A 72,089-nucleotide genomic window follows, 5' to 3' on the forward strand; every position below is an offset into this window, starting at 1 on the left:
CCAACCCCTATCACCACCCCAACCCCTATCACTACCCCAACCCCTATCACTACCCCAACCCCCATCACTACCCCAACCCCTATCACTACCCCAACCGCTATCACTACCCCAACTCCCATCACTACCCCAACCCCCATCACTACCCCAACCCCTATCACCACCCCAACCCCTATCACTACCCCAACCCCTATCACTACCCCAACCCCCATCACTACCCCAACCCCTATCACCACCCCAACCCCTATCACTACCCCAACCCCAATCACTACCCCAACCCCCATCACTACCCCAACCCCTATCACTACCCCAACCCCTATCACTACCCAACCCTATCACTACCCAACCCCTATCACTACCCCTATCACTATCACTACCCCAACCCCTATCACTACCCCAACCCCAATCACTACCCCAACCCCCATCACTACCCCAACCCCTATCACTACCCCAACCCCTATCACTACCCAACCCCTATCACTACCCCTATCACTATCACTACCCCAACCCCTATCACTACCCCAACCCCTATCACTACCCCAACCCCTATCACTACCCCAACCCCCATCACTACCCCAACCCCTATCACTACCCCAACCCCTATCACTACCCAACCCTATCACTACCCAACCCCTATCACTACCCCTATCACTATCACTACCCCAACCCCTATCACTACCCAACCCCTATCACTACCCCAACCCCTATCACTACCCCAACCCCTATCACTACCCCAACCCTTATCACTACCCCTATCACTACCCCAACCCCTATCACTACCCCAACCCCTATCACTACCCCCATCACTACCCCAACCCCTATCACTACCCCAACCCCCATCACTACCCCAACTACTCCATAACCACTCCCACCTGTTGTGTCACCACCGCAGCTGTAAACAATAAACCCACTCTTTATTTAAACCGCTATCATCTTACGCACAATTTTAGAGTTGCTGTAAAGCGCCGTGGATTAAGGAGCGACGTAAATCTGTCTAAGATAACATTTTAGCGGTGGGCCTTCTGCCAGCAGTGGCGCGAGCGAGCCATTGCAGGTCCTGTGCCTTTGCCTCTGCCCCTGCAAGCGAGGCCTGCATTCAGAGGCGTTTCCATTCGGAGCGTTTGTCCCAAACGATATTGCTGTGAATAATAAATCATTAATCATCAACAACAACAACAGCAGCAGCAACCCCGTGACATCGGCAATGGGCCACGGCAAAACCGCGAATTTACATTTCACGTTTTGTTTGTTTGGGTCCACGACTCTCCAACTCGGACTCTTGAACGTCAGCCAGACGTTCCCCCGCCTGTGTCTGGAACCCAACGTCACCCTATGCCCCCCCCCCCCGCAACGCAACCCGACAATGCAAATCCGCTCGGCGCCAAATAAGATGTTGCCGCGAACGAAAACGCAAGCGCGCCTCCGTGCATCGGCAGCGAGCACTTAGGGCGAATGACACCGCAGGTACGAAACGCGCCCAATGACGTCATCGCGTCCTACCGCGACACCGAGGAACGGTGGCGCAGCGGTTAGCGCGCCGCGCTGCGAAACCCGAAATTCGGTTCCCGCTCACGGGCACCGGTGACGATTATCCGGACCGGTTCTGGTCCTCCCCTAGGTCGACTCGGCCTCAAATGAGCGTGTGCCCGGCGCGGTGCGTGGTTAACAAGAGCGGTGGGGAGACAAAGGCGGTCGGGCGTGGCCACCCGCAACCCTCGTGTGCCGTGCTGGCTTGAACAGGTGCCGCTCGCAAACAGAACTCGCCCCGAGATCTCAAGACTTTTTGCCTCGTGTCGTTGGTACACCTAGCCTGGCACAAACGCCGTGGTGACGTCACCGCGAACATTTGCACCTAGCATAGGCCTCCACCCTCCTCTAGGTCGACTCAGCCGTAATGTGCGCCCTGGTGCAGCGTATAGACATCAACGCGCGGGGAAGACAAAGGCGGTTCTGGCTACACCACGGGTGCTCGTTAAGCGCACTTGCCCCAACAGCATGCACGAGCTATACGGGGGACCTTTGTCTTTGCGTGCGTGAAAAAAAGCTAATCTGGCCAGATAAGCAGGCACGCAGGCAAGGGTTTAATGGGGTAAAGTGTGCAGTAATTATTTTTAGAAAAGATAAGGCAATTATGTATAACGCGCACGCACATGCTGGCAGGGCTGCTGCAGTGGTCAGCGCACTGGACTTGCAACCCCAGGGGGTCGTTGGTTCGATCTCAATGGTGCAAGTTTCTTCAATCAGACTGTGAAGGCCGCAGCAGGCACACGAGAGGGTGGGTGCGGGCAGCACCAGTGGCGATGTTGACACACCGCACCAGGTACTCATTTGAGGCCGAGTAGACCTAGGGGAGGCCCAGGACCGATTAAGACAATCGCAACCGGGGAAACGCCGGGTTCGTAGCGCAGCGCGCTAACCGCTGCGCCACCGCTCCCCATGCACACACAAACCCTGTGTTGTTAGCGAGCGCCTATTAAGGGCAGTTGGAGCCGAGCAGCGAAGGGGTGGATGGCGGCAGCGGCATTTGATCCGGCGTACACATTGGGCCGAGTCGACCTAGGGGAGGCACAGCGCCCGCCTTCACGCGCCGCATTGTGTACAAATGAAGGGCTGGGGCAGCCGTGGGCGTCAGGATAACTTTATTGCTTTTCTCCACGGTGGCAGCTCACGCACGCACACACACAGGCACGCAAAGATCCCCCGTGTAGCCTGTAACAGACTGTTCACAGGCAAGTGCTGTTAGCGAGTAGCACCTACGAAGGCCGGCACGGCACACGAGGGGGTGGGTGGCCAGCACCATTGCCCGGCCGCCTTTGTCTCCCGAGTGGCGATGTTTACACACCGCACCGGGTACTCATTTGATGCCGAGTCGACCTAGGGGAGGAGGCCCAGGCTCGGTTGAGATAACCGTCACTGGCGTTGGTCGTGAGCGGGAATCAAACTCGGGTCCCCGGGTTCGTAGCGCAGCGCGCTAACCGCTACACTCCCGCTCCCAAGTGAAACACCGCACACACACCGCACACCCACACACACCCACCCCCCGCACACCCACACCGCAAACCCACCCACCCACACACACACCGCGCACACACACCCACACCCACCCACCCACACCCACCCACCTCACACACCCCCAAACCCACCCACACACACCCACACACACTGCACACCCACCCACCCACACCCACCCACCTCACACACCCCCAAACCCACCCACACACACCCACACACACTGCACACCCACCCACCCACCCACACCGCACACACACCCACCCACACACACCCACACACCCAGACACACACCCACCCACACTGCACACCCACACCCACACTGCACACCCACCGCACACCCACCCACACACACCCACACACACCCACCCACCCACACACACACACCCCCACACCCACCGCATGCGCTCGCGTCTGTCCATGAATGCAGATTTTAAATCTATCCCTGGTGGCTTGGCCGGATGGTGGCTTGTGCTGCTGCGGTTTGGTCCGCGGGGTTCAACAGCCCCGTTGCCTTTGAAGCTCACGAGGTTCAGGCTGCGCGTTTAGTCGGGAGGTTGATCGAAGCTGGCGATGGGCTGGTTTCAGGTCGCGAGCGATCCCGTTGCAGGTCGATGGGTTAGCAGCGGTCGACACGGGTGGCTCAGACGCTGGTTTAATGTGTGGTCAGTGCGATGTGGAAGTGTGCTAAGGTGGCCGAGCTCATGAATTCAACAAATATTTGGCGGTGATGCTACTGCTGCTGCGTTGGCAGTGCCGGATTAAGCTAGTGCGGGCCTGTAGCATGATGTTATAAAGGGGCCCTAAATAAAAAAAAAACACGTAAATATTCAAACACAATGTTTTTAACTTGCATAGTAAAGTTATTGTATTTTTTCATTTGCTATACAGTCAGATAATACGACAAATCGCAAACCTTAAACGCCCAGTCGTTCGTAAAAGTTGAAGGCGGTATAGTACTATAGTAATAGAGCAAGTGCAGAATCACTGAACCGGAATTGATAGCTTGAAAGCATTTAGCGCGGGGGCCTTGAAAGTGCGGGGCTCGTAGCATATGTAGCTATTTGTGCCACTCTGATAATCCAGCACTGTGCATTGGCAGTGGTGCTCAAGCACAAATAACAACAAAACTCAACACGATCGTCAATGACAGTGTGGCCTTAAAAGCAAAAAAATATATCTATATAATAGCTAACGGTTTTGGCAATGACTATTGCCCAAAACGTCACCCACTATGTTCTTGTAAGGGCCACTGTGTCAATGATGAATGTGTCGCGTTTCGGCCGTCAATCGACAGCCAGTTGGCTTAGACACCGACTAACCAGGCGGGTTTAGTCACAGGGTCAGACACCGATTGTTGACGTTCAGGAGTTGGTGTCAGGGGGTAAGGTTGGGAACTTAGCACGTGGTGTGGAAAGGGGTATCAGCAGATGGTTCAAGCAATGTCTCAGGCAGTCACTCCACCATGGTTCAGTGGCGGTAGTTTAATCAGGGACTTAGCCACTAACCTAGCAGGCAAGTGGGCCAGGCACTTTTCGAGTGGTCTCAACTGTGACGTAGATGATGGTTTGACCGGTTGGCTCAGCAGGTCATCCGGCAAGGATTTCTTCTCCAGAGGCTCAGGATTTCTTTTCTCCCTTGGCTGTGAAGAAGCTGGAAATGGATTTCATCCCGCTGCGGTCCACCTTGGCCAAGGCTCTCTGTGCTGTGGTCTGTTTGCCAGGCTGCACACGCAGATACAGCGCACAGCAGTACATCAGCGTCTCGCACAAAGATCCTCCCCGATAACCTACACCAGTGGTTCACTGGCGGTCACTGGTGGCCTTTAGTACGGCCGCTGACGATACACAAGAAGTAAAAACAGACACCGTCATCATCGCGCTGACACCCTCCCACCGATGATGTCTTATCGGCGGTGAAAATTAGTGACGAACACTGCACTGTTGGGGGGCAAGGCCGCCTTTGTCTCCCTCATTTGAGGCCGGGCCGACTTATGGGAGACCCCGCGCCGGTTCAGATAATTGTCAGTGGCGTTGGTGGCCGTGAGCGGGAATCGACGAGCCAACCGCCGCACTACCGCTCCCCACGTCACCGACGTCACACACGGTTACACCAACATCGGACAAACACACGCACAGCTCCATCGCGTATACATCGCCACACAACATCATCGCATAGCAACATCACGTACGAACGCACAGACATACAACATCACACACACAACACACACAAAAGATAAAGATCCCCCGTGTAACCTACACTGGCAAGTGCAACGAACAGCTATTATGGTCAGCAGGGTGCACAGATGGGTAGTGTGACGAGTACTACACATCATGCCCGGCTGCCTTTGTCTCCCTAGTGTTGGCGTTTACACGCACTGGGGTCATGATGATGGTTCTTTTGATGATGATGATGATGCTGATTATAATGCTCGGACTCCTACTGCAGCTGATGACGGTGCGCCTGCTTCTGAGAATATTTCTGCTGTTGACTGCTGATTAAAACGCTGATGATGAAGATGCCAAAAATTATTATTGGTGTCGGTGCCGATAGTATTGCGAGCAATGAGGATAATTGCCCTATGAAGGCCGGCACGGCAGACGTGGGTGGACAGCACCACGCTCGGCCGCCTTTGTCTCCCTAGTGGCGATGTTTACTATACACCACACCAGGTACTCATTTGAGGCCGAGTCGACCTAGGGGAGGCCCGGGACAGGTTCAGATAATTGTTACCGGTGTTGGTATTCACCGTGAGCGGGAATCGAACTCGTGCCGCCAGGGTTCCTAGCAGAGCGCGCTAACCACTGCGCTACCGCTCCCCACATCCCACGCAGACACACGCACACAGACACACACACACGCACACAGACACGCACACAGACACACGCACACAGACACACGCACACAGACACACGCACACAGGACACACGCACACAGACACACGCACACACAGGACACACGCAGATACACGCACACAGACACACGCACACAGACACACGCACAGACACACGCACAGACACACGCGCACAGACACACGCGCACAGACACACACGCACACAGACACACGCACACAGACACACAGACACACAGACACACGCACACAGGACACACACACACACAGACACGCACACAGACACACGCACACAGACACACGCACACAGGACCCACGCACACAGACACACACACGCGTACCCACACACGCGTACCCACACACGCGTACACACACGCGCGCATACACACAGACACACACACACGTACACACACACACGTACACACACACGCGTACCCACACACACGTACATACAGACACGCGTACACACACGCGTACACACACACGTGTACCAACACACACACGCGTACCCACACACACACGTATATACAGACACGCGTACACACAGGCACACGTACACACAGACACACACACGTGTACACACACACACATACCCACACACACACACACGCGTACACACAGACACACGTACACACAGACACACGTACACACACACACGCGTACACACACACACGCGTACACACACACACACGCGTACACACACAGACACACGTACACACACGCGTACACACAGACACACGTACACACAGACACACGCGTACACACACAGGCACACGCGTACACACACATACACATGTACACACACACGTACACACACAGACACACGCACACAGACACACGCACACAGGACACACACACACGCACACAGACACGCACACAGACACACACACACAGACACACGCACACAGACAGACACGCACACAGACACACGCACACAAACACACAGACACACGCACACAGGACACACAGACACGCACACAGACACACGCACACAGGACACACGCACACAGGACACACGCACACAGGACACACGCACACAGGACACACGCACACAGGACACACGCACACACAGGACACACGCAGACACACGCACACAGACAAACGCACACAGACACACAGACACACGCACACAGACACACGCACACACACAGACACACACACAGGACACACGCACCTATAACCTTCTAACCTGGACCAAGCCCAAGAGTGGTTGCGGGGATGCAAATTAAAACAATGACAATGCCGCCCGTTTTGACTTGCACACGAGCGGGCTCTTGACTCTTGATCGAGAAAAACAGCGCGTATCGCGTTTCATCGGCGGATCCGATGTTTCTCCGCCTCAACACATTCATATATTCATCATCATCATCATCGTCGTTGTTGTTGTTGTTGCTACTGCCGAGGACGAGCTCACGATTGTAAAAGGTGAGGCCCGCCTCGGAGCGGTGTGGCGAGCGGTCAACGCGTTAAACATGCATCAATGTCCTTGCGTCTCATCAATGCGTGATGGGAACGCGCGACTTCGTTGAATGGGTAAACGGACGCGCGCACGCGCCTCCGATTAGCACGGTTGGCTACGTCGGGTCCGAAAGAAGTTCCACACACATACAAAGATCCCCCGTATAGCCTTGACAGACTGTGGGGGCAAGTGCGGTTAGCGAGCACCTATGAAGGCCGGCACGGGGGCACGACGGGGTGGGTGGCCATGTTTTACACACCGCACCAGGTACTCATGCGATGCCGAGTCGACCTAGGGGAGGCCCAGGACCGGTTCAGATAATCGGGTTACCACCGCTACGCACACACGCGCGCACACACACACACGGCCCCCCCCACCACTTGTGCTCCTAATTGGAGCAGAGTTCGGCAAACACGACCGCAGGGACCCCTGATTACTTTGACGCGAGCGTCCGATTGCCATCATTCCGCCCAAGCTGTCGGCCGACGCCGACAACAGCACCCCCCCCCCCCGTCCCCCCCCGTCCCCCCCCACGGCTAAACGCGCCTCACGCGCCCACGCCGAAGGGGGGGGGGGGGGAGGCAACGTCCAGATGCCGCCCGCTTATAACACTGGTCAACACACTTTTTCTGGCATAAGGTATTCCAACGGTTTTAAGGTAATTTTGGGGTGCTGATTCCAAATCTGGCATCACATCAGGTTTTTGAGAAATCAAATATTGCATTTTCAATAAAAACTGCAGAAGAAAAATATTAAATGTGGATATCTACATAAAATGATATTATAAACACACTATCCTAAAAATACAGCGCCATATTTTAACACTAAAGCAGTCACTGACTCGCAACAACTTGCAATCATAAGTGACAAGAGTTAATTTCGGGTAAAATCAATGAAAATGGGGTATGCCGATAACATAAAAATGAGATGTGATAGAGCAAATCAGATTTGGAATCAGCACCCTAAAATTAGTCTAAAACAGCTACAAAAGTCCAGGCCAGCAAAAAATGTTTTTTTTTCTGTTGACCGGTGTTATAGAGAATTTTTCTGTTGACCAGTGTTATTGGATCAGCCGTCGAGGTCTCGTTCAACTCCCAGACAGCACTGGCGAGGTCGGTCTTCATCACCCACCCCCCCTCCCTCCTCCTACGATTTGTTATTTTACCCCGGGGTACGGGCCCCAACGGAACTGCCGTGTAGCTGTTTTTTCACAAGCGACCCTGGCACCGGGTGCCGATTTGCGGCCGGGTTGACGTAGGGGGTTGGCCCCTGGACCGGGTCAGATATTCGTCACCGATTTTGGCCGTGAACGGGAGTCGAACTCGGGTGCGCAAGCGGATGTGAGCTCTGCCTACTTGCCATTGTCTCCTGTGCCAGACTCAGACGGGAGGCGAACGACTTGGTTCACGGATCGACGGGCGGGGCAGGATGATTTGTGAGTGTTCAGCGTGGGACTTCACGCAGGCCTTGAGGATGACCCGGCCCGATGGAGCTTGGAGGGGGAAATTGACGTCAGCTCCACCTCGCCACTGCTGCTGCTGTTGCTGCTGCTACTGTTGCTGCTGCTGCTGCTGTTGCTGCTGCTGTTGCTGCTGCTGTTGCTGCTGCTGTTGCTGCTGTTGCTGCTGTTGCTGCTGCTGTTGCTGCTGCTGTTGCTGCTGTTGCTGCTGCTGCTGTTGCTGCTGTTGCTGCTGCTGCTACTGCTGCTGCTGTTGCTGCTGCTCCTGCCGTTGCTGCTACTGCTGCTGCTGTTGCTGCTGCTGCTGCGTTCCCACTCCTCGTCTGTGGTTCCTCCTCCTGGCACCTCCGAGTCGACCTCTCTCTCTCCCCCCCGAGTCTCCCTCCCTCTCCGAGTCGTCCTCTCTCTCTCCCGAGTCGTCCTCTCGCTCTCTCCCTCTCTGGAGGCCCTTGGCTTTCCCCCGCTATTGGCAGCGGCCTTCGTCTCGCCCGACGAGCAGCAACATCGTTTACATCGGCCACCGAGCTCACCGCCGTCCATACGCACGAGCGGAGCGAGCGGCGACGGAGTTCGCTGCGGGTCGTTTGCCCGTTAAACATTCAAACGTGCCCCTCGCCAACTCCGCAGCGGCGCAGAATCGCTCGCCGGGGAAAACGGCAAAGCCGATGAATTAATTCACCGGGTAGTCTACTCTCGTTCCTACTCGTGTGTCCCTATCGTCTCATCCCGCCAGGTGGCACGGCGGGCGGGCGAGCGAGCGTCCGACTAAGCGAGCGAGTTCCACTCTCCGCCCATTTGTTTAGCCGGGGCGACGACTCGTTTGAGACGACTCATTTAGATTATTTTGGCTGCCATGAAGTTTGCCACGCGATCAGACAACTTGTGTCGAGCGATCATTTGTGGCCAGGTTCACTTCGGAGAAATACGTTCATACCTCAGTGCGCCTTTACCTGGTAAAATAAAAAAAAATGCAGTTTTATTTGTATATATTTAAGTGATTTAACTTTGCTAGACTTTGTACTCCTATCGTGCTTTTACATTGTTTGCTGTAACGTTCTGACGGCCCCTATTGGACATCTGTTAAATAGAGCTTTATAGCTGATCGGATTCCTCCAGCGTGATTCAATATTCTGATTCCGGGTCGGGATAGGAGTCTCGTTTGGAAGAGTGACCCGGGGTGACTGACATTACAAAAGAATTACTAAATCTAAAATAAATAAGTCTTAGAAACAGTGACGGAGAAAAGCGATGGGGCAAATCATCGGTTGAACTGGCTCTAATGTCCCTTCATTGACTAAACATTTAGATTCACAATATTTTTTATTTATTTTACCAGCTTTAAGGCCCACACTGAGCAACGCAGTTCTTTTTCAGAAGCAACCCAGCCACAAATGATGGCTCAACTAAGTGGCTTATCATCGTGTGGACATTTACAGCAGCCCAAATACTCTAGACGCGTGACGTTGTTTCTAAATGTGGAGGGAAAAACCGGAGGACCCGGAGAAGAGAGACATGCAAACTCTAAATATACCGACGTCGGGCTCAGGATCGAAACCACAAGCCTCCTGCATACCAGGTGAGGGAGTTAACATCTCTGCACCCAGGGTTCATAAAGTCGGTACCGGCTTTAGAGAAGCCAACAGCGGCTGTCCGTAGAAGAGACCCAGAGAGTGGTGGTGGTGGTGGTTCGGTGAAAATTGCCATGGGTTGTTTATTGGTGGGAATGATTTGTCTTTTTGTCTGTTTTGCGTGTTTTGAGCGTTGTGTGTCTTTGTGTGTGTATATGGGGAGCGGTGGTGTAGCGGTTAGCGCGCTGCGCTACGAACCCGGCAACCCGGGTTCGATTCGCCGGTGACGATTATCTGAACCGGTCCTGGGCCTCCCCTAGGTCGACTCAGCCTCAAGTGAGTACTCGGTGCAGTGCGTACACATCGCCACTAGGGAGACAAAGACGACTGGGGGCGGTGTTAGCGATTCACCCCCTCGTGTGCCGTGCCGGCCTTCATAGGTGCTACTCGCTAACAGCACTTGCTCCTACAGTGTGTTCAGGCTATAAGGGGGGGGATATCTTTGTCTTTGTGTGTGACTGTGGGGAGCGGTAGTGCAGCGGTTAGCACCCAGGAACCCGATGACCCGAGTTGGATTCCCAGCCATGGCTAACAAACATCAGTGGCGAGCGATGAACAAATGCATACCGACCCACACTCACGAACTCACCGCTCACCGATACTCATGAGCACTAACCACTAAACAACAATCATCACTCGCCACTCACCATCGCTCACCAGAACTCACAAATGTCTCCTCCCCACCAATAACTCCCCAACACTCGCGACAGGGACAACGATCGCCGCTCACCAGCCTTCTCCACTCACCAACTCGGGACGCACTCAACCACTCGGCAATGCTCCGTAGCACCCTCAACAAAACTCACTGCGCCGCTCAACGGCCGTCAATGACAGGCAAAGCATTTCAGTCGCCGGCAAGCGGCGCTCACCACAAACCCGGTCTTCCGCCACTCACCAACGCAGCAGAGCTCACCCGCCAACCCACCCGCACGCCACCGCTCGCCGACGACGACGAGCGAGCTTGCAATCTGCAACCGAAGGGATCGCCGGCGGTGCGATCGGCAAAGCGGTCACACTCTGGGCGCCGTGGCCCCCTCGCTCCCCTCACCTTGGCTGCTTTCCCCGCGCCGTCCGAGCCCTTGGAGTAGTCTTCGGCCGCCTCGACCCGCAGGTCGGATCGCTTCCGCTTCTGCAAAGAGAGCGGGGGAACGCGCTCGCTCGGTGCTGTACTGTGCCGACGTCAGCTCGCGGACCGCCGCCGCCTCGCTGAGAGACCGCGGGGAAATGGCGACATAATTATGTACGGTGAACGTCCTTCGCACCGCCGTACGTAGCCAACCGTGCTAATCGGACGTGCGAAAGAAGCACAACTGAAGACAAAAAGGCAGTTCTAAAAGTGATCAGTTTTCAATCGAGAATGTCGCCTCAGGTGCAAGGCCCTTCTTTGCAGCACACAGTGAGGTAGAGCCGGGCCCATTTACTTTTTTTTAAATTGCCAATGTCACACCTCTGATCATTTGTGTTTTTTCTCCCAGCATGCACCCCTGCGAGCCTCACTGTGAACTGGGGCACAGCCCTGCATGGGGTCCAACGAAGCTCGACGAGAAAAAACCACGACCAACGCCGCCGATCAACGACCTCCCGGTCTCCGTAGCAACAGCTCATCATCGTGGACAGTGCACAGATTTGGGTGGCGCGTTTTGTGTTGGCCAGCGTCCGCGAGTCCGGCGCGGACATTAAAGAAATGTCCTTCCTGCCTCACCGAAAAGGCCTCGCCGAGTCTCAAGACCATTTTGTCCTTCTACACAGGAGGGTGAAATGAGGAATTATTAGTACCTCTGTACGTTATTGGTCCCATCGGAGGTGCAATGTCTTTGGGGCCGTACATTGGGTGCGTACGCATGGGGGGGGGGGTTAACCAAAACGCGCACGCTTGCGTATGGGGGGTCTACTGACAATGTGCGTACGCACAGAAAACGGGGGGGGGGGGGGTGAAGCCTCGATAATAATTTATCGCCATTGGCCTTCAAATGAGTTAGATAGTCCGGCGGTGGACTACCTGTTTGCTTAAACACGTGAATATTATTAATCCTTTATCGTTTCTGCGTGGATTAAATATCGGCCGTTCTATAGGATTTTTGCGTTACCTACTAAATGGATGGCCCCTTTCTTGACAGAAGCGCGGAATTCTCTCTGGCACCAATGCACACGCACGCACGCGTGCGCTGGTAATCCACTATTCTGAGAAACGCACACACCCCAAGTCTGGAAAACACCCGAGCGGTAGCCGGCTCGGCTGGGAACCCGCTTGCTGTACCGCCACCTCCTGGTCACCTCGCAGCCCACCCAGCGGAGCATTTTTGGGAAACGGCACATCTACGACGGCACATCGTCGATGCCTCCAAAGCGCCGGATCGCACGAGCGCGGTCGCGCACTCCGCACGCTGCGAAGCGCCGTGTCCCCGGACACGCACTCGTCGCAAGCATTCAAACTATTTTATCGCTTTCCAACGGGGCCCCATGTATTTATTTTTTGAGCTTCGCTATCTCAGGTGTCACGCCACGAATGTGTCGTCTGAGTTGGCGCGGCTCGGAAATACATCGGCCCGAGCGCGAGCTGTGAAACAAAAACAAAAAACCCACCACAATAAGGATGATAGTAATAGTGCCGTGGGTATGTTTTCACGGCTGCGGCTGTTTAGCTGTGCCGCTTCCGTGGCGTTCGTCAACGTTTCGTGCTCCGCACGCCGGAAGCTTCTTCAGGGACCGAAATGAACGTTGCGGCTCGTGACTCGGTGTTGATTCAACGCAGGGGAGGCCCGGCTCGAAGGTCAATCGCCCACGGACGAGAGCCGTGGCTGGTAACCAAGCTCGGCTCGACGTGTTCGGAGCGAGCGTTTCGCCGTTTGCGCCAACGCTCCCCACGAACACGCACAAAAGACAAAGATCCCCCATATAGCCTTCAACAGATCGTTGGGGCAAGTGCTGTTATCGAGTGCACATTAAGGGAAGGACGGTACACGAGGCGGTGGATGGCCAACGTCATGCCCGGCCGTCTTTGTCTCCCCAGTGTTGATGTTTACACACTGCACAAGGTACTCAAGGGGAGTCCGAGGACCGGTTCGGATACTCGCCACCGTTATAGGCGGTGAGCGGGAATGGAACCGGGATCGCCGTTGTTTGTAGAGCAGTGTGCGCTGCTGACCATTTGAGCCACCACGCACACGGACAGGTTGGTGCAACGAATCCCGCAGATGCGATAACGGTCTATTTCTGTTCATGCTGGCGCGTTTGTGAGCGCGTGCCCGTATGCTTGTGCGCGTGTGTTTGCGCGCACGCTTATACGTACGTTTGTGCGTACGTGCGTGTTTGCGAGTGTGCATAGGCGAGTGCTTGTGTGCGTGCGTGCCAGTGTATTTTTCCATATTCGCTGTCGTGCCGCGCAGTGCGTCCTTTACACGGAGCGATGCTATCTGTCCTTGCGGAAGCAATAATTGGAAAGTATTTTGAACAAAAATATAAAAATACACCACGCAGATGGTGAAGTAGACAAAGACCACAGTAAAATTTTGATTTAAAGCTTTCGTGACTGCAGGGATTCATATTCTTGGTTCTTTCGGTAAAGTAGAAGGGAAATAATAAAATAATATTAATATAAAACAATACAAATTCTGTGGATTTCACACCTGATGATGATTGCTTGTGTTGCAGTCGAAACGTCGTGAGGATGTTTTATTGTTTTATATTAATATTATTTTATTATTTCCCTTCTACGTGACTTTACCGAAAGAACCAAGAATATAAAGACCACAGTGTTCGTTTTATCGGCCCCGTTTGAATCACGACGACGGGCCGAGTTGACCGCCCGACGACCAGAACCTGAACTCGGCGACGACCTCTGGATTGGGAGTCCGTCGCCGTGACCACAGGGACACGCAAATGTTGCCGTGCGACCGTAGGAATCACCTTGGAGGCCTGGTGCTCTCCCTCCGCGACGAGCGACACGTCAGAGATTCTGCAACACACACGCACAGGCGCACGCACGCACGCCACGCACAACGACATTAATCCACCACATAGTCCCCGCAGGCTGTTGGGGGAAATGCAGTTATTGTCATTCTTGTTACAGGCAGTCCTCAAATTATGAGCCAGGTGACTGTCGCTTCATCAATCCACCTGAGACCACCAGAGGTCACCTGAGTCACCCTGAGTCACCCTGAGTCACCCTGAGTCACCCTGAGACCACCAGAGACCACCATTGAGTCAGCATAAGGGGGCTCGTGGAGTTTCCACGCGCCGGCCGAGAATGATTTTCCCGGCGCCCCACCCCCCGAATCCAGGCTGTTGTTTTAAAAGGCCAAAGATGATAGAGGAAGGGGAGAGCCCAGAGCTGGTACTGATCATCACCACCGATACAACACGTAGGAGGCTGTGGCAACAAATATTATCCAAGAAGTTCTTTTGTGGGGTTATTTCCCTGCCGTCGCCTGATGATGCCGGTTGCTGTGATTACCGGCGAAACGTCCCGGCACTCAAATTGTAAATGTTGTGGATTTACTCTCCAGTACAACGGTGGGCTGAAGTAGTATACTACACTATACACTACACTATACACAACACTACACACTACACCGTGATGAGGATGAGAGACATGCAAACTCTAAATAGACGGCAGCACGTTTCGAATTTTAAATGTCGTGGGTTTACTCTCCGTCACACCTGTGCGCTGAACTCGTAACGAATTGGCACGTTTTGATTTCGTGACGAACCTTAACAATTGGCTGTGTCGGGTGGCGGCGGGTTTAACGACACAATTATATTTACGTCATGCAAACCAAAAACAAAATCTCTATTACGGATCGCCACCGATGCTAGCCGTGCTTGAAAATTGAACCCGATTCGAAATCATCATATTTATTCATACTGGAGGAATCCGATGAGCTATGCAGCTCTTTTTCAGACGCAGAGCAACCACTCCGCTTCTCCCGACGCAATCATCTGGCTCAACCACCACCTCGATAGTTGTTGCTCTACATCAACATCAGCGGTACGAAGAAGATCGGGTATTTAGCCGCCAGTACAGGCCGGTGAGTGTTTATTTAGCGGATGTCTCACCCCAAGTGTTCTTGCAAACGCGAACTCAATTCAGAGTCCAGGTACTCGGAGATGAGGCCATGGGCGTAGCGCAGGTACTCTTCTGCGGACAAAGACAAAGATCCCCCTTATAGCCTCAACATACTTACAGGGTAAGTGCTGTTAGTAAGCCTGCACGACACACGAGCAAACACTTGTCATAGAGTTCGTCATCATCATGAAAAGCAGGAGTGGCAACGGTAACAACAGCATCATCATCTTTGTCACCATCAGCAGCAACAACATTAGTCGCAGTGTAAAGAAAATCGAAGTAATAATCATCACAGCCATCAGCAGCAGCATCACCACCATCGGCAGCAGCAACGTAAAAAAACATCGAAAGTGGGAGCAGCAAAATCATCATCAGCAGCAGAAAAATCGCCATCATGAAATTTCATTAGCAACAGGAATACCACCATTTTGCAAGAACATTATCTCCACCTCGACCACCACCATCCCCACCACCAAAACGATCACCATCACGAGGCCTCCATCGAATCCTCACCCTGCCCGGTGTCATCACGAGGACGGGAGGGAGGGGGGGGCGGGCGCGCGCGCAGCCATTCCCAGAACGCGCAAAATTAGCCGTGGCCCAATTCTACAATTTGCGTGTTCTTGACACCCAAGATGGCCGACTCCCACGCTAACCGCCGCAGGGCCTTGCGGGGGCTCCGGCGCGCTGCCGCGTGGTTTGCTGGCGGCGGCCGGGTCGGTGTTTGTCAGGCCGCGGAAACAGAGGGGGGGGCGGGGGGCGTAAAGAATAAAGTCTATGGGGTCTGCATGGCCAGTACTGCGCGTCGTGGCGTCGCTCCCGTGCCGTCTCCTCCTTCCCGATGCCGGATCCAGAAGCTGCTCCGATCGCAGTTTCCTCACCACCGCAGGGTGGCGGCTTTAGGTCTTCTCTTCACCCTCGATCACCAACCTCTGGGTTGCACTCCAGTGCTGGTCAACCTGCAAGGTGCTTACCCTATCCTCCTCCACCCTCAATGTGGAGGGCGACCGGGATTGTTGGATTTAAACTCCAAACCCCCCCTCCCTTTAGGCGGTGGCGATGCTCCGGACTGCGAGTGGATTATGATGCTGCTGCTACGTTGGCAGTGGTGCCAAGACAAAGATCCCCCGTATAGCCTTAACAGACTGTTGGGGCAAGTGCTGTTAGCGCGCAGCACCTATGAAGGGCGGCACGGCACACGAGGGGGTGGGTGGCCAGCACCACGCCCGGCTGCCTTTTTATCCCCAGTGGCGATGGTTGCACATCGCACCAGGTACTCATTTGAGGCCCAGTCGACCTAGGGGAGGAGGCCCAGGACCGGTTCAGATAATCGTCGCCGGTGTCGGCCGCAAGCGGGAATCGAACAAACAACGACAGCAGCTGCAAGCGCTTGACGCATTCGTCAATGGCACTGCAGCCTCAGAGAAGGAAATGATATAGCGGGGCCAGATGCTCAGTGGGACCCTCCCAAACCATTTGCCGTGGGGTTGTAAGGACGGCAAAGTGGATTCACGCTCGGCCTGGAGGCTCGTGGGCCGCACCGTGGCATCATCACCACCATCATCACCATCATCATCACCACCACCATCATCACCACCATTATCACCACCATCATCACCACCATCATCATCACCATCATCATCACCACCATCATCATCATCACCACCATCATCATCACCACCATCATCATCACCACCATCATCATCACCACCATCATCATCACCACCACCATCATCATCATCACCACCATCATCATCACCATCATCACCACCATCATCATCACCACCACCATCATCATCATCACCATCATCACCACCACCATCATCACCACCATCATCACCACCATCATCACCACCATCATCACCACCATCATCACCACCATCATCACCACCATCATCATCACCACCGTCATCACCACCGTCATCACCACCATCATCACCACCACCATCATCACCACCACCACCATCATCACCACCATCATCATCACCATCATCATCACCATCATCACCACCATCATCACCACCATCATCACCACCACCATCATCACCACCATCATCACCACCATCATCACCACCATCATCATCATCACCACCATCATCATCACCACCATCATCATCATCACAACCATCATCACCATCATCACCACCATCATCACCACCATCATCATCATCATCACCACCATCATCATCACCATCATCACCACCATCATCACCACCATCATCACACCGTGGTTGGCAGTGCCGTCTGCGTGCAGTCCACGCGGTAATCATGCCCCTTCAACACCCACAGTACACGCACACAGTACATAAACAACACACCCACAATACACACATTACACAAATACAGCACACACACAATACACACACAGCACACACATTACACATACAGTACACAATAGTGTCCCACGTGCGGCTGCATAGCCGCGTGTAAGAGCGAATTCAAACCACTTATAAATAGATTACCCGCATAGAGTGAGGGAAACCTGTAATTTGCTAGGAGCTGGCAGTACATAAAGTAGGCTAATCTGGACAAATATCCCAATGCAGGACTCAACTCAAAAGATGGCTTGATGGTCTAAGTTGATCTTTGAGAAAATAAAAAATGTTGTCTTCATGAATTTGTTTATTTTTTATTGAGGAAAAGGTTGTGATGGGTTGGACACACGCTCAGGGTGGAGGAGGATAGGGTAAGAAACTTGCAGGTCAGGAAGAGGAGGAGGTCATGGAAGAGGAGGCCAAATCACCGAGCCCGGCATTGGAGTGCAACCTAGCGGTTGGTGATCTAGGGGAAGAGAAGACCTAAGGCCACACTGTGTTGAGCAAACTGCGATCGGAGCAGCTGCTGCTGGATCCGGCACAGGAAAAGGAGGAGACGGTGGCACGGGAGTGAAGCCACCACGCGGGGTACTGGCCGTGCCGACCCCGTAGGCTTCGCTCGTTCTGCTCCCCCCCACCCCTCCACGTCGCTTCGCCCACAGCGCGTACGATTCCGTACGCCCACTCGCAGGGCACGTCGCGCTCCGCCCGCCCTTTAGCGGCGCCAGCACCGCCACCGCCGCAGGGGGATGAGTCACCCAAGCGATTGGCGGCGGCAACCCACCCACGCACTCACACACACACTCACTCACGCACACACTCACCCACGCACGCACTCACACACTGACCCACGCACTCACACACACACACACGCACTCACTCACCCACACTCACCCACGCACGCACCCACGCATTCACATACACACTCACTCACGCACACACTCACCCACGCACTCACACACAAACACACACTCACCCACACTCACCCACGCACGCACCCACGCATTCACATACACACTCACTCACGCACGCACTCACCCACGCACTCACCCACGCACTCACACACACTCACGCACTCACACACACTCACGCACTCACTCACTCACCCACGCACACACTCACCCACGCACGCACACACACTCACGCACGCACTCACCCACGCACACACACTCACCCACGCACGCACGCACACACACTCACTCACACACTCACCCACGCACCCACGCATTCACACACGCACCCACGCACGCAACCCACGCACCCACGCACGCAACCCACGCACACACTCACGCACCCACGCACACACTCACGCACCCATGCACACGCACTCACTCACTCACTCACGCACTCACCCACGCACTCACTCATCCACGCACTCACCCACGCACGAACGAGGCGGCAGCGGTGGCGGCAGCAGCGGCGGCACGGTGCAACGGGAGATGAATTTAAAGTGGGAATGTTCGGCGAGTGTCGGAGGAGGGGAAGTGCGCAGTGTGCGTGTGTACGGGGGAAGAGAGAGTGATGAGCGACCGGCACAGGAGGATGCAGTGGCAGACAGGCAGACGAAGGATGGAAAAAACGGGTAGACAGGATGAAAAATGTGCGGGCGGGCGGACAAGGCACAGATGAAATCGCGGATGGACAGACGGACATATAGACACTGATGGAGGGAATAATGAACATATGCATGGACAGCCAAAAATACAGATAAACAGATGAACAGTGATACGGACAGTTGGATGGTAAGACACAGAAACAGAGACAAACAAGACACAGTCAGAACGGAGAAAGATAATCAGCAGCAGACAGATGGACAGCCATTAAAGGAAACGGACAAAGACAAGACCGGGAGGGAATTTTTTTTTATCTCGGGCCAGAATTATTTCCAATGTGGAGTGAGCGGCGGGATACAAATTGAGTGCCAAGGTTGAAGAGGAAACGATAAGGGGCATCGGAGTGAGAGATCGGCGCGGAGAGAGAGAGGGAGAGGCAGAACGAGATGGGGCCTCTGCGCGTGTCCACTCTGCCATCTGACGTGGGCGGCATGCTCACGCGTCTCTTGTTCTGGCCCCTGACGTTCACAAAACCCGTTTCGCCCACCGAGAGTTTCCCGCGAAATGAGGGCAACAAACACATTCGAAAGCTGCGCCCAAAGATATGCACGAGACGAATGGCTTTAAAAAATAACAAAAATAATTAGAATAAAAACAACACACTGGAATATTCTTGCAACGGTTTTTGACGAGCGTGCGAATGCCGAAATCGTCGCTGTGCTGGGCCAGGCCCGGCACCGCGAGCATTTAATGAGAAATTCTCACCCTTGCGCCCTCCCCCAATCGCCACCCCCCCATCGAGTAGAGGTGGACAAATTGGTCAATTGGTTGCGAATACTCTGGGCCGGAGTCAAGGGAAACCCCCTCATCGATGTTTTACCGCAGATGGGATCACCAACACCCCGAAGAGTACGACCCATGTTGCAGAGCTCACCGACGTACGAGCCTCCGCGGCCGTCTGGACCGCTCTTTTCTTGCGATGTTAGACACCGCTGGAGCTGTGCACTCTTAAAATCATCTCGATAGAAAACGAATTTCTCGAGAAATGCTTTTATTGTGTTCGGTTTGTTGTCCTTCCCCCCCCCACCCCGGCAACCTCCGATTGCCACGGTTGGCCACGCACGGTGCGAAGTTAAAATAAATATTTGCCCGTTATTGGTCGTGGGTGGGAATGGTAACAAAGACAAAGATCACCCGTTTAGCCTCAACAGACTGTTCGGGCAAGTGATGTAGTAAGCGAGTTGCACCGATGAAGGCAGGCACAGAAAAGGAGGGGGTGGGTGGCCAGCACCACGCCCGGCCACCTTTGTCTCCCCAGTGGCGATGTTTACACACCGCACCAGGTACTCAATTGAGGCCGAGTCGAACCTAGGGCAGGCCCAGGACCGGTTCAGATAATCGTCACCGTTGTTGGCCACGAGGGGGAATGAAACTCGGGCGGCTGGGTTCGTAGCACAGCGCGCTCACCGCGACACCACCACTCCCCACTAACACACACAGACACACAACAACACGCACCTGCGGAGGAATCGGCGCTGGTGTCTGTACGGATGAACAGCGCGGATTTAACTCCGGCTCCCACCGCGATGCTTTTCTCCTTGAGCGCTTTAACCACCCTTGCCACCTGGGTTGATGTCACGCGCACAAAGGTCAAGTTTAGGTCAACTTTGTGTTGTTAAACCACGTGTGGGGGGGGGGGGGCTACTCAATAGACCGGGTATGAGCGTCCTGGGTCGTCCGATAATGACAAACGCAAAAGACACGAGGCACAGCAAAGAGGTGAATAGAATTTCGATTTAAAGCTTTCGTGACTGCAGGGATTCATCTTCTTGGTTCTTTCGGAAAAGTCACGTAGAAGGGAAATAATAAAATAAAAATTAAACATAATAAAATAATATCATAATTACTTTTTTATGTTTTATTTTCATTCTTTTATTATTTCCCTTCTACGTGACTTCACCGAAAGAACCAAGAAGGCGAATAGAAATCGGGGCAAAAACGACAGCGTCCCGCGAGACGTCGAGACAACGCTGGCACAAACAGTCCCCTGCAGTAAGTCGTGTGGGGCGCAAGATAACGATATAATTAAGGTACAGAAGCGTTAAACAGATACGGGGTGACTATTGTACCAATATGTAAACAGATGAGAGTATTTTATTTGTCCGAGGTGCAGAGGAGCTCCCCCCCCCACCGCCCCCCGATGGCCGTACCGGCTGTTGGGGCCAGTGCCTTTAGCGAGCACGCGTTAAGGCACGGCGCATGCAGGGGGTGGTGGTTAGAGCACCCATGCCCAGCCACCTTTGTCTCCCCAGTGCTGATGTTGTGCACACCACATTCAAGGCAACCGAGCGCAAGGCCAGGACACGTTCAGATCACCATCGCTGACGTGAGCCACGGATGGGAAGAAGTGCGCTCACCGCTGTTACTGCTCACCCCACCATAAAGATCCCCTGTATAGCCTGTTGGGGCAAGGGCTGTCAGCGAGCATCTATTAAACCCGGCACAAGACAGGTGGTGGTGGGTGGCCAGCACCACACCCGGCCACCTTTGTCTCCGTATAGCCTTAACAGACTGTTGGGGCAAGTGCTGTTAGCGAGCACCTATGAAGGCCGGCACGGTCTTCGCACCTCTGATTAGCATGGTTGGCTACGTACGGTGCGAAAGAAGTTCAACATACATACACGGTACATACATACACGGTACATGCAAACACATGCATGCACACGCACGCGCCTGCTCCTAGCCACAAAGGACCTACACACACGCACACCTACACACTGCACACACACACACACACGGCGCCCCTGCTCCTAGCCACAAAGGACCTACACACACGCACACCTACACACTGCACACACACACACGGCGCCCCTGCTCCTAGCCACAAAGGACCACATTAACCAGGAGAGGCTGCATGGCGTCTCCCGCAGTCATCCTCCTGTGGAGAGAGGGGAGGGAGGGAGGCGGGGGGGCGGTAAGGTAGTGGGCGAATCCCAGCAGCGGCGGTGATGCGGCCGTTTCCAAGCTACGGTTGCCGTGACGACACGGTTGCCAGGCAGCGCATTATCCAGCCGCGGACAGATGGCATCACCGCCTGCACACCCCCCCCCACCTCACTCCACGCCCGCCCCACCTCCCACCACCAGCTAACCCGCTCGCTCACAAAAAAAGAAAATGTTTAATTCATCGGTCGTTTTTTTTAATTCTCTCTGGACGTCGCAAAAAAAAAACCACCACGGCCTCGCGCTTGCGGTCGGGCGCACGCAACAGGTGGAGAGAATTAGCGGCGGCGGCGGCGGCGAGCCGTTATGTAAATATCGTGGTGGCGCCGGTCGTACAAAGGACCCCCCCCTTCCGTGCCGCGTTACGAAACCCGCAGGTGCAGGACCGGTTTAGATAATCTAAACTGACGTTAGCCGTGGGCAGGGATCGAACCCGGGCGGCCAGCGCCGCAGCGCAGTGGGCTCATCGCTTGCACCACCGCTTGCAGCCATGCAAAGGTTTCCCCCGTAGAGGCTTTGACGGGCAAGCGCTGTTAGCGAGTGCCTATTAAGGTTGGCATGGTGGGAGTGGGGGGGGGTTCTTTTTTAAACTAAAATCCAAACGACCACAGGGAGAACATGCAAACTCCAAATACAGGCGTCTGGGTGGCGATCGAACCCATGACCTCATGTATACCAGGCAAGGTAATTGGCATCTTACCACCCTGGGTTATGAATAGTTTCACGCTCGACAGCTTTTGTCTCCCCGGTGCTGGTGCTGACGCACCGCGCCAGAAACTATTTTAAGGCCGAGCTGGTATATATAGACGCACATATATACACACACACGTGTGTACATACATGTACTGTACAGGGTGATACAATTATAGAGACCCCACTAATTTCTAATAACCCTCTAAGCTCAATAACATTCTCATCTCTCCCCTTCACATCATTCTTTTTTAAACACAACCCATCACCTACACGGCCTTCTGGGAGTTGCGTTATTTTCAGCATTGATTAAACTGAATCAAGTCCTGGGCCGGTTTCGACAAACACAGTCTCATTAGCAGCGCCAGGCCTACCCGAACCAATGCTAAAAGTGCGTTTAGAGTTTAGAATTTTCGGTCGCTGTAAATTTTGACGCGACAAGCCACTTTGTCAAGGCTATCATTTGAGATAACGAGGTCGCTCAGTGAGCCTTACCTGGTAAAAGAAAAAAAAAGTTTTTCATTTACGTGTCCATGATTGAACCAATCGCCTTCACGACGGGTGAGTGGATGTTGTGAAAGCGATTTCTCCCTTATCTTCGAGTAGAGCATTAGGGGATTGAATAAATGTATTTATTGAGATGGTGGGAGACATTCAAATTGGCTCTGAATGAAAATGTTTTCTCCGTAATTTCTCCAAATTATTTTAGTGGGGCATCTATTAATCAACATTTGAACTATTTTTTATTTTACCAGGTGAGGCTCACTGAGCTATCTAGCTCTTTTTCAAAAGGAACCTTGCTATCACAAATGACAGCCTAACGCAATGGCTCATCAGGTGAACATGTATAGCAGCCAAATACTCTTCAAGCGTGATGTTGATCCGAAACGTGGAGGAAAAAACTGGAGGACCCGGAGAAGAATCCACGCGACCACGGGGAGAACACGCAAACTCCAAATACACAGACGTCAGGGTCAGGATCGAACCCACAACCTTCTGTATACCAGGCGAGGTAGTTAACATCTCGTCACAAGATACACAAAGAGGGAGCCCCTGGGGATGCCACACAGACCGTTGGGGAAAGTGCTGTTAGTGAGCGCCTATTAAGGCTGGCGCTGTGGGTCCACTCCCAACCAACGCCTTTGTCTCTCTACTACTGACGACGTTGCGAGCACACACCTTTGCCACAACAACTGGAAAGTAATCAGTGGCCATCCCATACGGAGATCGGCCCGTGCCATAGGAATGTAGAATTCCACTGCAAGCTTCAGGGCCAATGCCCCACGTGCACTTGAGCAGGGGACTTCATCCTGGACCGCTGAGTTTCTCAACCGGGGTACACATGCACAGGCAGAATGAAGGTCCATTTCATTTAGGAGGTTTCTCTCACCTTTTTCTCCAGCCAGGCCAATGTCTTCTCTTGGCTGTATTTGTAAAATTTCTGATCTGCATTTCCTGAAGTGAAAAAAATAACAAAACACAACATGGATGAGTGAGCATTTCGAACGGGAGGAGAGTATGCTTGTATTGAAGCAATGCTGCTGAAAATATGCACCCTCCCAGAAAGCCTTGCGGCTGATAGGTTGGGCGAGAACAAAAATCTGTAACGTGGAGAGAGACGGATAAGTGTAGAAGGCACATTGTCTGCTCATTCATTTTGTCATCTGTATTCTCCGCGACAACGCCCGTTTAGAACCCAGAAAACCTCCATTATGGAAGGCGAGGTTCAATCTTGGCTTTTGTGACTGCAGGAATTCATATTCTTTGGGTCTTTCGGTAAAGTCACTTTACCGGAAGACCCAAACAATAAGGCGAGGTCACTTGTAACGGTTACGGAACAGCGTTTGGCGGAACACACAAACTGACAAGACGAACGCGGAGGCCCACCCCAAGAGATATTTGTGGGGGAAAAGTCGAAGAGGGGGGGGGGGAGAGATGGGTGGGTGTGGTCAAGTCACCTTTCTCATCCTCTTAATTTTCGGTAAAGTCACGTAGGTAAAAAATTAAATTAAAATTAATTAAAAAAAAAATCACGACGTTTCGGAGGCAACACAAGTCTCCGTCATCAGGTGGGACCGTCACAGCCAGATTTGCTGTATCAAGTGAGGTCGTGATTTTTATTATTTTATTTTTATTAATTTTAATTTCATTTTTTACCTACGTGACTTTACCGAAAAAACTTAGAGTATGAATCCTTGCAGTCACGAAAGCTTCAAATCTAGAATTACCTTTCTCATCGGCAACCGCGTGAAGTTTGGAGCGAACGCCCACGCACTCGGCCAAAAAGGAGCAAGCCGGGTATTCTTGATCCATTACGATCTGACTCAAAGGCTCAAACTTGCCCTGTAGGGGAGGAGAGAGAGAGGGGGGGGGGGTCCAGTTAGTTTATTTTGGGTAAGGCCCATTAAACCACGTAGCTCATTATCCATGGCGACCAGGCAAAGCGGCAAATAACATGGCAAGGGGGGGGGGGGGAGGGCTTTAACCAGAGGTTGTATCGATCAAAAGCGGGGACATTGTGTTTATAAACATGGCGAATCAACACACAAAGGGATGAGCAATGGAAATCCAGTCGGCAATCCGCAATAAAATGGTGAACGACGGCCCGCGAGGGGAAAGCGCATATGGCATTTAAAGTGGAATTTTAAACATAGCATGGATTACAATTTTGCATTTCCGATTTCGAATTAAAAAACGCATCCTCAAGAGGCGATGAGTAAGACACTCAAATGAGCGACACGCTCGCACATCAACGTGCACTTACACATGCACACAAAGATCCCCCGAATAGCCTTAACAGGCTGTTGGGGCAAGTGCTATAAGCGAGCCCCTGATAAGCCTGGCACAGCACACGTTCATTCTCCCCAGGGTCAATGTTTACACACCCCTGCACCAAGTACTAATTTGAGGCTGAGTCGACGTAAGGGAGGTCCAGGAACGGTTCAGATAATCGTCACTGGGTGTTGGCTGTGAGCGGCAATCGAACTCGGGTCGCCAGGTCCGTAGAGCAGCTCATTACCGCTGCACTACCGCTCCCCACACACACACACGTATACTTACATGCGTAAACACACAGGGCAGGTGCCGTTCCTAAGCCCCTATTCAGGCTGTCACAGCACACGAAGGGGTGATGTGGCCAGCACCACGCCTCGTCATGTTTGTATCCCCAGATCTGGTGTGAACACACCGCACCAGGCACTGATTTAAGGTTGAGTCGACCTAGGGGAGGCCCTGAGCAGGTTCAGATATCAAACCTGCCACTTATGTTGTCCATTGTCTGGAGTTGAACCCAAGGAACCCACAAACACACACACAGAAACGACCGCAAACGAACGCACAAAAACACACACACTCTTGTACAAAACAAAGATAAAGATCCCCCATATAGCCTTAACAGACTGTAGGGGCAAGTGCTGTTAGCGTGCACCTATAAATGCCGGCACGGCACACGAGGGGGTGGGTGGCCAACACCACGCCCGGCCGCCTTTGTCTCCCTAGTGACGATGTTTACACGTGGCACCAGGTACTCATTCGAGGCTGAGTCGACCTAGGGGAGGCCCAGGACCGGTTCAGATAATCGTCACTGTTGGCCGTGAGCGGGAATCGAACCTGGGTCGCCGAGTTCGTAGCGCAGCGCGCTAACCGCTACACTACCGCGCTCACACAAACAATCGCCCGCATGCACACACACAGGCAAACACTCTCCCGCATGCTCAAAGAAAAAAAATACAAAGCTCCCCCACATAGCCTGAATAGACTGTTGGGGTAAGTGCTGTAAGCGAGCACCTATGAAGGCTTGCACGGTACATGAGGGGGGGGGGGGGTGGGTGGCCAGCACCATGCCCCACCACCTTTGTCTCCCCAGTGGCAATGTTAGACACCACACCAGGTACTCATTTCAGGCTGAGTCGACCTAGGGGAGGCCGGGGACCGGTTCAAATAATCGGGTCACTGGGTTCGTAACGCAGCGCGCTAACCGCTACACTACCGCTACACTACCGCTCCCCATTGCACACGCACAGTGACACAGGACACACAGACGCCAACATAAAAGATTTAGACGCAGCAACAGCAGCAGCCACCATCCTCCACGAATTGGCAATGCCATTACCGCAATGCCTACGCCAAGCTAGGTGCACTTTGAGGTATCTCAAGCGGAGAACGATTGGTGGCACGAGGTCATGTGACCGACCCTTGTGCCGTGCGTTAACAGACCGCAGTGACTGACCGATGCTCCTCATGCGTCATGAGCAGACGCACACAGAAAGCGTAACGCTGGCCTGCGCCGCACATAAGGCTTCGGGTCGAAGTAATTTACCCTCTGATGTTAACGATATTTGAGTAAAAATGTATTTTCATGATGTAAAATGCAACATTCCCTTAAAAATCGTCAAGGTGTTTTCGTGTGAATTTTATATTCTCGCTGAAGACAATGATTATTTTGAGTTGAAAGGCGACTGTGATAAATCCTGTGCAGTCTTCATTGCTCAAGGTTGTACGCATTATCTCGCGTCCTTGCATTTCAACCGCAAAGCCACTTCCAAACCACGGTACAGAAAAGGTATCCTCACAATTAAAATCAATCGAAAAACCTAAAAAAAAGTCTCTCGATGAGGATCTTTCGAAAATGTTTTTTATCCAAAATGACACGGACACTGCACTACATCCAGTAAACATGAACGTTGGCGTTTGGTTGGGACAATATCAGCCAAACGTTGGTGCAACGTTGAGCCAATGTATCATGTTTACTGGACACGTACATCCTGTTGTCGAGCGGTCCACATGATCGGACTCCGAAGATCATGTGACTGCTCCATCACCCCACGTATGCGTCAGTTTTTTTCCCTCGCCATGCCAACTCAAGTTGTGCAGCAAAATTTGCAAGCGAATTATTGGGCATAATTTTTTAAAATGTCAAACATAATTCAGGTTTATTTTTAATTAGTAAAATGGCCAATTCACAGATTACCTGGAGCGCTACCTCAGGCACAACAGTTTGTTAAGGCTATACCCTCTCACCATCCCCAACTCCCTACCGCCAGCGGCCGAGTGTTTGTACCAGGAAGGGTGTTGCACCTTCACTGGGTCAAGGTATTTTTATTTTATAATTTAATCTTCCATGACAGCAACTATTGAGCATTTCCCCCCAGTTTCATTCCGATTGTGCAATAGACATTGCGTCATGAGACAAATGATACATTGAGATCCCTAGCAGGAACAGTGCAAAACATTGTGTTAGACAACAGCCTGCGGAAGTGGATATTATGGAGCTACCTCTGAGGTCACGTCACGTGACCTCCTGACGCACATAATGAGGGGCAGAAGCACTTTCCCACCCACCCCTGTCGCAGGGCAATATTCGTCACATGACGAGTCAAATTGCTATTTTCAATTCTCAGGTCTGGAAATGTAGGCAAGGTACATGCAATCATTGGTGACCAGGCCGAGACCATCAACTTCGCTATATTTGAGAACTCAGTTTTAACCAAAGGTGTCCGAACCCCAGATTCGGACACAACATTTAAGCGGACAGGGTCCTTTTTAAAAGCTGACCTCATTATCGCACGGGCGGCCATGAGAAGGACAAACACTCATCGGAGGACACGGGGCAAAATCCTGGCTGTCAGGGCAATGGTGATTAAATGGAAAAGGAATAAAAGGGCAATTAGGGACATGATTCACCCAAGGTTCAAACACAGCTGGGATGACAAGCGCTTGCTGGTTGGCGTCACTGACGCACGTCAAACGGCGCGGAGAGAGAATACATTACTCAACGTTGACGGGCGGTTAGCACAAGAAGGTGGGTGAGGGACGGGGGGGGGGGGGTTGCGGTGATTGCGGCCTCTGACTGCAATGCAACTGTCTTTGTTGCTGTTGTTGCAGACACTGCAGAATTATACCCGGAGAAGTATGGCTTGTTCTGCAATTAAATACAAACACATCGACACGAGCAGCCAAATTGTAACTCCACCACTGCCATCGGTTGAGTTCCATCCACTGCTAAATAAAGGCCTCCCAAACCTGCATTGGTCCAGCAATACCAACAAATCCATTTAGCATCCTGAACACCGATTTCATTGCTCCATCTCCACGATGCGATTCTTCTCCTTCAGTGTGTTCTCTCGATCAGTCTCAATGAACCGCCACCATTCCCTCGGGGGAAGCGTCCTGCCCAAGGCCGTTTACCGTTTCTTAATGAAATGTTGCCTCCGATCGTCGTCCCCGATATTCACGGTTCACGAGATGTTAACTCCCTCGCCTGGTATGCACAGCGTCGTAGGTTCGATCCCGACCCTGAAGCACGTATATTATTGGGAGTTTGCACGTTCATCCTCGTGGTCGCATGGATTTTTCTCCGGGTCCCTCGGTTTTCACCCTCCCACATTTAGAAACATGCCTTTTAAGCAACTACATCATTAGACCTCCTTTGGCGGTATCAAAATATCCTAATAGGGTTTTTCCCCTTTTTTCTGGCAACAACACTGAAACCTTTTAACAAGGAATCATGTGTGCATTAACCACAACACGATACAAAAAAGGGGGAAAACCCTATTATTATATTTTGGTACTGGCAAAGGAGGTCTAATGATGTAGATGCTCAACCCAAGCTCTCAGTACTCTGATAGTGCATTGTCTTTGAGCTGTACGCTTTTTGGCGTCCTCTGGTCCAACACCAATGGAGACTAGGCTCTAAGAAAAGCTGTCTCGGGTGTGGACCAATCAACTTCAAGGACAGTGCATATCATTATCAGAGTTGTTTCTTTTTGTTTGCATTTTGACTGCTTGTGTTGTGGTTATTGCAAACATGATCCCTTGTATAAAGGTGTCAGCTTTTGTACCAGTTGAAAGGGTAAAAACCTACTACTATAAAAAGTTTAGTTTATAGTTTCAGTTTATTCCCCGTTCCACGTGGCCCTCTCGCGGAGTCCCGGTGTAATCCCAAGCGTCTCTCCAAGCTTTTGGCACTTTTTCAGCTCCTGTTCCATTTCCAGCGTCAGCGTCCGTGTGTCTCATCCACACGCCACGACAAGCGATATGCACCGATTGAACACTTTCCTCGTAAGGGTAGCTGATGTTCAATGATCCCAATCTGCCTGTTAGCCATGGTCAGGAATCAAACTCCAGTTGCCATGTCCGTAGCAGTGCACAAACCGCCTGCATTACCACTCTACCCACAAATATAATACACACAGACACACCTACACACACAAAGACCCCCCGTATAGCCTTAACAGACTGTTGAGGCAAGGGCTGTTAGCGAGTAGCACCTATGAAGGCCGGCACGGCACACGAGGGGGTGAGTGGACATCACCATGCCCGGCCGACTTTGTCTCCCCAGTGCCGATATTTACTACACACCGTACCAAGTACTCAGTTGAGGATGAGTCGACCTAGGGGAGGCCCAGGACCAGTTAAGATAATCGTCACCGGTGTTGGGCATGAGCAGGAATCGAGCATGGGTCACAGGGCAGCGCGCTAACCGCTACACTACTGCTCCAAACACACACAAAGATAACAAAGATCCCCCGTATAGCCTGAACAGACTGTAGGGGCAAGTGCTGTTAGCGAGCACCTATGAAGGCCGAAACGGTACACGAGGGGGTGGGTGGCCAGCACCACGCCCGACCGCCTTTGTCTCCCCAGTGGCGATGTTTACACACCGCACCAGGTACTCATTTGAGGCTGAGTCGACCTAGGGGAGGCCCAGGACCGGCTCAGATAATCGTCACTGGTGTTGTTAGCCGTGAGCGGGAATCGAACCCGGGTCGCCAGGTCCATAGCGCAGCGCGCAAAACGCTAAACCACCGCTCCCCACACACACACACACTGACACACAACCACGATACACCACGGGATACATCCAGGATACGGCACACATCCTGACCCACGTACAAGCGAGAAGACGAAAAATCTCTGCCGCAACTCCTGTTCACAACGATCAATTAAATATACGACGGCAGTGGCAGCAGTCGTGCGACACAGCGCCGGAAATTACACGGCAATCCATAGCGGAATGCGTCAGCGGCTTGCGGCTGGCTTGCGGCGCAATGAATCTCCGCCAGCGACCGCCGCTTTGTTTAAACTTGGGCTCGTAAAATAAAATAAATAAGAGGAGCGGCCAGGCGCGCTGCCTTTTGTGCCGGTGGCGGCGGCGCTAATGAAATTGGGCGCTCGTATTTGCGCGAGCGGCACCTTCGTAGGGCCTCGGGGGGCAAAGGAGGAGAGAGCGGCTGGCTCGGGAGGCTGGGGGGGGGGAGAGAAAGCGGCGAATGCAACCGCAGGCCCGGGGAGGCATCGAGTCAGCGCTGCCGTTGAAAATGTGGCTTCAGCATTGTGGGTCCCTCTGTAGGGAGCGGTAGCGTCGAGGGTTAGTGCGCTGACCTACGAACCCGGCGAGCCGAGTTCGATTCCCGTTCACGGCCAACGCCGGTGACTGAACAGGTCCTGTGCCTCCCCTAGGGCGACTCAGCCTCAAATTGGTACCTGGTGCGGTGTGCAAAAACATCGCCACTGGGAAGATAAAGGCGGTCGGGCGTGGTGCTGGCTGGCCACCCACTGGTGTACTGTTCCGGCCTTCATAGGTGCTACTCGCTAACAGCACTTGCCCCAACAGTGTATGTTAAAGCTATACGGGGGATCTATGTCTTTGTCTAAGGTGCTTTTGTACGTCTTGTCTGTGACTGTTTACCGGACGTGGTGCTGCCCACCCCATTCGTGCATCGTGATGCCCTTCATAGGTGCTACTCGCTACCAGCACTTGCCCCCAGCAGCCTGTAGCTCTATATGGTGGATCTTTGTCTTTACACCGCACGTCGTACCTTGGCGTGTGCCCGTTGGAGGTACGGGAGCGTGAGAAAGAGCGGATCGACGCGGGTACACAGCACCAGCTTTCCATCTGCACCATCAGGAGGGTGGGGTGGTGGTGGTGGGTGGGGTAAAATGTGGGAAACGGTGAGGGTCAGCGACTACAATCGTCATCACTGTCGGAGCCAGCACACGGTGCCATCGCTCCCTTCCCCTTGCTAGGTCTTGCCTGCAGCTGTTGGTCCTGTCAACAGCCAAGGCTCGACATCATGGGACCTCCTTTGCCAGTACCAAAATATGAGACGAGGCTCAAAAGAAAGCTGTCTCTGGTGTGGACCAATCAGTTTCAAAGACAATGCATATATTTTAAGAGCACGTTTTTGGTTTGCATTCTGACCACAAGCATTGTGGTTAATGCAGACATGATTCCTTGTAAAAGGTTTCAGTTTGGTGTTTTGACATCTCAACACAGCTGTTTTGTTGCCAGAAAAAAGGGGAAAACTTATTCTCAACCAACGCTCTGTGAACCACTCATGCAGTCCCACCAATCACACCAGTGCCACCATCATCACCAACAGTCCCACCATCACCACTATTCCCATCAAATCCCACCAATCTCATCAATCAAACCAGTGCCACCATTATCACCAACAGTCCCACCATCACCACTATTCCCATCAAATCCCACCAATCTCACCAGTCCCACCAATTCCACCATCACCACCAGTCCCACCAATCTCATCAATCCCACGAGTCCCACCATCATCACCACCACCACCACACTTTGGCTCTAGTTCTTCAATTTGTAACGTAGTCGACATGTCCTGTATGGCCGACAGTTAGTTACATCATCATCATGGCTACCACCATCTGGCTTTAGGTCTTCTTATCGTTCCACTCATTGTGTGACTTTAGAAGTTTCCCCAAATGAGTTAGAGACTCTGTGATGCTCTCCTGAATAAATAAATAAATAAGTGACATCATAACAATAATTTTGACGACCCCTTCTCGGTCCATCATCAGTGCTCACTGCTGGCTCTGCGAAGAGGAGTCCCCAGAAGCAGACATCGCAGAACTAGAAATGGGCGCGATGCTGGCCACCCACCCCATCAAGTTCCGTCTCAGCCTTCATAGGTGCTCCTCGCTAAACAGCACTTGCTCCAAAGGCTATACGGGGGGCCTTAGTCTTTGTAAGTGGGCGAGGTGGTGGTGTTGGTGGCGCAGTGATTCAATGTCCCGCTCACGGCCAACATCAGTGGCCAAATGATCTCAATCCAGGAGAGAGAGACAGACAGACTGAGTGTTGAGTGGCGCGCTGTTGTGGGTCGACCGAGCATCACGTTCTGGTCTGTTGAAGACTATACGGGGGATCTTTGTCTCTGTACCTTCTTGCACACTCTCTCCAATCAGCCAAGACCTGGGTTCTTTTTCAACCAATGCCCTCATCTCCAGCAAAGCCCTGCCCTTGTCCTTGCCCCCGTGCATACCATCGGCACCCACGAGGAAGGTCGTTCCTTCACCTAGGGGTCGGGGGGGGAGGAGAGTGGGCGTTGTGTGTGCACGTCAGTTTGTGTTCGCAACAACAAGCAACATAGCTTCGGGAGCAGCGTTCCTGATAAGGGTTTTGCGGGTGTTCGAGTATGTACGTTGAACTTCTTTCACACCGCACGTAGCCAACCGTGTGAATCGGAGGTGCGGGGGAAGGACAAAAACATTTAAATAAAAAGCAGTTCTAAAGAAATGAGTTTTAAATATAGGTTATTTAAAAGTGCATTGCTCCAGCGGCTTCCTAATAACGGAAGGAAGAGCGTTCCAGACAGCCGCAGAAGCACACCTAAAAGCGCAAGTAATTCCCCCTACACTTGTGATGCGAGCGGGTAAGACCGAAACGCGCCCCGTCTCGTCAGATCTCGCAAAACGAGCAGGGTTTGGCGCCTGGGATGAGTGCTGGGATGTGTGACCACCATCTACAGAAGGCAATGGAGGGAGGCTTTGTGGGCAGCAGAGGGCAGTGAAACAAAACCCACTGTTGTTTCAACCCACGCCGACCAGTATACGTGCCGATTCTATCTAAACCATGTTTTCATTTTATCAGGTAAGGCCCGCTGAGCTATACAGCTCTTTTTCAGAAGTGACCTGGCGAAATATGATGGCTCAATGAAGTGGCTTATCATGTGGAAATGTATAGCAGCCAAATACTCTAAAGGCATGTTTCTAAATGTGGAGGGAAAAACTGGAGGACCCAAAGGAAAATCCACGCGACCACGGGGGAAACACGCGAACACCAAATATACAGCAGGCGCTAGGGTCTGGATCGAACCCACGACCTCCTGTATACCAGGCGAGGTAGTTAACATCTCCTAGCCACCATGGCACCCCATTATTGCGTATGATGGCAGCAATGTGTTCACGAGCTAAATACCAATGTCGAGGTCTGCTGCTAGCCACAAGAGGGCTTCAGGAGAGAGAGTTTGTGCAGTTGTTGCTGTTCCTCCTCCGTTGGATGAGCGCAGACGACAGTGGTTTGCTGTAGGGTCCATAGTTTGAGTTGCCTGGCCGTAGTCGTACTACTGTGACTTGTCTTTACTGTGTCTTTGTCTCTATGGGTCTCTTTGTGTCTGTGTGGGTTTGCTATTCTGTCCCATGGTATGGTCGCACTCCTGTAGTATCGACACACTGGCCAACCTTGCAAGCGAGACAAACTATTTTAAGGAGTAAAAAAAAAATCATCATATTCGGCAATGTGCGTTGGTATCCGTAGAATGTATAAAATTTGGTCAAAATATCCCTTACGGCCTGCTAGGCGGGTAGTCGACTTTGATTGATTAAACACGTTCTATTTCAGGAACTTTTCATAGGCAATATCAACTTTACAAAAGCGCTCCCCAGCCTGCTCTCGTTCATCTTTAAATGTAATCTTTTTCTTTTTTGTTGTATTCCAGCCTGCCTTCAATAATCGCTCTCGGCGCACATTCCTCTGCCAAGTTGTTTCAGTTGTGTCAAGAATACGCGACGGAATATCCCCGTTAAGGATGCATGAATTATTCACCTAGCCACTTGCTCAAGTGCTGTAGTTCGCATGAATTAATGAGTAAACAAAAAATCCGAGGTCAGAGGCACCGTTGCAAGAGTGTTGCAGAAAACGTGCACGTGCATTTTTCTTCCTTGTTAAACACCGCAGTGAATGTAGCGGCCACTAGTGGCTGCAAGCGATCAGACGATGCCATTAGATTGAACACACACCGACCGAGAAACGTCGACTGTTCACGCGCAGGATTTGACGCGTGTGTCGAGAGATTACGAATCGCGATTCATCGTGCTGACCCGGTGTGCTCAGAGGTCAGAGGTCACCGAGCCCGGCACTGCTGAGAAGCTGGGTTCGAATCCGGGTTCAGCCACCAGTGATTAAACCGGTCCCCAAGTGCGGTGAGTTGAAGGTATCAAGACTCGGTCAGCAACGACTGCACGCGTGATTGCATGTATGTTTTTATGGTCAACTTCTTTCGCAGCGTACGTAGCCAACAGTGCTAATCGGAGGTGCCATTGTAACCGATCGTATTAAATTTAGTTTTGCACTGCACGGTAGGTCGCTCAATCTCGGCTTTTGAACCCCAGGTGCCACGAGTTCTCTTCCACTTGAACTCCACGCAGTTCAGCACCTGCACCGGTTCAAGTCAGGACTTCATGCGCATGCAGATTAATGCTTTAATTTTTGTTGAATACTTTCATGCTTTCTATGAAGCGCCCGGTCACCTTTACACGCGATAAAAATCTAAATTGTATTGTATTTGGCGACATCGAAGCTCTCAAATGGTCAGTTTGACTTCCATGCAACAATCTCTCAGCGTAGTGTGTGTGGGGAAAGTGCACCCCCTACTGTCTACAAACTTTGCTTGCAAGGATCCTGTAAAAAAACAAATAATCTACGGTCGGCTGTTCTCTTACACACAGGGCACACTTCTCTGCGAGACTTCCGATTGTGGATTCTTGGACTATTGACACGGCGCCGTGTATTACTGAAATTAATCGGCGGGGAACTACGTAAAACATATATATCATGTAATTAATAACTGCATTGTTAGACCACTAGAAGCCAGTGTTATACAAATCCTACGTTATTAATTCTCAAAGCTGGAATAATCTGAATTATGTAACACGCTAAATTTAACACGGCATGGATTTTGTGTGTGTGCAGTCATTCGTAACCAAGGCTTAGACCACTAGCTCACTAGACTTGAGAATTCGGTTTATTCCTGCAACGGCTAATTCCTCGATTAAAACCCCGAATGGGGGCGGGGGGGTTATGAGCGATGCGAGCTTGGTACCTCTGACACTATGAACTGCCTGCAAAGACACTAGCTGGCTCATAATCTGTGACTGTCACTGTTTCATTGCTTTTATGGCTTTATTTTGGTGATTTTTGAAAAGTTTTTCGGTTTGGCCATGTTTGTTTGTTGTAGTACAGAGTTAGACTGATGGCCTAAATCTAAGTTGTCTTGTGGTTGTTGTTGTTTGACTTGCATCCCACTAGGATTTTTGCACACGGTGTTGGTTTTTTGCTATCTATTCTTGGATTTTCTGTTTGCACATAGTCACTTTAAGATGTTTTCTTGTTAATGTTTTTGTTTTTTTGTTTGTTGCGGTTTCACCCGATTCAAGAGCCGAATGGCTCACAGGGCTATACCTAATAAATGAAACTTAAAACTTGAAGTGTATTTTTGTTTATCCAGGTGAGAGCTCAAGACCACAGGATAAGTCTCATTTGCAACGGCAATCTGGGTCACAAAACTGACAAAAACCAAAACAAATAAAATGGAAGTGTAGAAATGAAGCAAGTAGGAATTTGGAAGGAAAAAAAACTGCTGTGTCACATGGGAAATAGAAATGAATGTTGATCGATAATACATTTACAGTCGTTCAAGGTCGGCACAGGTAAATTATATTCACTCACCAAAGTACAATTACAACTAAGCTATACAATCAAACAGATGCATGTTGACTATCGTGTCAATGTGTAAACGGACAAGGCTAAATATGAAGAGCAATTGCAATGCACTTGTTGACGCCATTGCAGAATTCAAACCTGTTTTCGGGTGCCGGAGTTTGATGAAATGTGGGTCGCAGTCGGAATTTTCAGCTTCCTTTAGGAACCATTCTAGAGTAAAACACAGCCATATATAAGACAAAGATTCCCGTACAGCCTGAACAGACTGTTAGGGCAAGTGTTGTTAGCGGGCACCTATAAAGGCCGGCACGGCACACGAGGGGGTGGTCTGACTAGTACCATACATTTCGTCTCTCCAGTGCTGGTAATAATACAGGGAGAGTGCTCCAAAAAAATGTTCACACTTCTAAGAATTTGCAAAAATACCACGAGAAATGTGCCTCCGGTCTCTGGAGACCACCTGGAGAAGATTTCAGGCTTTCAGTGGAGACTTTTTGAAGCTATTAACATACATTTGTTATCATGTTACAGTGTATTATCCGTTCTTTTTCCATTAAAAACGATAGTCCCATGTAAGTGTTAACATTTTTTTGAAGTACCTCGAATGCTTGGTGAGAATAATTATTTATTTGCATTGCTTACATCATGCTGTGCCGTGGTGCAATGGTTAGCACACTGGACTTTAGAGCGCGTGCTCGATTCCAGAATCAGAATCGTTATTTAGATTGGCGGAGGAATCCCATGGGGCAATCGAAGCTCTTGTTAGCAGATGACGAAGCAGTAGCAGGCCATCAAGTTACATTCCATTTCAAAGGAAAATAATTCTGGGCAATCTTTCAAGCAGATCGGATGCGGTGGGGGTAAAGTGTGGGATCTCCCACCTCTTCCAAGACGGCCGGTCAGCCGTGGAAAAGGTGGGAAATGTAACTTTGGGAGCTCCCTCTAGTGGGAGGAGGCTTTCGCCAACAGTGGCGCGAGCGGGAAATTGCAGGGCCTGCGCCTTGAACATCGTTTCCATGCGATTCTTGAAATGCGACCTTCCAAGGTACGGGACCTATCGATAATTAACTAGATAAAAAGTATATAATACAGGTTTTTGGATTACAGGTTTGTTTTGGATTAACCCAAATTGGTCGCGAAAGCCTACGTGTTAAATCTCTTTGCCTTTTAAAATCGCGCAGGTTCAAAGGGGGCCTATGAATTAAGGACAGCAGAGCGAGAGAACGCGTGGCTTGCATTGAGCGGGATTGAGGGGACGTGGGAATGGGGTGCAATAGGCAGGGAATCATATTCTTAGGTTTTTTTCGGTAAAGTCACGTAGGTAAAACATCAACATTAATGAAAATAAAAACATTAAAATAAAATCAAAACATTAATTTTGAAGTTTTACCTACGTGACTTTACCGAAAAAAACCTAAGAATATGATTCCTTGCAGTCACGAAAGCTTCAAATCTAGAATAGGCAGGGAGATAAAACAAGGCGTAGGTAAGATAATTGTCGCCTACAAAGTCACAAAAGGAAGTCTCCTTTTGAATGCACGAATCGGTCACCGGTGCACTTTAACGCGTAGGCTTTCTGGACCAACTTTTTATTCCTTATGAAAGATGTGTTTCGTCGGGTTAGATCGCGTAAATATAAATGTCGTTAACCAACCACCACCCGACACAGGCAATAAGTAAGGTTTGTCACGTAAACAAAACGTGCCAATTAAGTTACTATTTTAGCACACCGGCGAGCTGAAAATGACTCTAACCCCACAACAGTATGCAGACGGATACGCAGTTCAATTCTTCATGAGCCGAATCAATGTGTGAATTAAAGCGGCCGTGGACGTAATTCAATGCACTCGCCATGGCTTTCCCACTGACAATTGGACTTTTAAGGGCCATCTGCGCACAAAGATATCAATGAGATTATAAAGCACCTCAATTAAAGGGAAAATGTGTAATATGCGACTTGTATTCAATAGGCAACTTGTTTCGCCTATTGAACACGTGTGTGTGGCATTAACGTGAAAACATAATAGGGCGACGTTTCGGGCAATGGCCATTCATCACAGCACAACGAGACGGCGAATGAAGTGAAACAAATCCACTTTCCGTAACACCAAAACAAAACTAAACGGGTACCGGGTAGAACCATGACCCACTGCCTCTCCGGCGCGATGCCCATTCTCGACATAGCGCGGCGAACGCCGAACGCAGGGAACTTGCTCGCCCCGAAGGCCCGGGGAAGCAACGTCCGTGCGCAACGTTTTCACAACGTTCGTACAACGTTCAAAACGCCTCGAGTGAGTTGTCGCGGGGGTGCCTTGAAGTGGAGTCGATTCGGAGCCTTGGGGCAGCCATCCACGGCGCGCTGAGTCGAATGAACACGTGGGCGGATCCGGGATTGCGCGGGAAAGTTGGACTCGTCCAAGTGGACTTCCACCATTCCAGGGGGGGGATTTATTGGAGATATATAATGTACACTCGATTTTGAATTAATCATAAGCAAATACGATCTGTTTCATCGTGTATTTATTAATTGTAAAGGTGAATTAACACATGCGTCGATGTTTAGTTCATAGTCACGTATGTATTGTAAACAAATGTGAGTAAGACTTTAACTTACCCCCCCCTACTGCCACCAATTGTTGGACAAAATAAAAAAAATTCAACCGCGCGAATTACGGGTTGGCGTTTGGACAAACGTCGCGGAACCAACCCCGCGTTTTTTAATTCACACATCGGCCCAACGGCGCCGTGGTGGCGCCCATTCAAATGGCATCCTCCGGTTATCGTGCTCACCACAGCGATTGACTGCGCACAGCCGCGGCGAGAATTTAATATTATTTGCACAATTCGCAGATTATTAAAATAATAATAAATAAAACAATTTAAAAGGATTTTTTTTCGCACTTAATTTGCAAATGTGGCTTGAGGCCCGTGTTGGGGCCTAGTGTGGGGGAGTGCGGCCGGGCTCGGCTTGAATGTCCCGGCCGGGGGAGATGGAGGTGGAGGCGGTGGAGTCTCCAGGCGACGCCGGGGATCCCGACCTCGGGGACGGGGCTGCATTGAGGCGATACAACAGTGCGCCAATGATCAACAACATCGGGTAAAAAAAAAAAACCTGCGAGATTTGAGATGTACTTTCTCCCGACATGCTAACGTGGAGTTTACCAACAGCGCGGTGATGAGACCATAACGGTATCGATACCTAATCGCTGTGTCGTGACACGTTTTGTAGACGTACTTGGTCCCGGTACGCTAACGTGGAGTTTACAAGAACGTGCCCAGGACGATGTTAAAGTTTGACGACGTGGGTGGACGTGACCCCCGTCGCACGAATGTGGAATTGACGAGGCCGGTTAAAATCACGAAAGTGAAGATGGAATTGCTTTTTTTTTTGTTGCCTCGCTCGAGTAAGCGAGGCACTTGGACTTATTGTTTTCACGTGCGGGTACACGTAACGCATACAACAACAACAGCAGCAGCAGCAGCAGGAGCAACAAAAACACGTGTCCAATTCGCGGGAGCGGTGATGCAGTGTTTGGGGGCAGCCGCATCGCCATGCATTTGATCACGTTAGTTCCCCCCACCCCCCAATCCATTGCCACGGCAAACGTCAGGGGCGAGTGACCTCCGGTCTTGGTCCACCGTGACATTGGGAGGCCCTCGTCCAGCAGAAGATGAACTTGATGGCTGTTCAATTATAGTTTTGATGATGAAAAAAATCCAAGCGATGGTGATGATTTTGCTGCTTCAGTGTGTGAGCACGGGCGTGCTTGTGTGTGTGCTCATCTGCCAGTTATCTCGGTCAACCCAAGGCACCAGGGTCTGTTCTGTGACCTCCTTGCCAGCGGGCCTTCGACACTTCACGTGGCCTCCGTGTGCACCGTGGCCTCAAAGTGCACCAAGCGTGGCCCGCGCGCCGTGGTGACGTCCCCGCCACTTAGTGATGAACGGCAGTTTTTGTTATTTGCTCATGCCCGCGTCTCCTCTCCGCAGCAGAGAAGGGAGCCCACTGTCTCTCGCGAGCGACGGAAAGAGCCGGAGAAACAGCGGCGGCTTCCTGAGCCGACAGGGAACGGTGAGACCCCGAGTGAAGACTTGTGTTTAGACTGTTTCCATCGTCACAGGCAGAGCCCCCCCTCCTCCTTCACACCGGTGCATAAAAAATGAACGTAAACATTTCTGACATTTAAATCTAAAAATATGAAATAAAATCCAATGTTGGGCCTAAAGAAAAAATTACCTTGTCGTTCATGAGGGTTGTTTGATCGTACAGATATCACTTGCCACGTACACTCGTTATGCCAAGAAATCAAACTACAATTGCTGGGTTCATAGTCTACGACATGGATGGGGAATGTTAGGCCGGCGGGCCGTATAAGGCCCGCGAAATCACTTGGTCTGGCCCTGCCAAGGCAACCGCAGGCGGGACTCGAAATTCAATAAATCTAGGAGCGAACCTGGAAAAGCAGTTGCGAGTAGCAACATCATCAATACCAGCCAACATCACACGCCTCGCCAAAGAGAAGCAGTTCCAGCCATCACATTAGGGGCGAGTTAATTAAATGTTTGACCAAATATAACAGGCTGATTTTAAAGTTGATCATTTTGTATGGCCCGCGAATGATGTTATAAATATCCAAATGGCCCTTGGCAGAAAAAAGGTTCCCCACCCCTGGTCTACAAGAAAACTAAATCTGAAACCAACACCTCCGTCTGTTCTGTTTTTCCTCCGTTTGTTGTGACTTACACTTTGTTTTGTGTCGTTTGCATTGCAGGCAACACCACCGTCACCTGGCAGAGTAATGAGCAGTCGTGTCAACCAGATTAAACAGGTGAGGATATTTCTACCGCCAGGTGAACAGGAGGAGGGAGCAGACTTGATAAATCGTGAAACAGCACATGAGAGGGAGACCAGGGCCGCCCTGCACATCAGCCAGTCGTGCGAAGATCTCTCCCTGGTGTGGAACAAAAGCAAACGGAAACACAAAATACGAATTTCCCGTGACCAATTCTCACCCTGATTGCTACAAACTCGCACGAGATCTCGGGAAAGCTAAGCAGGTTGGTGACCGCGAGGTCACCAGTAGATGCCAGTGCAAGCCCTCGCCAAGTCTCAAGACTTATTTTGAGGAAGGTCTTTCGTTGGGAAGTTTGGCTAATTTAATTAACGGTTGTTTGGCATGTGGGAGGAAACGGGATTGTCCGGAGGAAACCCGGCACGCGTATGAGGGGATATTCCTTGCGGCCGGCTGCGAAGTGAACGGTGGTTGTCCTATTCATGCCTCCGTGATGTAACTACTACGCAGAGGTTATATTCTTTCTTTTAGAAGGCAAAGTTTTTTCCCCCCACATTCAAAGTAAAACTTGGGGTGGGGGAGCATTGTGTGTCTGTGTGTCACCAGACTTGTGTTACTTTATTGACACGGTGCATATGTTTTGGATGTGCGTCTTAACTTTCTGGAGCGTCTCAATAGTGGGGAGATCACAGCGTCACTTGGTAAATCGCTCGGGAGTGGCTGAGCGTATTGCCCCGTGTGTTCTGCCGCTCAGAGTGAAGCGTTGCCCGAGCTGGAAAAAACCATCACCCAGCGCAGGTCGGACTTTTTCCCGCTATCGCCATCTCCGTCGCCCACCCGTGGCATTGGCAAGGTGAGGCCGTGGGTGCTGAATTCAAATCTACACCCATTGGGAGAAAATCTTGCTTTGGCAAACGAAGCGTAGGTCTTGCATCAAGTGGTCACGGTTTATTGTGCGGTCATTGGCGACTGGGCTGAGACTGTCGACTCAAAACTCCTGACAGCCTGGTGTGATCACGAGCCACCAAAACCCGGATTCAAACCCATGATCTTTCGTGGTGCCAGATTATCGTATCTCGCACAGCCAGTATGGCTCCTCTGAGCCGTCCGACCACGTTCACATTCATTGCTAACCGAACGCCTCCTGGGTAAACCGAGTGTTCGCGGCTAGAGTCGTACCTAAACACTGTGGGCGCACAAATCACAATCTTTATTTAGACTGGAGGACTCTGATGAGCTTTACAATGCTCGTTTTTACCGACGTATATATGTGTGTATGTTGAACTTCTTTCGCACCGTACGTTGTCAACCGTGCTAATCACAGATGTCCAGTAGGGATGGGTCAGCAAGTTACGTCAACAACAAAAAACGGTATCAGAGCAAGATAGAGAAGAGTTAAGCAAGTTATAAATTAATATAAATAAAGTACATAAATGAATTGCAGAAAACTGTAACGAAGCATTCCAAATCACGTTAGTGCTGAGCGACGAAGTTTGTAAAAAAACGTGCATACACGCAAGGGTGATGTAACACTTTTCAACCTGCGTTTGGTCGTGGAGGTATTTCATTCGCAGTATTCGCAGCCAATAGGGTTATCTCTCCGGCCAAAATGTTTGGCAGATATTTAAAAATGTTCCTTTTTGCTCTGGATTTTGTCTCTACGATTTCGGCAACTCTTTGACCAATTCGGCCAATTTTTAAACAGGGTAAGTCCCCTAATAGCAACGCAGGTTCACGTTACACGTTGATTCACATTGAATTTCGATTTAAAGCTTTCGTGACTGCAGGGATTCATCTTCTTGGTTCTTTCGGTAAAGTCACGTAGAAGGGAAGTAATAAAATAATACAAATAAAACATAAAATTATTCTCACGACGTTTCGGCCACAACGCAAGCAGCCGTCCTCAGGTGAAGAATGAATTGAATCTTCTTTACAGACGTACAGCTATAGACAAGCCCCGTTAGAGGCGAACGGCATAGACAACTCGTTGTGGCCGAGTGTGAAAGCGTTAAACGTCAACGTTGAGCGTGGGTGTCGGAGAACTTTGACTGGGGTGTTTGAAACATTTGCCGCTGTTTTGTGTTCCCAGCAACTGTACTCGCCGTCACTGCAAGCGCCCGTCAGCCCCAGCAGGGCCCCGAGTCCTCGTCGCTTCACCACGTAAGCAGCCAACGCCACTCCTCCTCCTCCTCGCCTCACCCTCCTTCATGGCCACGATTCACTTCATCGCGCCTCCGATTAGCACGGTTGGCTACATACGGTGCGAAAGAAGTTCAACGTACATACATATGTACGTCGTTCATTAGCCAGCCCTTTTTTTTTTTGCCCCCATCAATCTGCTGCTGGATGACGACCTTGTCGGTCGAGGGCCAGTTGTTTGAAGACCTGGGATACCTGAATGTTTAGATAATCGATGACTGCCAAATTAGTGGTTTTATTGCTCAACTAATCGCGTCACGTGAAAAGAGAGTGGGGGATTAAAGGTTTCGCCTCTGCTCCCACGTGCGACGCTGTACGGGAGGTGATGGACGGGGCTTGGTGAGGTCATCTGATCATCGGCCTCGTCACTTTGTGCTTGGTTCTTAGGGAGTTTTTCGCTTTTGGGATGCAGGAAGTCAGGGTGGCCGTCATATTTAAATGGACCAGAGTAATAGTGCCATAACAAAAAGTGTCCAGTTCAAATTTTTCTCAGTTAATCAATCGTCTTGCTCTATTTCACCATACTGCACCACGCTGGTCAGTACGAATTAGTCAAAATGGACGGAGGCGCCATGGACGGGTTCGGATATGACTCGCCACTGGTGTTAGCCATTGCCGGGAATCGAACTGATGTGTGCCGGGTTCATAGCTCAGCGCACTGGCCGCTGCACCACTGCTCCACCCCGAGCCCACGATACAAAAGGACGAGCTTATTCCTCTGCTACCTACGCCTTTGTTTACCATGACTCAGGAGCTTGTGTTGCGAGTTTTCATCTTGGTTTTGGGGGTTCAACTCATTCTATCGCTGCAATCGATAAAACACCTTACTAGTGCGTGCGTGCGTGCGTGCGGTCTTGCACTCGCGCGTGTGTGTGCGCCTTATTCGTTTCTTAACAGAAAACGAAGTGCAAGTCCCATCAGCCACATTCGCCCCAGCACCCTCGGATCGCTCAAGAGGAAAGGTGAGCCCCATTGAGTACTTCCACACATGGCATGCTGTTGTCATCTATGTATGTATGTCTGCATGTTGAACTTCTTTCGCACCGTACGAGGCCAACCGTGCTAATCGGAGGACAACAAACCAAACACAAAAAGCAGTTCTGAAGAAATTAGTTTTCAATCTAGATTTAAAAGTGCATAGCTCAAGCGGTTTCCTTAATTTCGGAAGGAAGAGCGTTCCAGACGGCCGCAGAAGTGCATCTGAAAAGCGCGTGACGCAGTGCCTCCTGTCAACAGAAAGACGCGGAGAGAAAGACAAGGATGACACAGAGTTAAGGAGGCAGCGCACGTAGAGAGACGTGGAGCGATTCGACACGAGAGACGCCGCGAGAGACGTTTAGACAGTGAGGTGGAGACAGAGGGACACGGGAGGGCGTTGAGCATTCAAATACAAAGAATAGAGGCCCAGAGACACAGAGAGAGAGAGAGAGGAAAGATGTCGACAAAAGCATTCGGGCACAGAAAACAAGAAACGAGGAGTCGGAGAGGTGCCAGGGGGTGTACACAAACGTAGAAATTCAGAGGTGCGGTGAGATACGGAGAGACGGTGACAGTATGCAGCATGCTTGTTACTTAACTGCTTGGCTTCCATTTATTTACTTTTTCAAATTACTTGCTTAGATATCCGGGAAAGCCACACTTGAGTCGTATGACTCGTGTTCACGCGGATCCTGCGTTGGGGTTTTTTTTTATTTTAAGATGTTTTCAGCCAATTAACGACGAGTCGTGTTTATTGTACACGTGTGTGAGAAAATCGGATAGAGCAAGCCGCTGTATCCCCTTACAAATGGGAGCGGATGGCGATTAGCTCACATGCTGTACTGCCTTCTGGCGACACGCCCCCTCGATGCCCCCAGGGAGTTTCACAACAACATCTGCGCGGCGATCCAGCGACCCTCGCTGCTGCCTCCACACAGCGCTGGATCGCAGGCGGCCACGTGCACCACAACCACCACCGCCGCCCGGCTGTCTGTTGGGGAAAAATGTTCGGCTTTGAGCGACAACTGGAAAGTCTTAATCGGCTCTCCGTAGCCTAAGGGCTCTTCTCTCATAGTGTGGATGGTAGAGGATGCCGCGTCGGTTCGTGCACCCTGTGAGCTGTTCCTCGCACCTGTGAGCTGTTCCACGCACATTGTTCCTCGCACCTGTGAGCTGTTCCGCGCACCTGTGCATTGTTCCGCAGCCGACTTTGAAGTGGACCACACCTCCAAGCGCCTTTTTCTTGGTACCGGCGACTTGGAGTTCAACTTCACATCGAGCATGCTCAACCAGAGGTCAGAGTTCACTTGCACGCTCACACACACACACACGGGTCCTTCTTGTAGCCTTTGTTAACTGCAGGGGCAGGTTCTCTTAGTAGCACCTATGACGTGTATCGGTTATCGCCTCTTGTTTTGTGCGCCATGAATCACGTACGGTCGTGAATTCGTGTGCATCGCGCCATTTTCGTAACGTGCGTCTTGCATAAAAAGCTGTGCCGTCAAATCACCGTGCATTATGAACCGCCGTGTGTCCTGAACCGTGTCGCGAGGTGAGGGAGGGTGATCGCGCTTCGCTCGCGCTCATCGCTTTGCCTCTGTTCTTCCTCCAGCCTGTCACCCTGCAGCAGCAGCGATTGCCGCCCGTCCCCGGCCACGTCCCCACACGTGGACACCCCCAGCCCCACCCCCAGTCCCGCTCACGCCCCCCTCTCATTGGCCGCCCTCTCCCCGGACACCGACCCCGGCCGCTCTCCCAGCCCCGCCCACACTACTCTCTCAATGGCCGGCTCCGCCTTCACGCCGGTGTCGCGATGAAACGTTGCCGAACCCTGCGGAGTTCGGATGGCTCCCCGCACGCGCGCCCTGTCGCGGTCGAGCGCGACCGCGGGGAGGTGAGGTGAGCGTCGGGTTGTAGGAGGCGACCCAAACGAAAATAACGACAAGGGTTGGCGACTAATTACTTTTTGATAATTGTTTTTTTACCCTTCTATCTGGCAACAAAACTGACACCCTTTTTTACAAGGAGTCATGTTTGCATAGACCGCAATACCTGCAGTCATAATGCAAACAAAAAACATAACTCTGATAATGTGCACTCTCCTTGAAGTTGATTGGTCCACACCCAAGACAGCTTTCCTTAGAGCCTAGTCTCACATGGGTTGGACCAGATGACGCCAAAAGGCGCATTATGACTGCAGGTATTATGGTCTATGGTAAACATGACTCCTTGTAAAAAAGGTGTCAGTTTTGTTGCCAGATAGAAGGGTCAAAAACCAATTATATTTTTTACTGGCAAATGAGGTTCCAATGGTGTAATTACTTTTTGTTAGCGAAAGGGATTTCGATCCAGGGCAGTGCGACGGTTTGTAAGCCTGTAAATAAAAATAGAAAGAATCCGTCCACTGACTTTCTAAATCCCGGGCCAACCATCTCCCTGATCACGTGTCGTCACCACAGGTTATTTTCCCGACCGTGCACCAACCACCATCGGCATGATGTGGCTGGTTCCCACAAATGCACAATGCACCATGATACAGCTGCAGTGCCATCTCCCACAATGCATCTTGATGTCGCTGTAGCGGCAGCTGCCACTGCTCCATGATGTCGCTGTAGTGCCATCTCCCACAATGCACCATGATGTAGCTGTAGTGGCGGCTGTCACAATGCACCGCGCATCATTAAATTGCCTTAAAAAGTACGGCAAGCATCACCCAGCCATGTCAATGGAAGACGCTACAGTGGCACTCACTCAAGGCACGTGACCATGGGCTTAAAATTATTTCCGTAGCAAAGCCTCAGACCAACAACGTTGGTATACAAGCTGTAGTGCGTGGACCCCTGGTCTGCAAGGCCGTGGGATGCACTCTGCTGAACTGTTGCAGACATGAACAATATGTCATTGGTGCACGTTGGTCCGCGCAAATTATTTGCAGAAATATTGGGAACGACTTGTTGGCCTAGACGATAAAATAGGCCTGGCTGTCTATCGACAAAGTTGGAACCATTTGATAATTTTTTTGTAGGGTTGCCATCGATTTTTATTTAATCTTGCGCATGCTTGGCTTGCAGTCCTCCCCATGCGCAGCATGAGGAAGGCATTGCCCAGCTAGCGAGCAAACGCTTACCGAGAATACTCGCCACCCCCAGCATCCTCGGGCAAAACCGTCCGAGGGAAACACGCGCGGGGGTAATTTTGACGGTTAATTGTCGACCGATTTTAGAAAGTACGGCTTATTTATTGAATGTCACTGATTTGACGCGCAGACACGAAACGGAGTGCACCAGCGTCGCGGCGTAGATGAGAGAGTCCGTTGATCCGGGCCCAGCCTGCACCACGCCATTTTTACGACCCCCATCAGGAAAAGGGAGGACAGGCAATTAGTCTCAGGCCTAATTGGTTGACGCACACTTTGGCCGTGTAAAAAAGCCACTACGTGATTGCACTAATGATTGCCCCGAATCTTTAAAGTGTACGTACGTCCGAAATCAAGGAACTGCTCTTAATTACCACCGCCTTCTCGGGGAATAACCCGTTGAGCAAGGTGAGATGTTTCTGGTGACGATTCTTCATCGGAACGGTGGCGACCTGAGGCCAAGGACCACCCAAAGAGGTTGAGCGGCAGCCATCGTAAGGCACCTGCGGCAGGCCTAAGTAGTCGCCGCGGGGCAAAATTTGCCCTCGTTTCTCGGTTAAGAGAAGGTAAAGGTGAAGCCCTGCAAATGCGTGCTCACGACACTGCTGGCAGAAGAAAACATCTCCAGAGAGATCTCTAGAGAGCCTCCCCTCGAGACGTTATTACGGCGGTCGGTGACGAACTACTTTCTTGAGCTGAGCGGTGCAATGACACAGCACGCGGGATGATGCAGCAGTAACGCAGCGGCGTACCCTCCGTTACTTGTCCCGCCATCTCACCGTGTTGTGCGTTGCAGTACCTCGCACGTCGCCAAAACTTTATCGATCAATGAACTATTTGTGGGGGTTTTTGCGTCACGTTTTTTTCCACTTAAAGTGGCACTTTTTACAGGGGGGCTCGTCTGCTGCGTTAAAGGAGGACTTAGCGCGGTGTCGACTTGAGCTCTGTATCCCTCCACCAACCTGGCGGGGCCAGGTAACCCAACTGTCAAATGTTGCCCACTCGGCAACTTGTCTGGCTGGAGGGCGACGGCTGCAATTGACGTTTTACGCCCGCACGGCTTGACCCAACGGGACCCAGTGATGAATCGGCGATGTCGGTCGACGAGTTAAATCGAGTACGACGCAATCGGTCGCACGGGTAATTTGCTACGGGGGGGAAAGGAACAAAACACATTGGGGAGCCCTTGGCTCTGCCCCCTTTTGCCGCACCCGAAGTCCGATTGGCTGCGGGTTTCACGTAACATTTACTCACGCAAATTCTCAAGTCCCACCTCGCCCAACACAAGTAATTTTTTTTCAAATTACTTGCAGCCCATTTGTCAATCCGTTGACAGGTGAAGGGGCTTCCCACGCCGCATCAGGCGGGGCGGGGGGGGGGTGGGGTTGCTTGACCATACTTCACCATACTGGTCACTGCCGGTTGGCGAAGGGGGCACCCGAGGACCGGTTTGTATATACCGCTCGCCACCTATGTCGGCCCTGGCTGGGAATTTAACTCAGCCCGCGGCGGCGGGTTCGTAGCGCCGTGCGGTAATGACCACGGCATCAAATTCAACCCCTCCCGCGGGCTCGTCACTCAAGCGAGGCTTCAGTGGACCGTTAGGTCACGTTGGGTTCTGTAGGTGCGAAAACACCCCCCCCCCCCCATCATCATCGTGCTGTCAAGCCCCCAATGGTTTCAAACGTGTGGCGGCCCTCACACCGATGATGTCTTATCGGCGAAAGTGACCCGCCTCCCTCCCCCCCCCTCTGATAATGAGTGAAGAACGCTGAGCTACGTCGCGCCTCGAGCGAAGGTGGGTCGCGGGCCACCGTAATGGTTTTACAATCGTCCGCTTTGTACCGAGCGCTCCTGCAGACGACGCTGTGCTCGCGCGTCTGCTGCAAAACTCGCCGCGCGTCCGTCGGCCGTTTTGTTCGAGTGCAGCGAGTTGGTTTTTTTTTATTCGTTTTGTTTTTGTTGCGTCTTTTTCCCCCGCGGTGTTATCCCGACGGTGTGCTATCCGGTGTCGCGTCGAGAGACGTAGAATACGTTGAGGTCTCTCGCGGAGCCAGTGGTCACCCTCGTGTGGGAGAACAGCCCGTGGAAACGGATAACACGGAGCTACCACTGAGGTCCCTTTCAAGCGGCCTCTGAGAGTATTGTCCATCGGGCGACAGTCGAACCAATACTTTGTTTAATTCTCACAGCTGGAAGTTAGCCAAACTAAGTGCAAAACCAAATTCATTGTTACGGTTTTTTTTAATCATGTGCAGCCATTGGTGACTGGGGCTCAGTCCGTCAACTCGCCACGCCTGAGAACTTGGGATGAACCCAGAATATCGGCGATGCCAGCTGAACGCTCCGAACTTGCCACCGGGGGCCGCCTCTTTTAGCACGATCTTTGAACCGTTCAGGAAGGCCACGTTTGGCTACCGTGGGCCCCCGCTCCTGAGTCCTTGCCTCTCGGCCCGTGGCCCAACCGCGCCCTTGAGCTGAGGTCGACGCGAGACGTCGCAGGCTGCCGTATGCATCGAATACTCCGTCTTTCGATAAAGGTAGAACGCGATTATGTTGCAGAAAAACGTAAGAGTAATACCCGTATTTAAACGCTTGTACGATACCCCAACATTAATTTAACACTTGTCTTGAAGAGCAGTCGTATGGGTTTCGTTTGATTTCTCCACGTAGTTTTCCATGCCAAAAGCACAGGTCACGGAATAGCTCATTCCCTAAAACATCGCTCAACATTTCTACAACATGTCCACAAAATTGAGTATTCTCGAACAAACGAGTGTTGCACCAGCGCCCATGTCCAATTGTAGCCCTGAACCAATGTTGGAAATTCCACAGTGGTATGCCGGATGCTAGTCTATCCTAGCACAACCACAAAGTGGTACCACTCGTTTTACCAACCACGGAGGGATGGTGGGTCGAGCCGGACCTCAACCAGGATTCGAACGTCCAACTTCCCGACCGTGAGCTCTCTGAGCCCTGTGCCACTCGGCCAATGTCAACATGAACGTAATAATTGTTGCAAACAACTGTTAACAGTTGCCCCCACCTAACGTCGCCCATAAACCTTGACGGGTGAAAACATCTTGTCAAAGGTAACGATGCATTTTATTTGTGTGTGTGTGTGTGTCTGCGTGCATGTGCGCGCGAGTATGTACAAATGCTCACTGTGTTTTTCCTTGCTTGTGAAATGGTACCCTTGTTATAATGTTACTCTTTTGCAGTGCATTTCCAATGTTTTGAATTCCGACGAAACGTAAATTGCAATGTCACATTCGGCCACGCGCGAAATTCCGGGTTTGGACGATTGGCGCGGAAAACGCTGCGGCGCAAGAGAAATGTGGGAGAGCCACGAGGCCTAACCCCGGATGGGAGCTCGGCAATGGATCATTCGAGAGTTGAGTTGGGCCCTGAGTTGGGTCGTGAGTTGGGCCGTGAGTTGGGCCGTGAGCTAGGCCAAGAGCTCGAACTTTCCGTGCCGGTCTCGCCGTGCAGCCGCGCCCCAATTCCCTCCGTCAGAATATCCGTGCGCAGGGGAAATTCGTCGCCAAACTTGTGACAATCAAACATTGTTGTGGGTGGTGGGAACGTTTGATTTTTAAACATTTAACATCGTGAGCAATGCGGTCCCTACCCGTAAGCATTTCTGGGAACCACCTCTGCCCAACTCGCAAGATAATTCAAGTCACCGGAAAAATCATGGAGGCGACACCTTTTTTTGCGTGCGTTTTAAATCACCCCGGGTTGCCTTTCAACTTGACTTTTAGAAATCCGGCAAATCCAGTGGGGTCGAGTTGGCTTGAGTTGACTCCCGTGGGCAACTAGGTGTTTGGTGAATGCATGTACAAATTCAATCATTTTGTAGAGATGGCTGGGTCGCTGTGGCATTAACCACACCGGCTCGAATGACCGGCAAATCCAGTGGGCTCAAGTTGGCTTGAGTTGACTCCCGTGGGCAACTAGGTGTTTGGTGAATGCATGTACAAATTCAATAATTTTGTAGAGATGGCTGGGTCGCTGTGGCATTAACCACACACCGGCTCGAATGACCCCTCTCTCTCCACGTCGACGTTTGCCGCGGCTGGGAAGGTGATTAACATCACGTCGCACCGTTCCGCCGTTGGCACCGACACTGGTCGGGCCAAAGTTGCCTCCCCAGAACGTAACCCCGGGCAGAATTTGGCGGGGTTTGATGATAAAAAAAAACAACGTCGTTGGACTCGTTTACTTCAATGGTTAATAATTCGTGGCGGCATTCTTGTCACTATATATTATTATTGTTGTCGTGATTACTATTGCTGCTGCTGCTGTCTTTATCGCATCTGCCGTTGTTCTTAGTTGGCGTCTTAAGCATTTGCTAACGAGTTCTTCGCCGATTGTAAATAGAATTGCGACGGCAATTAACGAGGGGGGCGGGAGGGGGGCGGTGGGGGGGGAAGCTGATCGGGAGGTTAAGGGGGGAGATCGGCAAAGCCGCCAAAACCGAATAATGTCTTCGGGTTTTTTTTAAATAAATAAAAATGTTTAAATAAAACTGGAATGAACAAGAGTACCGCTACGGAGATGTGTGAACTATGTGCGGGCTGTGTGGATCAGCGGCAGCCGCGTGTGCTTTGTGCGTAGGTATATTGAACTTCATTCACACCGTACGTAGCCAACCGTGCTATCGAAAGGTGCGGTGAGTGTGTGGGTGAGTGACTGTGAGTGGGTGAGTGACTATGAGTCTATTTATGTTGAACCTATTTCGCACCGTACGTAGCCAAGCGTGCTAATTGGAAGGTGCGGTGAGTGTGTGGGTGAGTGACTGAGTGGGTGAGTGACTATGAGTCTATGTATGTTGAACCTCTTTCGCACCGTACGTAGCCAACCGTGCTATCGAAAGGTGCGGTGAGTGTGTGGGTGAGTGACTGTGAGTGGGTGAGTGACTGAGTCTATTTATGTTGAACCTATTTCGCACCGTACGTAGCCAAGCGTGCTAATTGGAAGGTGCGGTGAGTGTGTGGGTGAGTGACTGAGTGGGTGAGTGACTATGAGTCTATGTATGTTGAACCTCTTTCGCACCGTACGTAGCCAACCGTGCTATCGGAAGGTGCAGTGAGTGAGTGGGTGAGTGACTGAGTGGGTGAGTGACTGAGTATTTATGTTGAACTTATTTCGCACCGTACGTACCCAAGCGTGCTCATCGGAGGGTGCAGTGAGTGTGCCGACGGCATCCATCCGCCAGCAGCAGCAGACGATGGGATTAGCTCCTCTGTGTGTTCTAGCAATATGAGAGAGACCAGTTTGGTTTTACGTTCCCGATGGTGGCTGTAAAAGGCCGATTCCAGAATGGGGATGATGACGACTAACCACACTGGATGAATTGTCGCGATTCAATTCAAGAGTCGAATATTGTTCTTCCACTTCTGGTTTTCACCGGCTTGTACTCATCCGCGTCGCGTCACAAGAAGGAGAGCCCATTATTCGGACCGCTCGCAGAACGGTCCGTGGAAGGAGATCTCACAGAACTGCTTCTGAGATCACACGTGGCCACTTGTATACACACTAGGGGGCAGCACTTACCCACATGCCCTGCTGCACAGGGAAATGTCACGTGAGCAAAAACCAACAGTTTTCATTCTCGGTGCTGGAATTGATGCAAATGAAGTGCAAGATAACATTTCAGTGGGGTGGTTGTTGTTGTTGTTGTGAAGTCATTGGTGGCCTAAGCTGAGACCATCATCTCAGAGACCGGCTTAGCAACTCTGACCTCTCAGCCAATCGGCCACCCTTGAGTCGATTGTTTTTTTTATTCCGATGAAATGAGTGGCCACCAGTAAAGGGGTCACTTAAACCCATTGCGGTCACTGAAATACCGAATTAAAATAATAATTGAATTTTATATAGCGGCATTCACGCATCTTCTTGGTTCTTTCGGTAAAGTCACGTAGAAGGGAAATAATAAAATTAAAAAAATAACACGTAATAATTGTATTTTATTATGTGTTATTTTTCTTATTTTATTATTTCCCTTCTACGTGACTTTACCGAAAGAACCAAGAAGATGAATCCCTGCAGTCACGAAAGCTTTAAATCGAAAGTCATTCATGCAATTGCATCCCACAGCGCTGCACATCAATTATCCAATTCCGTATAAAAAATAAAATAAAAGCCCGCTATAACATAACAATAGGTTTTACCCTTTATGGCAGGGGTCTCAAACTCGCGGCCCGCGGGCCAATTGCGGCCCTCGGGACGATATTTTGTGGCCCCCACCTTAATATGAAAGTTTAATGTTAGTGCGGCCCGCGAGTTTTATATTGTAGCAACCCCGCTGTTAGCTGCTGTGTGGGACAATGTTATGATGTTCTGGTTTCCTATTGTGTGCCTGTCCAGTGAATGCGGCATGCATGTGAGTGACATGGAGGGCGGGGTCGTGTGTGTGTGTGTTTGTGTACGTGTGAGAGTGAGTGAGAGAGAGAGCCGGGAGAGAAAAGAGTGGCTTTGGATGTGCGGAGAGCAGGTCATGATGTATCCAGTGCTTCATTTGTAAATCACAAGGTGCCGGAACGCTAAGTACATATGACAGCGCAGGTACGACGAGCACAGGTCCCGGAACGCACGTAAAACGACGCTTAAAACAGCACACACATGCCACTTACAATGCAGTGGGACTTATTTAGGCTATACTGCAGTGACGGTATCAGTCTTTGTGTCAGTGATTAATAAAGTGGCATCTTGAGCAAAGGCGACTTCTGTGTCCAGCGGAGAAAAAACGAACGGAACACACACACACACAATTTGTTAAATTGAAGGCAAATTCAAGGGACACCACGGCTCCTTTACGCAGACGGATTATTCTAAACCGCAGCAGTTTATAACACGTCATTGAGCTAACGTCTACATTTTACATTCTGGGCTGTTTTACATTATTATTTACACCTGATATGTGTGGATGAATTTTAATGATTTAAATTCCCTCATCCTCTGGTGGTGACATTTACGCACTGAGCCACAGACTGTACATGACGATGTGCATAATTATTTTGGTTCATCTTAGAAGTCTGCATTTGTTATTATTTTATGAAATGGTGATGCTGTTGTTAAGAAAGCTTTATATATAACTTATTAGATTATCTTGTTATTGCGTGGCCACAAATTAGTAATTCATCCACCGATGTCAACAGGGGCTCCGTAATTTTCGAGTGAATACATTATATTGTTATATTTAATTTTAATCATTTCTTTAAAAACTTTTTTTAATATTCATATTTTTTTCGATACGAGAGGTACCGGATCTGCTCAAATAAGTCCCGGAACGCAGGCAAGCCAACACGCCGGCACAAAGTAAGCACAAAAATGCATAGAAAAATGTGATGATGTGACTGAAGGCAGCGAAAGCCCCGACAGTGGCCAGCAGCATTTGAACGCCGTGGTCACACAATGACGCTGCCTCATATAGTCCTCCTCTCCCTCTTTCGGCTCTCCACTGTGCGCACACCAGAGCACGTCAAAGCGCAGATACACAGCTCATCCCGGCTCAGATCCCCGTGCTTTGAACAGAGAAGCGTGTATAGTAGCAGCCGCTACAGCTGTGTCTGCCTGTGACTGGGGTGTGGGGACGAAATCTGATGGGAACGCATTACCCCCCCCCCCCCCCCATAATCTACGCACCTGTTGTTACCGGAAAAAGCGGAAATGACGTGCATTTGCGGAAATTACGTCTCCGTGCGTCGCTGGTTGGCTAAACACTTGACCGAAACTTTATTGCGTGAGTGACAGCAAGTGGAATGGATATATATCTTGTCACACAGCCCCAATCATGTCTTTTTCAAAGCCTGCAGTGAAGAGAAAGGTTGGTGATGAGCACAGACAATTTCAGGAAAAGTGGGAGATGCACTATTTCTTTGTTGAGCACATGAGCACCCCGACGTGTCTTATTTGTACAGAAAAAGTTGCGGTGCACAAGGAATACAACCTCAAACGTCATTACTCAACTAGACATTCTGAGGAGTATACAAAATACCAGGGAGATGAGAGAGCCAACCGGGTTGCCAATCTTAAAACATGTCTACTGAGGCAACAAAATGTCTTCAAGAAAGCAACCAAAGAGAATAATGCAGCAGTCGAAGTAGGCTACGTGGTTAGTGAGATGATTGCTAAGGCAGGAAAGCCATTCACAGAAGGCGAGTTTATCAAAAAGTGCATCTTACAGGCTGCAAGTATAGTCTGTTCGGAAAAGAAAGGTCAGTTTAGCAACATCAGCCTTTCTGCTAACACCGTGGGCAGAGCGCATTTCTGACCTGTCCAGTGACATTTATGATCAACTGCGTGAGAAAGCCAAATTTTTCAATGCATACTCAGTCGCTCTTGACGAGAGTTCAGACATCACTGACACTACTCAGCTCACAATATATGTCCGTGGTGTTGATGACAATTTTGAAGTGATGGAGGAGTTGCTCACAGTAATTCCAATGCATGGCCACACCACCGCTCAGGAGATATTTTGCCAGCTGTGTGATGCCATTGTGAATGCCGGTTTGCCGTGGAAGAAGTTTGTTGGAATAACAACCGACGGAGAGCCATCAATGACAGGGAGGAAAAATGGACTGGTGGCACTTGTTCAAAGAAAACTAGAAGAGGAGGGTGTGGAGGAGGCCATTGCTCTGCACTGCATCATCCATCAGCAGGCCCTTTGCAGCAAATGCCTGAAGTTTGACAATGTGATGTCTGTTGTTGTGAAATGCATCAACCAAATCAGATCCAGGGGCTTAAAGCACCGGATGTTCCGTACTTTTTTAGAGGAAATGGAGTCAGAATATGAGGATGTGCTCTACTTCACCGAGGTACGTTGGCCCAGCAGGGGAAACGTCTTTAAGAGATTTTTTGAGTTGAGAGCAGAAGTGAAAGCCTTCATGGAGAAGGATGGGGTGGCTGTTCCTGTGCAAAGTGATCCCAAATGGCTCATGGACTTCGCTTTTCTTGTTGACATCGCGCATGAGCTGAATGTACTGAACAAGAAGTTACACGGCCAGGAGGGGCAGCTCGTCAGTGCTGCCTATGACAACGTGAGAGCATTCTCCACAAAACTTGTGTTATGGAAAGCCCAGCTCTCTCAGACAAACCTTTGCCATTTCCCAGCATGCAAGGCACTCCTGAATGCAGGCACACCATTCAGTGGTGAGAAGTATGTTAATGCCATTTTGAGGCTACAGGAGGAATTTGATCACAGATTTGCAGACTTCAAGATGCACAGAGCCACTTTTCAAATTCTTGCGGATCCCTTCTCCTTTGATGTGCAAGATGCCCCTCTTGTGCTTCAAATGGAGCTCATTGACCTGCAGTGCAACTCTGACCTCAAAGCCAAGTTCAGGGAGGTGAGTGGAAAGGAAGACAAGCTTGGGCAATTTTTGCGAGAATTGAACCCCAGCTTCCCTGAGCTTTCCCGAATGTTCAAGTGGACCATGTGCCTTTTTGGGAGCACATATTTGTGTGAAAAGCTCTTCTCCACCTTGCACTTCAATAAGTCCAAGTACAGGTCCAGACTTACTGATGATCATCTTCAAGCCATACTGAGGGTCTCACCTGCTTCCTCCCTCAAGCCAAATGTGGCTCAGCTATGTGAGAGGAAGCGCTGCCAGATCTCTGGCAGCAAGAAGTAGGCAAGAGAAGCCATGTTCAGAAGAACCGTTCATGTTCTTCAATATTCTATTAATGTTCAGAAGAACCCATTGAAGTTAAATAACTGTTAGTAATGACATTTGAGAAGTTTGGATTTTTTTAGCAAAGTTTTTTTTGTGGAATACCTGATGCGGCCCAGCCTCACCCAGATACTGCCTCCAGCGGCCCCCGGGTAATTTGAGTTTGAGACCCCTGGTCTATGGCAATAAAGCAGTTGTGTAAAGATGTTTAAACACCAGACAGAATCCTTATTCAGTGAATCCTGTGTCTGCATTAACCACATGTGGTTGTGGTGAACATGCAAACGAAAAACATGCTCTGATAATATATGCATTGTCATATATTTACAGAGCATGGTGGTTTAACATCTTGGCACCTGTGTTATTGCCAGAAAGGGTAAAACCTATTGTTATATTTTAATACTGCCAATAAAGCTTCCATATTAAAAACCCGCTGTTAAGCAAAATTTAAAATGAATAATAAATAACGAGAAAAAAATGCACGTAAGAAAAAATAATCGCAGAGAAAATAAATTAAAATAAATAAATCCGTTAGGTCTCCATACCCCAGATCACAATCCCAACATTTCGCCGGATTCTGGAGAATCTTCACTGGATCTCCGTGGCCACCAGAGTATTGCCTCTCACACGTCCATCATGAATCCTCTGAGCCATCATCTGCTCAGCGAACGCCCACCCCTCCACCCCCTCCCACCGTGTGCCCAGTGGTAGTGGCTTTAGAGCTCTTCGTAAACACTGTGTGTGGGGGGGGGGGCCATGAACGAATTGCTGGAAATTATCTATTTGTTAACGAAGCTGGTGGTGCTGTACGGCTGATCAATTTCAAAAATGTTAACTTAACTTTGTTGAGTTAGCTGGGCAAGGTTGGCCAAAACCTAGGCCCACCTTTCACCCAGACTTTGTGTTTACCGACCCTGCCGTTAAAACTAACCGCAACGTTTACGAATCTCGATTAAGAAAGACACCCTCCGATTGGCACAGTTGGCCACGTACGGTGCGAACGAAGTTCAATGCACATAGCAACAACAACAACAGCAGTCGCTGGCTCAAAACGCAATCCAGCAAAAAAAAAGCTTTTTTTCTCCCATTTTCAACATTCAACTGAAAGGGTAACAACAGCAACAACAGCAGCAGCAACAACAAAAAAGTCCAGGACGGAGGGGGGAGGGGGTGGCGATGTTGGTCTCTGCTTTTGCGGTGGATATTTCAGTGCTGAGAGGGGGAGAGGGCGGGCGGGCGGGGGGGTAAAATTCGGCCGAGAGATAAAGACACCCACACTTGCGGCTGCCGGGGTTTGCCTTCGGCTGGTATCGCACGCTCTTTCTGTGAGCAGGGGATTACGGGACGATGGTGGTGGTGGTAGTGGTTGGTTGGTGTTGGTTTTTGGAGCTAGGCTCAGCAAAAGGTGGAGGTTTTGGATAGAGAGAGAGAGTGGGAGTGGTTGGAATTTTTAAACCGCGCATAGACGCAGCACTGCATCTTACAAAAAAAGCAGTTGTAACTTTGCTAATAAAGGTTTTTGGGTTAGTATAAATGTGTCGTAACCCTCCACTACGCGGCAAAGCCAGTTAAGTAAGTCCAAATACTATCCAACACACCGGTGAGCTGATTTAGTAACTAAATGGCGCGTTGTTTACGTGACAACCCTTACTGGCTGTGTCGGGTGGTGGAGGGTTACGACACATTTATAATTACGCGATCCAACCCTAAAACCTTTATTATGCATAATATTGGTCGCAAAAGCCTGCTGCTACGTGTGTAAACTGTTGTAATTTTGTTAACACGTAGGCTTTCGCGACCAATATTATCCATAATAGAGGTTTTTTTTGGGTTATATCGCATATTTAGAAAAGTGCCGTTAAACCGCCACCATCCTTCGTACCCGATTGGCTCACAAGTGACGACATCACATCTATCCCTCTATTTGAGAACGAAGCAGGAGGATTTTTCAACAAATCTGGCTGTCGCCTGATGATGCTAGTTGTAATTACTGGGGAAACATTGTACTCGAATTGTTAACGTTGTGGCTTTACTCTCCAACACACAAGCGGTGTGCTGTACCCGTAACAAATTGGCACGTTCTGTTTACGTGACAAACCTTACTAATTGGCCGTGTCGGGTGCTGGCGGGTTTAACGACACTTTTATATTTAAGCAACCTAACCCAAAAAAAAACCTCTGAAGTTGTAACTTTCCGATCCGCCCCCTGACTGGACAAATCTGAAAGAAAGAGCTTCATAGCCCATCGGAGATTTCTGCAGAAAAAAATGAAGATTTTGATTATGATTCTGAAAATTGCGTCGACCCCGTTGGCATTGGCCAGGGGGTCGTCAACCTGCGGCTCTGGTGGCACAGGTTGACGACGCCAATCTGTGGTCTTCGGGCTGCGGTGATGTCTCCTGCCGTGGTGCGGTAATGTCTCCTGCCGTGGTGCGGTGATGTCTCCTGCCGTGGTGCGGTGATGTCTCCTGCCGTGGTGCGGTGATGTCTCCTGCCGTGGTGCGGTGATGTCTCCTGCCGTGGTGCGGTGATGTCTCCTGCCGTGGTGCGGTGATGTCTCCTGCCGTGGTGCGGTGATGTCTCCTGCCGTGGTGCGGTGATGTCTCCTGCCGTGGTGCGGTGATGTCTCCTGCCGTGGTGCGGTAATGTCTCCTGCCGTGGTGCGGTGATGTCTCCTGCCGTGGTGCAGTTGTCGCATGCGAAGATCGGCGATGGTGTGGTAGGTGGGCGACCCGACCGTGGAGAAACCGGGTCCTCGAGTGTGGCTAATTGAGGGTCTCTGCCCAGTTAACATGGACTTACGCAGAGAAACGGAGACCCACAGACTTCCGTAGAGACGCAGAGACCCACAGACGTACGCAGAGACCCACAGACTTAGAAACCCAAAGACTCACACGGAGACCCACTGACTCACACGGAGACCCACTGACTCACACAGAGACCCACAGACGTACACAGAGACCCACAGACTCACGCAAAGACCCACTGACTCACACAGAGACCCACAGACTTACGCAGAGACCCACAGACACACAAAAAACCCTCAGACTTACACAGAGACCCATAGACTTCCACAGAGATCAATTAGAATAACAGACTAAGCTGTGATCAAACCAGGTTATCAAGTGTAGTGAGTTGATGGATTCAGTCCAATCAACGTAGATTTACATATAACGCAACGCAATTGTCAATAACACTGTGGCCTTAGAAGGAAAATTGTGACGTTTCGGGCAATGTCCCTTATTCAAAGCACTTACATATTTACATATAGACTCGCAGATTTACGCAAAAACCCATAAACTCACACAGACACCCATACATGGGCTTACATAGAGGCCCATTCAATATCATCAATGCCTACGCGATTTTTTTTAAGGCATCAAATTATTATTATTTGGTCTTTCATTTAATTCGGCATATTCAATGTAAGAATATTTACGAAAATTTGTTTACGTACAGTACGGCCACTCTTTGCCAATCCACTGCTGGATGAAGGCCCCACTGCCATGTGGTCGTGGTGCTCGTTTGAACCGTACTTCTCCGCGCCCGTCCAGTCCCAACTCTGTCCGGAACCAATGTGACCCTGACAGACAAACCATACAGGCAAACCAACAACAGTGGATGTGCAAGCCCTTTCAAAGGGTTGGGTGGGTTTTTTTTCTCTCCTAAAATATTCCGAACGAGACCAGGTGACGATTATTTGGGCCTCCCCTACGTCCGCTCGGCCTCGCACGAGTACCCGGTGCGATTCGTAACAAACATCGCCACTGGGGAGACAAAGGCGGCCGGGCGTGGTGCTGGCCACCCAAACCCCTCGTGTGCCGTGCGCTAACCACCTGCACCAGCCATGCCTTCATAGGCGATATAACAGCATTTGCCCCAAACAGTGTTATTAGGGCTAGAACGGGTGTGTGGGTGTGGGTGTGTGTGTGGGGGGGGGGGATCTTTGTTTTGGTGCGGTAAGCGTAGGGTTGGCGTTGGGGTTTGGGGTTAGCCAGAAACGAAAAGGGCGATTCCTAAATGTCAGGGGCAAAATACCCTCAATGTGACACAATCAGCGGCTGCTGCTGCTGTTGCTGCTGCTGCTTCAGATCAGTGCCAGCAAGTTGCCCTCGTCACAGCAGTCCGAGATTAGTGCCGTGGTCACAGCCGCGCAGTCTCAGCGCGAACCAAATCGCTCAGCCCACCCACCCACGCACGCACCGCCCACGACCGCCATCATCGTGGTCAGCAGAGTCGGGGATTCCCACCTCTTCACATCACATTCATCACATATATAAAAATTAACCCGTAAAAACAAAGTTTTTCACTATAAATCCTATATATGCGTGGCGGCTAGAGTCCTCTCGTCCTCTGGCTTGAGATGGCTGCCACCTATGGGTCAGATGAATGGCTGCCACCATTAAGCAATTGGTAATTAAATATAATTTATTTTTTCCTAAAAAGTGTAACATTTTGGAATTTTTTTTCACGAAAATACATTGTCACGCACAACGAGTCTGTGTGCAAAATGTCAGCTCGATTGGATCACGGGAAGTGGGTTAAAAAACGACCGAAAGATTTGCACGGTCGTAAGCAAGCAAGCAAGTGAACTTAATATAAAGGATTTAAAAAATGTGTACATTACACTGGTCAACACAATTTTTCTGGCATAAGGTATTCCAACGGTGTTAAGGTAATTTTGGGGTGCCGATTCCAAATCTGGCATCAGTTTTTGTCTATCACGTCAGGTTTTTTAGATATCAAATATTGCATTATCAATAAAAACTGCAGAAGAAAAATATTAAATAAATGTGGATATCTACGTAAAATTATATTATAAACACACTGTCCAAAAATACAGCACCATATTTTAACACTAAAGCAGTCACTGATTCGCAACTACTTGCAATCATAAGTGACAAGAGTTAATTTCGGGTAAAATCAATGAAAATGGGGTATGCCGATAGCATACAAATGGGATGTGATAGAGAAAATCTGAGATCAGATTTGGAATCAGCACCCTGAATTTAGTCTAAAACAGCTGCAAAAGTCCAGGCCAGAAATTTTTTTTTTTTGACCAGTGTAATATATGTATGCGTGTTCTTGTGTAGCCTTGGCAATAATTAAGCGTGTTATTGAAAAATGCCCCTCCGGGCGTGTGCCACTGCGGAATGTGTAAAAGCAGATTGTCTGATGCGTGTATCACCAGTGGCAAGTTAGCCTTGCTCAATCCACTGCTGGACCAAGGGCACATCAGAGCTGCCACCGTCTCTCACGATCCTACGATTGTAATAGTTCACCTAACGCACGGATAATATACATTTGTATTGAAGATAGAGCGTATATTTGTTGACATGTTTAGAATGTCAAATGACGAATTAAATTATATTTTTTTTAAATGTGTGTCCATCCAAAACCGTAGCAGTTGATTCTGGGACCCCCCCCCCCCCCCCAACATTCATCAGCCACTGCTAGATGGAGACTTCCATGGAGTTTGCCACGAAGGGGTCGGGTCAAGCAATCAGTCCCACCGAAACAAAGCACCTACCTGGGTACTTTGTGTCATCAAAACACTCCACACTCGCTCAACTTTCGAGGAGTGATGGGGCAGTTGTGGAGTGGCAGCGGATATCTCGCTCCGAATCAGTCGAGCGGCATTTTTGTTTTACCGGCTGCGAAACGCTGCTGTGTTGAAGCTACCTGGCCTGTCGCTCCAAACGAAGCTTCAGGTCTTCTCAGCCACAGTCATATATGCCCTTCACTTATATATGCTTGCAAAACGTGGACCCCTCTAATGGAACATCAGCGCCAGTTACAGACATTCAGGAGGGCCTACCTATGTTACATCCCGGGGTTAATCTGGCTGGATTGTGTGAGGAGCTCAGATTCCGAAAGATCTGGTCACAGTCCCATCGGTGAGCTTCTCCGGCAGGCAAAGCTGCGTTGGCTGGGTCATGTAGCCCGCATGCCCAGCCACCGCATGCCTAAACAGCTTTTTTTCGGCCGGATCGAGGGGGCTAAACGGGCGCGGCACGGGCTAGAGAAGAGATGAAGTGATGTGGTACAGGAGGACGTGGAGCTGAGTGGACTTGCCGATGACTGCTACCAGCGGTGTCAAGATCGGCCTCTGTGGAGGAGGCTCGTGAAGGACGCTCCTGGGCAGTTGGAGGCAGTCGCCCTCCAACAACAACGGAGGGCGGAGGAGCGACGCTCACAACAACGAGCGGAGCACCGGGTGGCTAAAGCACAGCAAGTTGGTACAGTAAGGGGCACAGGTGGTGCATCAGCCGGTCATCTCAGTCAGTCGACCCGTGGCACCTGGGTCTGCCCCGTGACCTCCTGCCAGCGGGCGTTCGACACTTCACGTGGCCTCAAGATGCACATGGCCTGGCACACGCGTCGTGGTGACGTCATCGCCACTAAGTGGCGATGACGGTTGTTGTTGTATGTGTGAGTGAGAGTGTGTGTGTGAGTGAGAGTGTGTGTAAGTGAGAGTGTGTATGTGTGAGTGAGAGTGTGTGTATGTGTGAGTGAGAGTGTGTGTAAGTGAGAGTGTGTTTATGTGTGAGTGTGTGTATGTGTAGGTAAGAGTGTGTGTGTGTAAGTCGGAGTGTGTGTAAGTGAGAGTGTGTGTATGTGTGAGTGAGAGTGTGTGTAAGTGAGAGTGTGTGTATGTGTGAGTGAGAGTGTGTGTAAGTGAGAGTGTGTGTAAGTGAGAGTGTGTGTATGTGTATGTGTAAGAGTGTGTGTAAGTGAGAGTATGTGTATGTGAGAGTGTGTGTATGTGTGTGTGAGAGTGTGTGTATGTGTAAGTGAGAGTGTGTGTATGTGTGAGTGAGAGTGTGTAAGTGAGAGTGTGTGCTTGTGTGAGTGAGAGTGTGTGTATGTGTATGTGAGAGTGTGTGTAAGTGAGAGTGTGTATGTGTGTATGTGTGAGTGAGAGTGTGTGTATGTGTATGTGAGAGTGTGTGTAAGTGAGAGTGTGTGTATGTGTGAGTGTGTGTATGTGTGAGAGTGTGTGTATGTTTAAGTGAGAGTGTGTGTAAGTGTGAGAGTGTGTGTATGTGTGAGTGAGAGTGTGTGTGAGTGTGTGTGTACGTGTGAGAGTGTGTGTAAGTGAGAGTGTGTGTAAGTGAGAGTGTGTGTATGTGTGAGTGAGAGTGTGTGTAAGTGTGAGAGTGTGTGTATGTGTAAGTGAGAGTGTGTGTAAGTGTGAGAGTGTGTGTGAGTGAGAGTGTGTGTATGTGTGAGTGAGAGTGTGAGTGAGAGTGTGTGTAAGTGAGAGTGTGTGTAAGTGTGAGAGTGTGTGTATGTGTGAGAGTGTGTATGTTTAAGTGAGAGTGTGTGTAAGTGTGTATGTGTGTAAGTGTGTGTGGGGCGCGGTATTTATAGAGCAGGGGGCTTTCCCTGTCTGGTGAGAGAGTGGCCGTCGTTGTCGGTTGCAACAAAAGGTCACTCCCGCCTACGCATCGCCACGTTCACCCCAACGCCTACCTCCTCACCACCACCACTCACCGCCACCACCACTCACCACCACCCTACCTCCTCACCACCACTCACCACCATCACCCTCTGTGTCTACAGAGAACACAACACGTGTGACATCACCACCACTCACCACCACTCACCACCACCATCCTCTGTGTCTACAGAGAACACAACACGTGTGACATCACCACCACTCACCACCACTCACCACCACCATCCTCTGTGTCTACAGAGAACACAACACGTGTGACATCACCACCACTCACCACCACTCACCACCACCACCACTCACCACCACCACTCACCACTCACCACCACCACTCACCACCACCACCACTCACCACCACCACCCTCTGTGTCTACAGAGAACACAACACGTGTGACACCACCACCACCACTCACCACCACCACTCACCACCACCACCACTCACCACCACCACTCACCATCCTCTGTGTCTACAGAGAACAACACGTGTGACACCACCACCACTCACCACCACTCACCACCACCACTCACCACCACCACTCACCACCACTCACCACCACCACTCACCACCACTCACCATCCTCTGTGTCTACAGAGAAAACAACACGTGTGACATCACCACTCACCACCACCACTCACCACCACCATCACCATCTGTGTCTACAGAGAACACAACACGTGTGACATCACCACTCACCACCACCACTCACCACCACCACTCACCACCACCACCCTCTGTGTCTACAGAGAACACAACATGTGTGACATCACCACCACCACTCACCACCACCATTCACCACCACCACCATCCTCTGTGTCTACAGAGAACACAGCACGTGTGACACCACCACTCACCATCCGCTGTGTTACACCAAGGGTATGTGTGACAACCTTCACCCAGACAAACGAAATGACTTACCGCCACTACACAGAGCACGATGTCTTCCAAAGTTCTCACGTCTGGAGGTGTCGCATCCACTTCCCACCCCACCGCACTGGGATAAAATTCACTCGGCTCACTCAGCCGGTAGTCAGTCGCCTCCCTGTCACTCCTATTGATGTTCCTGCTGCTGTTGTGGAGTGGCTCATGCAGCCAGCTATGGCTGCAAGGTTTTGCTAGTACATGTTGTTTATGCCATTTATTGTGAAAATTCCGTCACAGTTCCTATGATTGCTTTTTCATTGCTTTCATGGCTTTATTTTGGTGATTTCGAAAAGTGTTTTGGTTTAGCCGTGTTTGTGTTGTTGTAGTACAGAGTTAGGCTGATGGCCTTAATCTAAGTTGTCTTGTGGTTGTTGGTGTTTGACTTGCATCCCACTGGGATTTTTGCACACAGCGTTGGTGTACGGTGTTTTTTTTCTGCAATATTTTACTGTCTTTTCTTGGATTTTCTGTTTGCACTTAGTCACGTATTCACTTTAAGATGTTTTTTGTTCATGTTTTTGTTTTTTGTTTGTTGCGGTTGCACCCGATTCAAGAGCCGAATGGCTCACAGGGCTATACCAAATAAATGAACTTTGAACTTGAACACTCTTCCACCGCTGCTACTGCCGGCGTCCTGGTGCCCAGTGAACTCCGCTCGTTGATTCCCCCACTCACGACAGATGCGTTCGTCTTATCCATTGCCACACTCACCCACTCACTCACCACACTCACTCACCATACTCACTACACTTACCCACTCACTCACCACACTCATCCACTCACTCACCACACTCACTCACCATACTCACTACACTTACCCACTCACTCACCACACTCACCCACTCACCACACTCACTCACCATACTCACTACACTTACCCACTCACTCACCACACTCACCCACTCACTCACCACACTCACTCACCATACTCACTACACTTACCCACTCACTCACCACACTCACTCACCACACTCACCACACTTACCCACTCACTCACCCACTCACTCACCACACTCATCCACTCACTCACCCACTCACTCACTCACCATACTCACTCACTCACCCACCACACTCACCCACTCACTCACCACACTCACCCACTCACTCACCATACTCACCCACTCACCACACTCACCCACTCACTCACCATACTCACCCACTCACTCACTCACCACACTTACCCACTCAGCACACTCACCCACTCACTCACTCACTCACCCACTCACTCACCCACTCACTCACCACACTCACTCACCACACTCACCACACTTACCCACTCACTCACCCACTCACTCACCACACTCATCCACTCACTCACCATACTCACTCACTCACCCACCAAACTCACCCACTCACTCACCACACTCACCCACTCACTCACCATACTCACTCACTCACCCACTCACTCACTCATCCACTCACTCACCACACTCACCCACTCACTCACCACACTCACTCACTCACCACACTCACCCACTCACTCACCCACTCACTCACCACACTCATCCACTCACTCACCACACTCACTCACCATACTCACTACACTTACCCACTCACTCACCACACTCACCCACTCACTCACCACACTCACTCACCATACTCACTACACTTACCCACTCACTCACCACACTCACCCACTCACTCACCACACTCACTCACCATACTCACTACACTTACCCACTCACTCACCACACTCACTCACCACACTCACCACACTTACCCACTCACTCACCCACTCACTCACCACACTCATCCACTCACTCACCCACTCACTCACTCACCATACTCACTCACTCACCCACCACACTCACCCACTCACTCACCACACTCACCCACTCACTCACCATACTCACCCACTCACCACACTCACCCACTCACTCACCATACTCACCCACTCACTCACTCACCACACTCACCCACTCAGCACACTCACCCACTCACTCACTCACTCACCCACTCACTCACCCACTCACTCACCCACTCACTCACCACACTCACTCACCACACTCACCACACTTACCCACTCACTCACCCACTCACTCACCACACTCATCCACTCACTCACCATACTCACTCACTCACCCACCAAACTCACCCACTCACTCACCACACTCACCCACTCACTCACCATACTCACTCACTCACTCACCCACTCACTCACTCATCCACTCACTCACCACACTCACCCACTCACTCACCACACTCACTCACTCACCACACTCACCCACTCACTCACCCACTCACTCACCACACTCACCCACTCACTCACCCACCACACTCACCCACTCACTCACCCACTCACTCACCCACCACACTCACCCACTCACTCACCACACTCACCCACCCACTCACCCACTCACTCACCATACTCACTCACTCACCCACTCACTCACTCACTCACCCACTCACTCACCACACTCACCCACTCACTCACCCACTCACTCACCACACTCACCCACTCACTCATCCACCACACTTACCCACTCACTCACCACACTCATCCACCCACTCACCCACTCACTCACCATACTCACTCACTCATCACACTCACCCACTCACTCACCCACTCACTCACCACACTCATCCACTCACTCACCACACTCACCCACTCACTCACCATACTCATTCACTCACCCACTCACTCACTGACTCACCCACTCACTCACCACACTCACCCACTCACTCACCCACTCACTCACCCACTCACTCACCACACTCACCACACTTACTCACCACACTCACCACACTCACTCACCACACTCACCCACTCACTCACCACACTCATCCTCTCACTCACCACACTCACCCACTCAGCACACTCACCCACTCACTCACCACACTCACCCACTCACTCACCCACTCACTCACTCACCCACTCACTCACCCACTCACTCACCACACTCACTCACCACACTTACTCACCACACTCACCACACTCACTCACCACACTCACCCACTCACTCACCCACTCACTCACTCACTCACTCACTCACCACACTCACTCACCCGCTCATTCACCCACTCACTCACCCACTCACTCACCCACTCACTCACCACACTCACTCACCACACTCACCCACTCACTCACTCACCACACTCACCCACCCACTCACTCACTCACTCACCATACTCACTCACTCACTCACCATACTCACCCACTCACTCACTCACCACACTCACCCACTCACCACACTCACCCACTCACCCACTCACTCACCACACTCACCCACTCACTCACCACACTCACCCACTCACCCACTCACTCACCACACTCACCCACTCACTCAGCACACTCATCCACTCACTCACCACACTCACCCACTCACTCACCACACTCGCCCACTCACTCACCATACTCACTCACTCACCACACTCACCCACTCACTCACTCACTCACCATACTCACTCACTCACTCACCATACTCACTCACTCAGCACACTCACCCCACTCACCCACTCACCACACTCACCCACTCACTCACCCACTCACTCACCACACTCACCCACTCACTCACCACACTCACTCACCATACTCACTCACCACACTCACCCACTCACCCACTCACTCACCACACTCACCCACTCACTCACCACATTCACTTTCTCACTCACCACACTCACCACACTCACTCACCACACTTACCCACTCACTCACCACACTCACCCACTCACTCACCACACTCACTCACCAAACTCACTCACCACACTCACCCACTCACCCACTCACTCACCACACTCACCCACTCACTCACCCACTCACTCACTCACTCACCCACTCACTCACCACACTCACCCACTCACTCACCCACTCACTCACCCACTCAGTACACTCACCCACCCACTCAGCACACTCACCCACTCACTCACTCACTCACCCACTCACTCACCACACTTACCCACTCACTCACCCACTCACTCACCCACTCAGTACACTCACCCACCCACTCAGCACACTCACCCACTCACTCACCCACTCACTCACTCACCCACTCACTCACTCACCCACTCACTCACCCACTCACTCACCCACTCACTCACCACACTCACTCACCACACTCACTCACCACACTCACCCACTCAGCACACTCACCCGCTCACTCACCACACTCACCCACTCACTCACCCACTCACTCACCACACTCACCCACTCAGCACACTCACCCACTCACTCACCACACTCACCCACTCACTCACCATACTCACTCACTCACTCACCACACTCATCCACTCACTCACCACACTCACCCACTCAGCACACTCACCCACTCACTCACCACACTCATCCACTCACTCACCATACTCACCCACTCACTCACCACACTCACCCACTCACTCACCACACTCACCCACTCACTCACCCACTCACTCACCACACTCACTCGCCACACTCACCACACTCACCCACTCACTCACTCACTCACCCACTCACTCACCACACTCACCCACTCACTCACCACACTCACCCACTCACTCACCACACTCACTCACCACACTCACCCACTCACTCACCCACTCACTCACCACACTCACCCACTCACTCACTCACCCACTCACTCACCACACTCACTCACCACACTCACCACACTTACCCACTCACTCACCCACTCACTCACTCACCACACTCATCCACTCACTCACTCACTCACTCACCCACTCACTCACCCACTCACTCACCACACTCACCACACTTACCCACTCACTCGCCACACTCACTCAGCACACTCACCCACTCACTCACCACACTCACCCACTCACTCACCCACTCACTCATCACACTCACTCACCACACTCACTACACTTACCCACTCACTCAGCACATTCACCCACTCACTCACCACACTCACCCGCTCACTCACCCACTCACTCACCCACTCACTCACCACACTCACTCACCACACTCACCCACTCACTCACTCACCACACTCACCCACTCACTACCTCGCCTGGTGTGCATGAGGTCCTGGGTTCGATCCCGACCCTGGCACCTGCTGTATATTTGGAGTTTGCGTGTCTCTCTCATCATCATCACGGTGGCTAGGAGATGTTAACGACCTCGCCTGGTGTGCAGGAGGTCCTGGGTTCGATCCCGACCCTGGCACCTGCTGTATAGTTGGAGTTTGCGTGTCTCTCTCTCTCTCCCCCCGTGGTCGCGTGGATTTTATCTCCGTGTCCTCCAGTTTTTCCCTCCACATTTAGAATCGCCATCACGCATTTCAAGTATTGACTGCTTCTGAAAAATAACTACATAGTTCAGTGGGGCCTTACCTGGTAAAATTTTAAAACGGTTTAGTTTTTTTTCATTGTTTTTAGTTCGAATGTGGATTCTCTCCCATCGTCCCCCCCTCCACCCCGTCCAAGCGCTTACAATAAATGAATCGCTTCGCTCGATTCTGTTGCGGTAAGGAGTGTGTGCAACGTCTTTGAACGCGCGCGTATCTGGCAGCTTTAGATCCACGTCGACTGAGAAACAAGCTCTAACATGCCCGGCTTGACGGAAGGCTGCTCTTTTTAGTTTTACACACACACATATATATAAATGACATCATGTCAACGGGAACTTCCCGGGGTTTAAAATAACGAGCGCGCTCAGGCAATTATAAAGGTTATACGTGGAACAGCGTTCGTCGTGTGTTCGTACTGGTATGTTGTCAATATATAAAAACATGGCTTGGTTTTCTTACGTTGTCCGTTCTGTTCCGGACGACCGCAGTGGCAGACTGGGTATTTGTTGTTGTTGTTCCATGCGTGCATCACGTGTCCGCAACTGCTGCCCATGCTTTGGGCAAGCGGTCGCGATTTAGGGTGAACCCTTTGAGCATCGTGGACGGTCTAAAACGATTTTAAGAACACGTAAATATTTAAACACGTAGATGTTTAACTTGCATAGTAAAGTAATTGTATTTTTTCATCTGCTATACAGCCAGATAATACGACAGATCGCTCACCTTAAACTCCCGGTCGTTCGTAAAAGTTGAAGGCTGTATAGTACTATAGTAATAGAGCAAGTGCAGAATCACTGAACCGGAATTGATAGCTTGAAAGCATTTAGCGCGGGGCCCTTGAAAGTGCGGGGCCCGCCCGTAGCATATGTAGCTACTACATGTGTAGCTACTACCTGTGTAGCTACTACATGTTTAGCTACTTGTGC

At 50.8% G+C, this 72,089-nt stretch overlaps 2 protein-coding genes across 3 annotated transcripts; one reads left to right on the top strand and one right to left on the bottom strand.

Annotated features, from left to right (window-relative positions):
* Positions 1-3,423: 3,423 nt before the first annotated feature.
* Positions 3,424-39,142, bottom strand: RNASEH2B (ribonuclease H2 subunit B). The gene is made up of 11 exons (XM_078876133.1): positions 38,909-39,142; positions 36,917-36,988; positions 33,219-33,353; positions 31,848-31,924; positions 25,257-25,371; positions 24,419-24,483; positions 20,855-20,960; positions 15,459-15,540; positions 14,310-14,358; positions 11,452-11,532; positions 3,424-4,730 (listed from the first exon to the last, which is right to left on the bottom strand). Exons 1-11 carry the CDS (start codon positions 38,958-38,960, stop codon positions 4,626-4,628), a joined length of 939 nt encoding a protein of 312 aa, XP_078732259.1. The 5' UTR covers positions 38,961-39,142; the 3' UTR covers positions 3,424-4,625.
* A 378-nt stretch (positions 39,143-39,520) lies between these two features.
* LOC144947014 (P2R1A-PPP2R2A-interacting phosphatase regulator 1-like) lies at positions 39,521-49,642 on the top strand. Of its 2 annotated transcripts, none has more exons than XM_078876134.1 (9): positions 39,521-39,875; positions 40,769-40,850; positions 41,551-41,607; positions 41,638-41,733; positions 42,326-42,424; positions 43,661-43,731; positions 44,668-44,732; positions 45,953-46,043; positions 46,361-49,642. In XM_078876134.1, exons 1-9 carry the CDS (start codon positions 39,751-39,753, stop codon positions 46,563-46,565), a joined length of 891 nt encoding a protein of 296 aa, XP_078732260.1. In that variant the 5' UTR covers positions 39,521-39,750; the 3' UTR covers positions 46,566-49,642. The 2 variants fall into 2 exon arrangements, with proteins under 2 accessions (XP_078732260.1, XP_078732261.1); XM_078876135.1 differs by having other exon boundaries at positions 40,772-40,850.
* The last annotated feature ends 22,447 nt before the right edge of the window (positions 49,643-72,089 follow it).

The sequence above is a fragment of the Lampetra fluviatilis genome, chromosome 43 (assembly GCF_964198595.1).
Source record: "Lampetra fluviatilis chromosome 43, kcLamFluv1.1, whole genome shotgun sequence".
NCBI lineage: Eukaryota > Metazoa > Chordata > Hyperoartia > Petromyzontiformes > Petromyzontidae > Lampetra > Lampetra fluviatilis.

What these genes read in the sequence shown, in the direction of transcription:
- RNASEH2B (XM_078876133.1), bottom strand. Translation starts at nt 38,960, where the DNA reads ATGTCGAGAATGGGCATCGCGCCGGAGAGGCAGTGGGTCATGGTTCTA. An exon ending in ACTCCGGCACCCGAAAACAG is followed by an intron (nt 33,354 to 36,916) that starts GTTTGAATTCTG and finishes CCCGACCCCTAG; the next exon opens with GTGAAGGAACGACCTTCCTC. An exon ending in CGCGGTTGCCGATGAGAAAG is followed by an intron (nt 24,484 to 25,256) that starts GTAATTCTAGAT and finishes TTTTCACTTCAG; the next exon opens with GAAATGCAGATCAGAAATTT.
- LOC144947014 (XM_078876134.1), top strand. Translation starts at nt 39,751, where the DNA reads ATGTCCCGGCCGGGGGAGATGGAGGTGGAGGCGGTGGAGTCTCCAGGC. An exon ending in CGTGCGAAGATCTCTCCCTG is followed by an intron (nt 41,734 to 42,325) that starts GTGTGGAACAAA and finishes TCTGCCGCTCAG; the next exon opens with AGTGAAGCGTTGCCCGAGCT. An exon ending in TCGAGCATGCTCAACCAGAG is followed by an intron (nt 46,044 to 46,360) that starts GTCAGAGTTCAC and finishes TTCTTCCTCCAG; the next exon opens with CCTGTCACCCTGCAGCAGCA.